The following is a 71,169-nucleotide window of genomic DNA, read 5'->3' as shown; positions in this document are numbered from 1 at the left end:
TTTGTGATTCTTTTTTTTCAATCATTTGTGCTTATATTTGGTATCCCTTGAAAGGAGGTTCGCCAGAACGGAAGCTTCGGGCACACCCGACGACATTGTACCTTCCACAAAACTACATGTTGTGTACCTAAAATTATTTTGCTTAGAAAAATAGCTTATTTGCCGAGTTCCAAACTAAAAACACTTTCGTAGCATAAATTTTTTTTCCGGTGGTGAATGGAGGGTAAATGAAACACACGCCACCATTCCAAGTTTCTATCAAAGTTGTAAGCTTTTGGGTTGGTAAATTCTGCTGTCAGCTTCCGCCAAGAGTTCGATTAATTTGAGCTTATTAACACTAGCTGAAAGCCTCGAACCAAAGTTTTAAATAGCGCGCTACGTCTTTTCTATAACATCACTATAATGGATTCACAATACTCTCGTTAAAGATATGTTTTTTTAGCGTTAAATAGAATCTTCTGCTAATAGCTCACGAAATCGCACTAAAATGCTAAATAGGGATAAAAATACGGAAATTCAATTCGGCTCCTAGGTGGATATGCTCCCTCTACCAAAAAATTATATTTCTAAATATCGAAATATTTTGACAAAAAAATCTACATGTACATCTCCATAATATATGTGCATTTGTCATGTTTCACGAGGAACCAATATTTTTTGTGGTCTAAGTAAAAAAGAGAAATTTATCTTCTGAAAAGACTTATTTTTAGCATTGAATTTTGTATTTTTAACACACGCCACACGACAAGTAGATTTTTCATGAAACAACTTTGTCAGCACTTTAGCACATGAAGATGTTCGTAATAATTTTTTGTTTCAAGTTTTTTGAAATTTCAAAATATGTGTAACAGGCTTTTAAGAATAAAGGGGTCATATGCTCCCATGTGCCAAAACAACACTCTTAAAATAGCGCTATTTCTCCGGCTAAGCCCAAACATTTCCATATTTAGATTTAAAAGTTGAATATGGGTATGTAATATGCATTTATGCGATACTTTTATTACTACAATCATCATTATTACTCCCTCCGTCTCGGTTCATAGGGCTCAAATCGTTTTGCATCAGAACCAAGGTGTTTTTTGATTGGAAGCTAAAAACTCTCTCAAGCACTGCATGCATTTAATTAGGAGAAGTAACCCCCTCTAATTACTCCTCAATTAGCTGCCACTCCCGAGCTATTAGAGATGCATGCATAGGCCAGTGGTGTTTTCCATCCACATGCAGCCAACCCCGCATGCAAACTTGTCTCGATTCCCACCTCAACCGCATGAACCAAATTATTTCTACTCCTTAATTAGAGGGGGTTACTGTACCTAATTAATTGCAGGCAGGCCTTAGAAGTGATACTAATGTGGGACAAATGTTTTCTCAAAGTGAGCCCTGTGAACCGGGACGGAGGGAGTATTCAGTGAAAGTTTGTATCATTGAATTTCTTGTCATATCTATTGATGACATGAATATTTGATGTTTAATTTTGCTAGCAGTTTTCTTGTGTTGTAGAATAAGCTAAATAGTTCAGCTTCCCTATAGCTTTCTTAACTGCTGGCCTTTGTTAGAGCCTAGATATAGTCGCAGCTAAAATGCATTGCCCTTAAACTTTGTATGCAAACATGGCTATAAGATGATATTATGTTACTCCCTCCATTCTATAAAAGTCGTCCGAGATTTGTCAAAATCTAGATGTAGACCGAGGGAGTATGTGTGCACTGTGCTAGAAGACAGAAATATGTTGGAGAAGTGGGAAGGCGACAGGGTGCATCAGTTAGTATACAAACCGGTGTCCGGCCCTGTACATGGCAGTCGCCGTGAGTAAAGTTAGTGTGCACGGCAACGCGACCTAACCAACTCTTTCGGCACGCCTGCAACAAGGCACCAAGAGAAAATGCAGATCGTTAGCATTCCTCAACCAGGTGCGTCGCCAGCATTCATGCACTCGTCGCCGGCCGATCGCCCCGGCAGCCATTCCGACAATGCCTAAAGGCATGTTCCGGCGCTCCAAGAGTGACTCTCGCACTTGGGCGATCGAGCACTATATAAACGCGTCTACACTTGCATGTTCAAGCAGAAGCTAGTGTAGATCGATCGACATGGCTTCCTCCCCTGGCACATGGCCGGTGATCGCCACGGTCCTGCTCATGCGTGGCATGTTCGCCGCCTTCCCAGCTGCGGCGTCCGTCGACGCCGGTGACCTGCTGATGATGGACAGGTTCCACCGGTGGCAGGCGACGCACAACCGCTCGTACCTGAGCGCGGAGGAGAGGCTGCGGCGCTTCGAGGTGTACCGCAGCAACGTGGAGTACATCGAGGCGACCAACAGGCGCGGCGATCTCACCTACGAGCTCGGCGAGAACCAGTTCGCCGACCTCACCGAGGCGGAGTTCCTGGCAAGGTACGGGTCTTCTTACGACGCCAGCGGTCGCACTGGCTGGGACATCACCATGACCGCCGCTGGCGGCGACGCTGGCAGCCTGTGGTCGTCTGGCGGTGGCGACAACTCCTTGGAGGCTCCGCCTCCGCCCAGCGTGGACTGGAGGGCCAAAGGCGCCGTGACGCCGGCTAGGACCCAAGGCTCAGGATGTGGTACGTAAACAAATTCGGGATTAATTAAGATGGCATCATCCATTTTAACTACTGCACGCCTCTCAGTTCCCTAATTTGCTACAACTTTGATTTTGCGTGCGTGCAGCCAGCTGCTGGGCGTTCGCGACGGTGGCGACGATCGAGAGCCTGAACTGGATCAAGACGGGGAAGCTGGTGCCGCTGTCGGAGCAGCAGCTGGTGGACTGCGACCAGTACGACGGCGGCTGCAACCGCGGCTACTACCACAGGGCCATGAAGTGGATCATGGAGAACGGCGGCCTCACCACGGCCGCCGAGTACCCCTACAAGGCCGCCAGAGGCGCATGCAGGCGCGCCAAGCCCGCCGTCAACATCAAGGGCCACCTGGCCGTCCCGCCCAACGAGGCGGCCCTGCAGAGCGCCGTCGCCAGGCAGCCCATCGGCGTCGCCATCGAGATCGGCAGCGGCATGATGTTCTACAAGAGCGGCGTCTACTCCGGCACCTGCGGCACGCGGCTCGAGCACGCCATCACCGCCGTCGGCTACGGCGCCGACGCCGCGGGGACCAAGTACTGGATCGTCAAGAACTCGTGGGGCCCGGCGTGGGGCGAGAACGGCTTCATCCGTATGAAGCGTGATGTCGGGGGCTCGGGGCTCTGCGGCATCGCCCTCGACACCGCCTACCCGACCATGTGATTCATTCCGTGTTAAGTAAACTACGTAAGTGTGTGTACCAACAACTACGTGCTTCATCGTGCATGTGTGTATCATCGATTGATTACATCGTGAGACTATTATTCGTGGTGTGGTGTGGTGTGGTGTGGTGCGTGTACGTACGTGTTACAACATGTATCATGTTTTGTCGTTAAAAAGGGAAAATTGTCGCCAAAAGCAAGTACGGCGGCGCAAAGTATATGTGTCTGTGTTTGTGTTTAGCATCTCCAAGTACGTCTGAGCTCTGTTGATTCTAATGTATACTACTATACTACCTCACGGTCGGTGACCAGATTCTTTTTTCAGGGCATACACAAATCTCGTACCGAAACGAACATCTGAGTATTTTTTTAAAGCCATACACAAATACGGTCAACATATTAAATGATCCGCCCGAAATTCAATAAAAATGATCCGCCAGAATTCAATAAAAGATGATCGGCAAAAATCATTTCCGGCCTGTGTAACCAGGGGATTTCTGGGTAGGCAACTGTTGAGAGTTGACTACACACGGGAATGTGACAAATCCTTTGTAACAAAAATCCCTAGAAATATATGTGAAATTTTTGAAAACATGTAGATAGTATGAGTTTGACATCACAACATTATGGTCCTGGTATCACTAGCATTTGACAATGGTTAATTTTTTGAAACCTTGGCCCAAAGCTTTATAACACAGGATGTAAACTCTGAAGTTGCTATAGAACTGAAAAATATAGGAACATAATTGAAGTATAAAGCGAAAGACGAAATGTAGGGGTGTGATTGCCCCTCCCCCCCCCCCCCCCCACAAACATGCCGTCACATGGAAAACACAAGTGATTGGATGCTCGGTCGAGGTTTGTGCCCCAACGGTGCAAAAATCGGAGACGACATGCACGTGGGACCTCAGCGTAAGATTTCCTAACGCAAAGCAACGTAGAGAATGAAATTCCATGGTGGTAGGACATGGCCAACTTATCGCCATCATCGTCAAGATTCCATATTATTCCTAGCTGTCTTTGTTCCCCGCAATTATTCCTAGCAGCACAAGCCATTAGCTACATGTTTATGTGGCAACCTAGATCTGTCATGAAACGCCGTCAAGGAAATAGTTTCAGTGATGGGGAAGGCGAGGGAATTTCTTGATAAGGTGTGGTGTTTCAGCAGCAAGAATTTATGTTACTATCGAAGATAAATAACTTTGTGGAAGGCGAGGGAAGCGATAAATAAATAAATTTTTCTTCAAAGGCACTTCAGGTAGCTAATGGCTTTTCATGACACAAATCTCGTACCGAAACGGACATCTGAGTATTTTTTAAAGCCATACACAAATACGGTCAACATATTAAATGATCCGCCCGAAATTCAATAAAAATGATCCACCAGAAATTCAATAAAAGATGATCGGCAAAAATCATTTCCGGCCGGTGTAACCAGGAGATTTCTGGGTAGGCAACTGTTCAGAGTTGACTACACACGGGAATGTGACAAATCCTTTGTAACAAAAATCCCTAGAAATATATGTGAAATTTTTGAAAACATGTAGATAGTATGAGTTTGACATCACAACATTATGGTCCTGGTATCACTAGCATTTGACAATGGTTAATTTTTTGAAACCTTGGCCCAAAGCTTTATAACACAGGATGTAAACTCTGAAGTTTGCTATAGAACTGAAAAATATAGGAACATAATTGAAGTATAAAGCGAAAGACGAAATGTAGGGGTGTGATTGCCCCCCCCCCCCCCCAAACATGTCGTCACATGGAAAACACAAGTGATTGGATGCTCGGTCGAGGTTTGTGCCCCAACGGTGCAAAAATCGGAGACGACATGCACGTGGGACCTCGGCGTAAGATTTCCTAACGCAAAGCAACGTAGAGAATGAAATTCCATGGTGGTAGGACATGGCCAACTTATCGCCATCATCGTCAGGATTCCATATTATTCCTACATGTCTTTGTTCCCCGCAATTATTCCTAGCAGCACAAGCCATTAGCTACATGTTTATGTGGCAACCTAGATCTGTCATGAAACGCCGTCAAGGAAATACTTTCAGCGATGGGGAAGGCGAGGGAATTTCTTGATAAGGTGTGGTGTTTCAGCAGCAAGAATTTATGTTACTATCGAAGATAAATAACTTTGTGGAAGGCGAGGGAAGCGATAAATAAATAAATTTTTCTTAAAAGGCACTTCAGGTAACACATGTTGGTGTTTATCTAATCTTGCCTATGATATAGATTTTTGCCGGATCACTAATTCTTTTTTGTTTGCTCGAATGGTATCCTCAAGTCCGTGAATATTTTGCTAAAAGATAAGAGCCCACCCTTATTGTATTAAAATAAAGGATTATCATTTATTTATACTAAATATTTATACTTGTTTACAACTCTTTAACTAAATGTAGAATTTTAACTTGTATACAATTCTATTACATTTCAAAAGTTGATCGTATAGTAAGGTCATAAAATAATAAATTGTTCTTTGTTACTAACATTTATAAAATAACCGTAAATACAATTCAGTAATTTTGATTCATAGTCTACAATGAAAATGACTTTAGTTGTTTCCCTTTTTCAGATCGTTGACATTTTATTTTTTCATCAAACTGTATCTCTCTAAATCCGAGCAAACAAAATCGCATGCCTTTTTGGATTAATTTTGTGAGACTAAACTAGTTATATTGTCTTCCCATGTGTATTCATATAAATATCTTGGTAGGGAGTCGTAAAACATATGGTTTAACAAATATCTTGGCATAAGCATAGGTTTTGTTGACGTTATTATGTTCATCAGGTGTAAGGGTTTTTTTGAATCATTGGTGATGAGGTCATGGTTCCTGTGGACGGCGACGGGTGGCATGGGTACTTTCTAGACTTTTTCTGTAAAACATGCACCGGCCACCGACGGTCATGGAGAACGGCGACCGAGTACCCGTACAAGGCGGCAAGAGGCGCTTGCAAGTGCGCCAATTCCACCGTGAACATCAAAGGAGATTTGGTGGTCCCACCCGGGAACAAGATGGCACTGCAGAGTAGAGCCCATTGGCGCCGTCATAAGACGTGGACCTTGCAAGGAACTCCTCGTGGGTGAGGTTGCCACGCTTGTTGGTGACACCAACCTTCTCCACACGTTTCTGCGGTTCACCTCGAAGCGCCGAACGCTTGTGATTGGCCTGCTACCAGGGGAACCTGTCCATCATCTGCATGTCGGTGCGGCCGCGGGCAGGCCGTGCATGAGCATAACTACTGTAACGACCGTTTATACAGCGCTCGATTGCTAGATGCGAGGACCGAGCAAGCGTTACTCAATCGTGCAGTGTCCACTACAGGAATGGGCCGATATGCCGAGGGTCGGGAACCCTCGGCGTAGCCTGTTTTGGTCGTCGGCATAGGCTACGCCGAGGGCCACCCTCGGCATATCTCCTCGGCGACTACCTCCCTCGGCAGAGTCACTATTGCCATCGGCGTAGCTCGACCCTCGGCGTAGGACGCTACGCCGACGGCAAAACCCTCGGCATACAAATTTTAAAAATTCAAATTTCCATTTTCAAAAAATAAAATCCAAAAAAAAATTCGAAAAAAATCATTTTTGGCTGTGCCGACGGCAAAACCCTCGGCATATAGTTTGAAGTTTTTTCAAATTTTAATTTATTTTACACTATTTTTTTTCCTTTTTTCACTTGTTTATCTTTCACCCAAGACACTTTTAACTCTAAGTATACTTAATCTTAGATCAAATTACAATCATGATTAAATTTTCCAGTCGGTTACCCATCCTCACACTACTCCAGCCTCAACATGCTTAACTTCTTGGTTCCATTTAAATAAATTTCCATTAAAGAATTGACACCCTGTGATGAATTCCGTGTTAAGTAAACTTCATATAGTGTGTACCAAAACAACTACGTGCTTCATCGTGCATTTGTCATGTCGTACCCACATATCGATTACATATCGTGAGGCATCATATATACTTAGTCTGTCATGTGTGTAAGTGTAACAATATATCATATATCATATCTTGTTGTGGAAAAGAGAAAAATGTCGCTAAACAAAAGTACGGTGGCGCAAAGGCTCTCTGTTGACACTAACATATACTACTACTACCGTGGAAGATCTGCATAAATGAACAACTGAGATCTAAATTTTTATCAAGCCTTACATAAATCTGCTCAGAGAAATAACCAAAAGTTCAATCGAAAAATTGTCCGCAAAAGTACAACACATATACAAATAACATGAAAGAAAGGCACACCAAAAACTACTAGGATGAATTCCTACTGCTTAAAACACTCATTTGATACCATATAGGATCGCATAATTCTAAGCGAGACCTATGGCATTATTACAGCATGGTCATAGCGCATGCAAACCGATAACATGGTCATAGTGCATACACAATCATAAAAATCATAGTGCATACAAACCGATAGCATAGTCATATGTATACAAATCGATAGCATGATCATAATGCATACATACCGATAGATCATAAAATTAGAACAAGCCGATAGCATAAACCGGCGTTATACATAAAAAAGAATATGCCACCTATTGCAGAGTGATGCTGATGATCCACCTTTTCCAGTTGTGTTGTACCTGTAAAGCGTTCATGAATTTGTTGCTAAAATAGTTTGTGTGGCTGCTTAACTCTACTATGGAAAGTACAATGCACCATCAAGAAGGACTTGATCATTCCATGTGCTAAGTACAATGCGGTATCCTAGTCCTTTGACCATTTAAGGCATTTCTTTTGAAATAGGATGTAACTTTTTGTGCTGATCATTTTGATAGGTTATACATTTTTTTCCGACATCGTATGCAAAAGATATTGCTATTTTACCGAGAAATAAACTTTGTTTTAAAAAAATGTCAAATTTAAAATTTGTTAATTTTCCCTACTAGTATGTTGCATAACATACTGGAATCTCAAAATATTTTATTTTTAAAATTTTCTATCATTTTATTTTGTATTTTACAAAGCTAAAAAAGATGATCCACGGGAGAGGGGGTGGACAGTGCGTGGGGAGCAAAAAAAAACCTAGAAAGGCTTTAGGCCCGGTTGGTATTACAAATCAGGACTAAAGGGTTTTGCACTATAGGTAGTCCGCTGCAACCCCTTTAATCCTGGTTGGTGTCTCCAGCAGAGACTAAAACGTTAGGGACCAGGACTAAAACTTTTTGGCGTCCTAACCATTCGAACCGGGACTACTAGTCCCGGTTCGTAACGCGGCCGACTAATGCTCCAGGGTGCTCCGAATGAAAGCCCTATTTTTCACATTGATGATTTTTTGAGTACTATATCTAGAGATTATGGGCACTCTAACTAGTGAAATTATGGGCCCTCTAACTTAGAACTGCTTTATTGAGTACTATATCTAGAGATTTAAAATAAAATCACCATATCACCATCTTTCAAATTGATAATTTTTTTATATGTGCATAATACAAATTCCCACTGCAACGTGCGGGGAATCTTCTAGTATACATAGTACTGGGGCCAACGCCTTCCCTCGATTTGGCATAGAACTGGTCATAGAGGAGAAAATAGAATGATCCATGCATGTCTCCTCTTGAAACGAACATCTGAGATATCATTTTTGGTGTCAAGGCATACACAAATCTTCTCAACAAATCAAATGATCCGCCAACAATTGGCACAAAAGAATCTACTAGCATGACTAATTTGCTGCCATCATGTAAGATCACGAAATTCTAAGCGAGATCTACAACATCCTAAGATCTACAAACTTGAAGGAATAATTACAAGTCAACTCAATAAAATATATGGTACATCAAAGATTAAACTTTTAGGATCCATGAAGTCAACTACCCATAGCATGGAAAACCAAAAAAAAAAAAGACGTATATTTCTATTATCATGGACTCACATCGTTCGAAACGCTCATGTGCGGATATCCGAAAATCCAACCAAAAGCTACAAGGTAATAATATACTAGCATTTGACAACGGTTAGTTTTTTTTAACCATCGAACGAAGCTTTATTACCTATATGATATAAACTATAAAGTTAATGTATAACTCAAAAAAGTAGGAACCTAATTGATGTCCGAAATGAAAGACTAAACTGGGGTGTGATTGGTTGGTTCTACACGCATCCCACCCCCGGCCCACTGGATGGAGAAAAAAGGTGATTGGAATATCCGTGTAGGTATGCATGGTGACTGGTGAGTAGTGACCCACATGCTACTAAAAGCTATCCTGAGTAAGACCCTTTGGGAATTGCCAAATCAGCCTTTTCCGTGGAGTCATGCTCCAAAGGTGCAAAAAAGCGAAGACGGCATACGTGTGGGAGGTGAGCATGAGATTTTCCGACGTGCAGCAACGTTTGGAATGAACTTCCATGATGCTAGGACATGGCTGACTTATCGCCATCATCGTCAGGATTCCATATTATCTAAATAAATTAAGGCTGTTACAATCGCTGGCTTCCCAGCGTTTTGACGGTGGATACATGCGCGTGTGGGCCTGTGTAGCTGCGTAGGTGGCGGCTGTTTCGAACTTGGCCGGTTCCGCATGGTCGGTGCGTGGCAGGCCAGATTTTGGGCCCCTTTCGCATGGCGTTTTCTTTTCCCACGAGCGCAGCGTTGTTTCCCTGGAGGTTTGACCGAGAGGGATCTTGGAGGTGCTTGTCGTCGGTTCTTCTATTTCTCGGCGAATCTTCCGTGGTGGTGATCTTCTTCGCTCTGTTCGGCGATATTTGGAGTTGCTTGGCCGCGGTTCTTCTCTTTCTTGGCGGATCTTCCCTGGTTGTGCCGTGTGCTGGTTTTTCCTGTTGTGGATCCCGTCTGGACGAGGCGCCTCGCTGGTGGGTGTCGCCCCTCTTCGTGCGGTCAACCGGCCGGCCGGGCTGCTTGAGGTATTTCCTTGCTGTTCCATTCTTCCTCTTCTTCAGGTTTGCATCAATATGGATATTCAGGATATTGTCGCCTTGCGTGATAGGTATTGAATCTATGCTTCCCTCAGATGTTGTGGTTTCTATTGCTTTTCGATTTTGTAGGATCTACCTGCTTCTTGGTTCGTGATGTAGGGGGTAGGTTGGTGTGTCTGTCCGTTACCTTATCTTTGCTTTTTTCCAGCTGCACTATTGGTTGGGTTCTTGTGGAGGATGATGTGGGGTTCAGTAGAAGTAAACCACCATGTTTAGATTGGTAATGAGGGCTGGCAAGTGCATATACAGTTGGCTAATCCTTAAGGCCGTGGAGAAGCTCAAGCTGTGTTTCCTTATTAGGGATACAGTGCCATATGTAGTTTGTTTTTACTAGAATGTTATATTTCTTTTTACGAAAGGAGTTAGGAAATTCATGTACAGTTGGTTCATGGTTAGGGGTACAGAATTTCTGAGGTTGTAATGAAACAAACAACCTCAATGATGGTGTTTCTTTTATCAGTTTGTTTTATGCACGTATCACTAGCTTTATGTTCTACAGTTAATAAGGCTTATTGCGAGAGCAGGATGGTTGCTGCATTATTGTAAAAAAAAACAAATGAAGAGAGTGTGATTAGTTAGTTTGTGGTTGTTGCCCAAAGAAAACTATTATGTTTATCAGTAGCTCGGGCCTGCTATATGAAACCACGTTTTATCCTATTAGATCTGTGCTTCATGTTATGTGTTTCTTGTGGGAGTTACTTTGTTTTAAAGGCACAAGTGTCTGACCTGATTGGACAGTGTTTTCCAGAAATAGAACCGGGTTCATTGCTGCCAAAGATGTGTGTATTCTTTTTTAATGTAAGCAATGGAGTTATGTTTTACCTTTGTTTTGTAATATCTCTGAGTTATCCTTTTAGTTTTTGAAGATTCTAAATTGTATTTTCAAGCGTAATGATGAAAGGAATATGTATTTTTAGGGACAATGGCATCGTTATTTGGTCAGATGCGTATTGTGAATGAGAGGACTACTATTTTGTGCTGATGGAGTAGTGTTGTTGTAATGCAAGCTTAGAGGAATTTCTACTGTCTTACATTTTTCTGGCTCATTAATATGTTGTCATTGGTTTGTCATATGCATGCTGGCATGATCTCCTTATCCAGTTGAGTTTATTATGGAAAGGGGCCAGCGATTTGAGTCCGATGAGATTCAGGTCGTCACTGTGCCAAAGATGGTTGGCATGAATCCGCATGTTGCTTCAGTATGCAATCTGTGTTTCTGAATTTGGGCGGTCTTCCGTCCAGCTTCTGTACGGACTGCAACGCAGCTGCCTAAAACCTGATCTGGGAGCACGGAGCCGCTATGCTGGTACCTGACGAGGATGATGTTGATAGCTAGGCGGAGGCAGGTGGACCGTGCAAGTCGTCAGTGGCGGAAGTTCTGTTGTCATATGCTTTTCTTCTTGATTTCTGCAGCTTCCTCTAGGTTTTGGTTATGGTGTTACAGTGGATATTTCTCCTTGATACAGACCGTCATGTGAGTGAGTGCACGCTGTGCTGCTGGCTGCAGGCGAGGTGGGCTGGCTGGGCAAGAAGCACAAGACACCCTTAGGTAGTTCCATGAATAACTGGATCAATTAGGTGAATTCTTGCTTGCTTAATTTGTGTATGATTTTCTTCCTCTATATCCCCTCCTTTCTTTATTTTTGCTCACCGTATTATGCAGCTATAATTCTCTACTTCCATCTACAATGCACAGGTCAGTAGACACGGCAGCACTTCTAGAATCTCGATTTTGTTGTCAGCGACCGTGAGGTATATCCTTGAAAAATGGAACACTTCATTTAATCGCTCTAGCTTAATATCCCACCTGAATTGTTGGAACCCATATGTGGCTCTTCTTTTCCCAAATAATATATTGATACCTCTAATTGTTGCAATTCAACTTCATAGACAGAGTCTTCCGTTTTTACCAATATAATTCAATGAAATTCTTCTATAAGTACTTAACGCAATTCTAATTCAACTATGATGAAATATTCATGTATTTACTTCATTTTCGTATGTTATATAAACAATTGCAAGATGACACAAAATATAGGCACATCAATTTTAGCGCGAATTGTTTGGAGGGGAAGTCTACCCTTTTTGATGCACACCTGAAGTTTCAGTTATATACAGAGTACACCGTCAAAGATGTCTGCTTCCCAGTACATGCACAGTACTTACACAGAGTAAGAATGCCACATTATTGCTACATAACAGTTCCACATATTTATACAGGGAAAAAAGTATGTGCGGTTAAACTGTAATTCTATCATTAAAGATCATAGAATTTTTCTCATGCTGTGCAATTCTTTGGTAACAAATTTAATTGCTTTCCATGTACAACTAACATAGAAATTTGGCCGCCATTTCAGGGAAACACAATGGAAATTTGTGTAACAGCCAATCGCATATTTCAATTCAGAGAACAATTGAAGGAAGGCTCAGTCTATAAATTTAAGATGTTGTACGCACTGAAGAAGTACAGAGCCGCAGATCATCTGTACCGAATAGGCGTTGCTTAACATGCAGAGATTCATGAAGTCATTCCTCAGCCCGGAAATTTCCCTCTGTTTGCATATATGATAAACAAAAAGGTATATTTATGTTTGCCAGAAGAAATGGCAGCCGGTTGAGAGAGCAAAGAGTTAGTCAAAGAGTCGGGATCTAGAAATGAGTTGAGATCTTGCAACAGCTAGCATCTCAAAGAAGTTGATGCAAAGCCTAGAACCAATATGAAGATTGTTTATAAAGAAGCCCAGTATCTTAGAAGTTCGCAAGAAGAAATGTCCATATTGTTGAACCATGGGCAGGGAGTGCCAAACCTTAGATGATGAGAGTGGTGAACTAGAATTTAGTACTGTAACATTGTGTCATTTCCATGCCGGTAATTATCTGTGATGTATGTTTTAAGAGATAACTGAAGAAGAGGTTAATTAGTTGATGTGTTAGTATACCGTGCTATATAATAGTATACTTATTCCACTCTATGGGATTGACACTTTTTTTTTTTTGCATATGACACAAAAAAAAATCGATTTTTTGTGAAACTTAGCGGGCATGTATATAATGTCACATATATGCGCTAAATTTTAGTTTAGATTTTGTTTAACATTTTAAAATGTTTTCTCAGGTACCAGGGACATATGCTCCCAAGTTCAAAACTGGTTTTCCGATACTATTAGTCCTATGGAGAACATTTATTTTACATTTGAACCTATGTTTGTTCTTTATTACCACATAGGCTAATGTATCAATGAATATATGTTCTGGTTTGGAGGGTGCCCATTAGATAAGGATTGATCCATTGCTCCTGACATAACAAAGCTACTTTAGGTATTTACATTGCCATTGGAAGAGAGGCGTCGACATAATCTTTGTTATGTGTAACCCTCAAGTAAAAATATTATGTTGTGTTTAGATAAAATAATTATATGTGGACGCCTAGAGCATGAATAGTTTTGTGTGTGTTTTAGTGAAGCAGTAAATAATTTGAAATATATGGCGCATGAATGTTTATCTTTAGGAAAAATAACATAGGATTAGTATAATATGTCTTTATAATTTGATTTTAAATAATATACCTAAACTAAGACTTGTCTTCTGATGAAAAAAGTGTTAACACTCAAAAAATATTATTGTCGTTTCTTCCCGGGAAAAACACATGTAATATCACCAGGCAGACCAGATATTGCCCAATGCATTGTAGGCGGCGCGGCGAAGTGTGCATACGCATCTAGTTATCACTGGTCCTTATTCCGGACAATAATTCCCGGTGGTGCAAGCCATCACCTACATTTTAAGTTGCAATTTAGATCGTTCATGAAAACACCATCATGGAAAATATTTTCACCATGGTGGCCTTATGGAATTCCTTTATATGGGGCGGTGTTTGAGCATCAGGAATTGATGTTACTAGTGAAGATAAACAAACTTGCGAACAAAACACGAGAATGGATAATTAGATAAATTTTATTAAAATTAAGAAATTATAGTTAAACCCCCATAGCGAGCTCCAATATATGCCCCAGTACAAGCATATTTTAATCCAAAATAATAGAGATCCTTTAGTATTAAAATAAATGATTATCATTTATTTATACTAAACATTTTTACTTGTTTATAACTCATTTACTGAATTTACAATTTTAACTTGTTTACAATTCTATTCCATTTCAAAAACTGACCATATAATGTGGACGTAAACGAATACATTATTCTTTGTTACTACCATTTAGCAAATAAATGTAAGTAAAGTTCAGTAATGTTGATTCATCGTCTGCAATGAAAATTATATTAGTTGTTTCCATTTTTCAAATCTTTGACATTTTGAACTTTTGATAAAACTGAATTTCTCTAAATACAAGATAAATGAAACCACCTGCCTTTTTGGATTACTTTTGTGGCACTTGATTAGTTATATTGTAGTATATATATGTTTGTGTTCTCATCTACTTGTATTCTCAAATATCTTTGTAGGGAGTTGTAAAACACATGGTTTCACAAACATCTTGGCATAGATTTTGTTGATGTTATGTTCAGTAGTTCTAGAGTGTATATTTGGTGTAAGTATTTTCCTTGAATGATTAGTGGTGAAGTCATGGTTCCCATGGACGACGGCGACGGGTGACACACGTACTTTCTAGGCTTTTCCAGCAAAAACTTGGACTAGCCATCACGAGTCATGGAGAAGGGTGGCCGAGTACCCATACAAGGCGGCAAGAGGCAATGTCGAAGGAAATCTGGCAGTCGAACGAGCTGGCACTATAGAGTAGAGCCCATCCACATCTTAAGACACGTACCTTGCAAGGAACTCCTCCTGGGTGAGGTCGGCGAACTGGTTCTGGCGGAGCTCGTAGACGAGGTCGCCGTTGTTGCTAGTGGTGTCAATGTACTCCACGTTTATGTGGTACACCGCGAAGCACCGAAGCCTCTCCTCCACGCTTGCAAACGAGCGGTTGTGAGTGGCCTCCGGCCAAGAGCAGGCCACGCATAAGTAAAACTACTGTAGCAATCGCCGGCGTGGCCAAGGGGAAAAGCTAGCAATGTGGATCGATTTACACTAGTTGTGACTTGTGACTGCTTAAACATCCAAGTTATATGTGTTTACGTAGCGCTCGATTTCCAAGTGCGAGTGACCGAGCGAGAGTTACTCATGGAGCGCGGGAACAACGGTTTAGGCTGTGCTGGGTTGGCTGGCGGCGATAAATACATACATGTTGCTGCTAGCGATGCATGTAGTTGAGGAATAGTAAGGATCTGGATTTTTCTTGCTGCCTTGTAGCGGGCCTTGCCAGACGGGGAAAGATGACCGAGTTTGTTTGTTTTGGCCCGCATAGGTCGAGGCCACGAAAAGTACAGTTCAACGGCGCAAACAGACAAAGATGTGCGGATTGATTCCATTCCCAACCAAAATTTTGGTTGTAGGATGGGTTCAATCGAAAAAAAACGTCTCAGTGTGAACGTATCTCAAAAATAGATGGCCACGATGTCTGGGACGATCTAAAACCGGTCCAAATCTGGGCTTTGTTTGCGTGGCCGCGGACACCAAGAGCTGGCCGCTCGTGTCCTCCGCTGGTCCGCATGTCTGCCTCCCAAAACAAACCTAGAGGATGGCCGATAAAGCTGCCGCCGCCGCCACCATCGGAGACGAGGCCGAGCTCACGGCCGCTGTTGCTCCTGTCGTGGAGAAAGCCCCGGACGTTCCGATTGTCCCGCAGCCCGCGGTGGCGATGAAGAAGGTGAAGCCCGAGCTCACCGCGGAACAGAGGACTATCGAGAGCAAGAAGCGGCCCAACCGGCATCGGGCACTCGAACAACAGAAGAGGGAGGTCGCTGCCTTGGAGGAGCGGCAGAGGGCGGCCGATCAGGTCCAACTCCTCCAAACGGAGGTGAAGGCGAAGGCCATTAAAGAGCATGACATGCTCATTTACGGCATGTGGTAAGCGCCGGCATAGCCTCGGCGGGAAGCACAGCCTCGTTCGTGACCCGGCCTCCCCGGGCAACAGCCCCGCCGACAGCCCCGTTTGGGTACCCGTCCGGCGCGTACGAAATGATGGCGCCAGCGGGGTGGTTCTCGTACCCGCCAGTGGATGGGTCACCGGAGGTGGGCGAGTCCATGAAGGGGCCGTCGCCTTCGTCCATTGACCTCAACCGTGCGTCGGCGGTGCACTCCAAGGCCCCCATGCAGCTGCCCGCAGGAGCGATGGCCGGTGCCCGCACTCTGTTCGACGACTTGTCGGGTGAGTGTGTGTCGGCACCATGAATATTGACGAGGATCCGTTGTTCGTTGACGAGCTCACACAAGCCGCAGCTGCACAAGGTCGAGGCCATCGCGTTAGCAAAAGAACCAGCAACTCCACGAAGCTGGAAGACAAATGACCTATTTTCCAAAGAAATAGAACATTTATTGGCCTGAATTCAATCAAACCCTGAATTCACAACGCGTGAAATCAAATCATCCCACTTTTTTGCAGGTTTTGCATGCGTAACCTCTTCCTGATCACTATCCCAAGAAGCTTCACTCTCAGAATCACGATATCTATTGCCCTTTTTACTTGAACTGTTTACAGAATCATGTAAGATCTCTACTTTGAGTTTTGGATACCACTTACGGGCCTCCCTTTTCCACGGTTGCAAAAAGGTCACAGGACAGATAACAATACTAGGCTTGTACATACCACTGTCATGCAAAGCACCAAGAAATGACAAGACCTGGACGGTCTTCCCTAGGCCCATTTCATCACCAATTATTCCACCAGCCCTTGACAATGTAACAAACAAGTTTTATTAAAAATAAAATCTATGCAAGAACGTATGTTGGATGATGTGTGTATTAGATTAAGTAGCATGATTTTAGTGGTTGAATAGTGACTCCACGTTTCTATGGTAGAAGCGCCGCAGCCTCTCACACCCATGTCCTATTATAGAGCCCACCGTTATAGATTTAAAATAAATGATTACAATTTATTTACACTAAATATTTTCAGCGTGCATTTGTGATGTCGTACCCACATATTGATTACATATCGTGAGGCTTCACATATACATAGTGTGTCATGTGTGTAAGTGTAACAATATATCATATCTTGTTGTGGAAAAGAGAAAAATGTCGTGCCAAGTGTTATATTGTGATCCAAATTCATATACTAAAGGGGCCGGGGCTAACTTCTGACGAGTGGAGCGAGACCCGTCGCCAGTGCATCCGTTGACCGCGTAAAGTGGATTTCTGCTATGCAAGAGAAGATGCAATCGCTTCACAAGAATGACACATGGGATGTTGTGCCCTTGCCTAAACAAAAGAAGGTTGTCCGATGTAAGTGGATATTTAAAAGAAAGAAAGGTTTGTCTCCTAATGATCCTCCGAGGTTTAAGACAAGGTTAGTAGCAAAAGGTTTCAGCCAAATTCCAGGTATTGATTATAATGATGTATTATCTCCGGTTGTGAAGCATAGTTCTATTTGTGCATTCTTTGGTATTGTGGCTATGCATGATCTTGAGCTTGAGCAGTTAGATGTAAAGACTGCTTTTCTGCATGGTGAGCTTGAGGAGGAGATATACACCAACCTGAAGGTTTTGTTGTGCTAGGTAAGGAGGATCTTGTTTGCAAGCTAAAGACGTCCCTTTATGTTTGAAACAGTCTCCAAGACAGTGGTATAAAAGGTTTGATTCGTTTATGATTGCACATAAGTTTAAGAGATCTCAGTATGATAGTTGTGTTTATATTAAGTTTGTTAATGGATCACCAATATACTTGCTGTTATATGTTGATGATATGTTGATTGCTGCCAAGAGCAAGAAAGAGATCACTACTTTAAAGTCACAATTTATGCTGCTAAGAAAATATTAGGTATGAAAATTACAAGAGACAGAAAATCAAGTGTGTTATTTCTTAGTCAGCAAAATTACATTCAGAAAGTTCTTCATCGTTTTAATATGCATGATGCAAAGTCTGTTAGTACACCTATTGCTCCTCACTTTAAATTGTCAGCATTGCAATATCCTAGTACTGATGGAGATATTGAGTACATGTCACGAGTTCCATATTCTAGTGTTGTTGGTTCCTTGATGTATGTCATGGTCTGTTCTCGCCCTGATTTGTCATATGCTATGAGTTTGGTCAGTCGATACATGGCTAATCCTGGTAAAGAACATTGGAAAGCTGTTCAGTGGATTTTCAGGTACCTTCGTGGCACATCCAAAGCTTGCTTGAAGTTTGGCAAGACCGGTGAGGGACTCGTAGGCTATATGGATTCAGATTTTGTTGCCGATTTGGATAAGAGAAGATCCCTCACAGGTTATGTGTTCACTGTTGGTAGATGTGTTGTGAGTTGGAAGGCAATGTTACAACATGCTGTTGCCCAATCTACGACCGAAGCAGAATATATAGCAATTAATGAAGCTTGCAAAGAGTATGTTTGGTTGAAAGGTTTGTATGTTGAGCTTTGTGGAGATGATTCTTGCATTAACTTGTTTTCTGACAGTCAAAGTGCAATATACCTTACTAAACATTAAATGTTCCATGAGAGGACAAAGTACATTGATATCAGGTACCATTATGTGCGCGACATTGTTGCTCAAGGTAAACTGAAGGTATGCAAGATAAGTACTCATGAAAATCATGTTGATATGATGACAAAGCTAGTTCATATTTCCAAGTTTGAGCTTTGCTCGAGCTTGGTTGGTATAACTATTTATTCCAAGTGGCTGTTGGCGCTAGCAAGTGTTTTTCTTTGTTGTTCAGGGGATTGTTGAAGTTCATGCTACAAGATGTAATTTGTCTCAAGGTGGAGTTTGTTATATTGTGATCCAAATTCATATACTAACGGGGGGCTAACTTCTGATGAGCGGAGCGAGGCCCATCGCCGGTAGGCTTGGGCCGATATATACATCTTGTAAGCCGCCGTCTAGGGTTTATCAGATTATAAGATAACCCACAGAGTTTGTAAACACTCCCGATATATTGAAGTTTTGATAGCTGGCGCCCGTGTTTTTTTCCCCTTCTGTGTTGGAAGGGATTTTCCACGTTAAATTTTGTATCTCCGCTGCGTTTACCTTTATCATCATTCGTTATTTTCTTGTCACTTTTATAACACCAAGTCTATGTCTATGTTTGTATTTAGCATCTCCAATTATGTCTGAGCTCTGTTGACCCCAACGTATAGTACGACACGGTGGAAGATCTGCCTAAATGAACAAGTGAGATCTAAATTTTTATCAGGGCTTACATAAATCTGCTCAGAGAAATAACCAAAAGTTCAATCAAAAAATTAATGTAAACACATATACAAATAACATGAAAGAAAGGCACACGAAAAAACTATTGCTTCAAACAATCACTTGTTGCCCTATAGGATCGCAGAATTCTAAACGAGACCCACAACATCCTTATAGCATGGTCATAGCGCATACAAACCAATAGCATGATCATAGTGCATACACAATCATAAGAATCATAGTGCATATAAACCGATAGCATAGTCATATGCATACAAATCGATAGCATGGTCATAATGCATGCTACTGATCTACCTTTGCAACTTGTGTTGGACCTGTTAAAGCGTTCATGAATTTGTTTCTAAAATAGTTTGTGTGGTTGCTTAACTACACTATGAGAGTACAATGTACCATCAAGAAGGACCTGGTCATTCCATGCTAAGTACAATGCAGTATACTCATCCTTTGACCATTTAAGGCATGTCTTTTTGCACTTCATCAGGGATACACCAATGTCAAATGAAATCAAGTAAACAACACATCGGCGTATATCTGTCTACCTCATTCACAAGAAGAAAAGTGGCTAATATTACGCCTAAGCTCTTTGTCTCTGTTTGTGTTTAGCATCTCCAAGTATGTCTGACCTCTGTTGACTCCAACGTATATTACCTCATGGCCGGTGGAGGATCTAGAGTACTGATCCAAGGTTCGAAATGAACTTTTTTTATGGCAGAAGAGGTCGGAAGGCCAAAAAAAAATGTATCAAGCGGCGGGATAACTTACAACAAGGACCCTGACATATGCAGAGATAGCAAACTGGTACTCAACATTTACAACAAAGACCCTATCAAAAAAAGTAAAAGGCAATCAGACCCTTGTTCTCCGCCGGAGCTTAGAAAAGATCTGCACACATAACCACCGTCATCAACACCGGGGACTTCGTCACTAGGGCTTCCATCGGCATGGAGCACCGCTCTAAGATCGAATATCTGCCGCAGCAACGCCACAACCTGGAGGAAGAAGATGTTGCAGTGCTAGCCGAACACCACAGCATGGATTAGCATCTACGGGACACGAATCACGTCGACAATCTCAACCTTCATGGATGAACTCTGTGGGAGAACTGCACAAACAAATTCATGAACTATTTCCTCAGCTCTAACCTCCAAATCCATTCGCCTCTTTCGCCTACATGGCGACGAGATGGAGCAGACAGCAGAGGAGGGAGAGCATTGTTCTTGACCTCTAGACCTAGATTTTGCACATTGAGCATATTCCATAAGGGAGCTGCAAATGAACCCCTTCCCGTCTTCGGCTCCGTCCTCTAGAGCACCATAGTAAGAAGCAGAACCACCGCCGGCCGCCGAACGGAGCGGAACTCGGATGTGTTTGTGACCTCAATCCCCTTCACATAGCGTCAGTTTCCAATAGAAGAAGCACGCCAAACCAAAAGCAACTAAACTCGCACCTAATATACATACTACCGGGGCCAGCGCACTGCCTCAATTCCGTAGAGAGGTCATAGAGGAGACACTAGAATGAGTCATGCACGCCTCCTATTGAAACGGACATATGAGTCATGCACGCCTCCTATTGAAACGGACATCTGGGATTTTTTTTGTTAAGGTATACACAAATATGCTCAACAAATCAAATGATCCTCCAAAAATTCAATAAAAAGGATCCGCAAAAAGTACAATACACCTACAAATAACATGAAGGCACAAAAAAATCTACTAGCATGAATTTCTTCTCCTTAAAACACTAATTTTCTGCCATCATGTAAGATCAAAAAATTATAAGCCATATCTACAATATCCTAAGGTCGACAAACTTGAAGGCATAAATACAAGTCAACTCAATAAAATATATGGCACATCAAAGATTAAACTTTTAAGATCCATGAAGTCAACTACCCATAACATGAAAAACCACAAAATATATATATATATATAGGACATATTCATACTACACCCGGGTGTAGTTACACCCACGCGTGTTTCTCATAATCTAGAGAGTATCTATCATACTAGATAGTATGTACATGTAGTATGAAGTATATAAAACTATTTTAGAATTATATATACTACTTTGTAGGTAGTATGTACATTTTTTTACGTAGACTCACTTTTTACGTATACATATGCATGTATTTCGGATATATAGTGCATACTATGGGTTCACTTGCATTTTTTTCACCAAACTTAGTTTGGAGTATCTTAGATATAGTATACGAACATACTCAAACCGATAAAGTATCGTATATACTTCCGTACGAAAGTATATAGATATGGGTGTAACTACACCCAGGGGTAGGAAGTATTTATCCTATATATATATATATATATATAGTCTATATATATAGGATAAATACTTCCTACCCAGGATATATATATATATATATAGTCTATATATATATATAGTCTATATATATAGGATATATATATAGACTATACTATATATATATATATAGTCTATATATATAGGATAAATACTTCCTACCCAGGATATATATATATAGGATAAATACTTCCTACCCCTGGGTGTAGTTACACCCATGTCTAATATACTACCATACGGAAGTATCTATGATACTTTATCGGTTTGAGTATGTTCGTATACTATATCTAAGATACTCCAAATAAAGTTTTATGAAAAAAATGCAAGTGAACCCATAGTTTGCACTATATATCCGAAATACATGCATATGTATACGTATAAAATGAGTCCACGTAAAAAAAGTACATACTGCGTGCAAAGTAGTATATATACTTCCAAAATAGTTTTAAATACTTCATACTAGATGTACATACTATCCGGTATGATAGATACTCTCTAGATTATGAGAAACACGCATGGGTGTAACTACTGGAAGCTCAATTGGGGCACCTAGGAGCATGGGCACCAAACGTGTATTTCGTAGATACCTGGAGTGTACGTGTCTAAATTACACATACCTAAGGTTTACATACCTAACATATACACATACAAGTTACACATACCTAACATTTACATACTTAACATACACACATGCAAGTTACACATACCTAACATATATATACACGTATCAGTGTACGTACACCTTAGGTATGCAATACCTTAGGTATGTATCACTTGAGTATGCATATCTTAGGTATGCATACCTTAGGTATGTGTAACTTAGGTATGTATACCCTCAGGTATGTGTACTACAAAGCAAAAATACGCGTATCTAGGTATCTATTATCATGGTCTCACAACGTTTGAAACGTCCATGTGTGGATACCTAGAAATCCAACCAAAAGCTGCAAGATAATAGTATAGCATTTTCACAACGGTTAGTGAATTCTACTTTTTACCCTGTAGTTATGAAATTGTGACACACATTACCCCATTTAGTGGAGTTTCTACCAAAATATCCCATTTAGGAGACTTTAAGCATGGTTTCATCATAATTTAACATTTTTCTTATAATTGTTCGGTAGGACAGGCATGATACATCGATGTAGAGTGACAAAAAATGTAAATATCAGAGGGCATCATGGACAATTATGTCCAAACTTCTTTAATCCATATGTTTCATTCCTCACTATCGTCTTGATATTTTTGGACCATGATCATCACTAACACCTTGTCCAATAGACACACATCAGAAAACAAGGATCCAAAGCTTTTAAAATGGGTAATCTACACAAATTTTCACTATGCGGGGTAATTAGTGTCACAAATGCATAACTAGGGGGTAAAAAGTGGAATTCATCGGATAAAGCTTTATTACCTTGATGATATAAACTCTGAAGTTAATGTATAACTCAAAAAGTAGGAACCTAATTGATGTCACAAATGAAAGACTAAAACTAGGGTGTGATTGCTTGGTTGAAAACATATCCCACCCCCACCCACCGGATGGGAAAAAGGCGATTGGATGCTCCATCTAGATATGCATGGTGAGTGGTGACATGCATGGTAGTAAATCACCCTTTGGTAATGTAAGGGTATATTTCCCCTATGTGTGGTTTTGGTAATTAATGGCAACCCCTATGGACTAATGTTTTCATTAAGTTTATATGAAGGAATATTCCATAGGTACTTGTATTCCATGTGTTGGATTCAAATATGGATGCCATGAAGATAAAGATATACCTTGTGTATTGGCATCAAGATCATCAATTTGAAGATATATATGTGATATGATCAAGAAGAAGAAATGAAGATAGAGTTCTTATGTGGAACTCAATATTAGCCATGCTCTAGCTTATGTGATAAGCAACGAATGATCAAGATCTTGAGCGCTTGATTCCAAGTGAAGAATTCTTTATACACCTCAATATAGTATGATAGAGCATGAGAAGATACAAGGCTGACCAATACAAAGAGTGAAGAATAGATTCAAGATTGGTCAACACATGAAGCATGAAGAATGTGCCACGAGAAGTCATGTGGTATGGTAAGCCGTGTCAATCATGCTTTATGAACTAATCCATCATATATGTTCCCTTGTGTTGTTTATGTGGGTTAGGTATCTTTCCATGGGCATGCATCAAAAGTGAGATCTCATATAGCCCATGAAAGGATAACGTCAAGTGGTGATCGTCATCAAGGTTGAGTTGGGCAAGTTCAAGTTGAGCATCTCAAGAGGATCATATGCTTGAAGCTTGCCGTTCATTTGGTGATAATGGACATGTGAAGATGTGCACCAATGGAGCTTCCCCATCATGGTGTATGGGGGAGCATTTGTGAGTCTTCACGAAGCAACAATGATGAAGTGAGGCATTCCGGCTTGAGTGGAGCTTGAAGAGTTATCATCAAGATCAAGTGGGATGCGCAAGGCAAAGTTATAGTCTTGATAGGTTTCCTTTTACCGGTCTCAAGGTGATTGATGGGAGACCGGATTATAGGATAGATAGCCACACTATCAAGAGGGCCTTTCGGTTGGGTAACTTGATCACATCGTCTTAGGGAGCTCAATCCTTTGCATATTTAGCATATTCCTATTGCTTCTTGGTGTTTCTCTCTGAGAGGTTCTTGAGCTTGTTGCTAGCTTTACAGCAAGCCCAAGTTCATTGAAAACAGAATCCGCATGCATCTTCTATTGCATTTTCGAGTTTGGACGTCTTCACTGTTTCTTGACGGTGGGAGACTCCCTCTCTAAAAAAATCTAAAAATATCCTGTGAGGAGTCTCTATATTTCTTTGGGATTCTATTCGTCATTATCTTTCCAACAAAATTGGTTTCATGTCAATCGGGGTCCGGACACAAAAGTTATCACAGTTTTTGTATAACATGTTTTCCTGCTGGCCCGGTTTCTCGCCTGGCGTGACCGGCCGACCCACCGGCTGGCCCGGTTCAAACCGGCCTGTGGACTGGTGCCAACCGGGCCATGTACTGTAAGACACAGAAGTGTCCCGGTCATGTCCCGGTCACAGGCCCGGTTTGGACCGGCCAGGTCCGGCCTGTGGCCCGGTCTGACCGGCACCTGGACCGGACGGCCTGGCCCCAGGCCCGGTTGACCGGCCTCCTCGACTGTGCTGAGCTGAAACACATCCAACGGTTATATTTCTCCCTAGACTATAAATAGGCCTTCTTCCACCTTGGGCTGTATAAGTTCTTCCACTCTCTCTCCTCCATTGTTGACTTTGAAGAACTTGCCCTCTCTCTTGATTCCCCCCATGATTCTTGCTCATTCTTGAGGGATCTAAGAGAGGAGATCTAGATCTACAATCCCCACCAATCCATCTCTCCTCTAAGTGAGGGGAACTCTTTGGATCTAGATCTTGAAGTCATTTGTTGATTTCCTTTTTGTTCTTCCTCTCTAATCTCATCCTAGCATTTGTTGCTTTGGTGGGATTTGAGTGTGAAGGATTTGAACACCTCTAGTGTTCTTGCTTTGCATCATTGCATAGTATTGAGCTCTCAACCACGATTAGTTCGAGTGAGAGACCGTGAGCTTGTTACTCTTGGAGGGAGACCTCCTAGTTGGCTTGGCGTTTGGTGCTCCGGTGATCTCTTCAAGGAAGATTGTGAAGAGGCCCGGACTTCTCCTTCGTGAAGCTTGTGAAGTGGTTGTGGAGCTTGCCATCTCCGGAGTGGAGGAAAAGCTAACCATAAGGAAAGGGCCATTATCCTTCGTGGGTTTGGCTCGGAGAATAGGGTGAGCCTTCGTGGCGTTGGGGAATCCTTCGTGGGACCTCCACTGTTCCAAACGTGACGTACCTTCTTGCAAAGGAAGGGAACACGGAAATACATCCTCGTCTCCGCGTGCCTCGGTTATTTCTATACCCGAGATTACTTTCCTTGTGATAGCCATCATGCTTGAAGTACATATATCATGGTATCACTTGTGCTTCATATATCTTGTGCCTATCTTGCTTAGCTCTAGTTGTTATTGTTACACTTAGTTGATCCTAGCATATTTAGGAGTTGTGCTTGTAAGCTAAACGTTAGTTTAATTCCGCATTCTTACAAGCCAAATCCGTAAGAGTTTTTAAACACCTATTCCCCCCCCCCCCCCCTCCCTCTAGGCGACATCTCATCCTTTCAGGTAATTTCCAATCGGCCTTTTGCGTGGAGTCATGCCCCTAAAGTGCAAAAAACGGAGACAACATATGCATGGGAGGTTGGCATGAGATTTTCTGACGCGCAGCAATGTTCGGAATGAACTTCCATGGTGCTAGGACATGGCCGACTTATCGCCATCATCATTAGGGATTCCATATTATTCCTGGTACATCTTCCTGACTTATCGCCTACATTTTCTGTTGTAACCGGGATCATTCATGAAACGCCATCATGGAAATACTTTCACGATGGCGGCTTTCAAGAATTTCTTCATATGGGGTGGTGTTTGAGCAGGGGGGATTCATGTTACTAGTGAAGATAAATAAACTTGCGAACAAAACAAGAAATTGGATAAACATATAAATTTCATTAAAATTAAGAAACTATAGTTGAACACCTATTGTGTGCTCCAATGGTATGCACCAATGCAGGCATATTTTGATCAAAAATAAGAACGGCCCTTTAGGATTAAAATAAATGATTAACATTTATATTAAACATTTTTACTTGTTCATAACTCATTTACTGAATGTACAATTTTAACTTGTATACAATGCTATTGCATTTCAAAAATTGACTGTATAATATGGATGTAAAATAACACATTGTTCTTTGTTACTACTATTAAAGAACTAACTACAAATACAGTTTAGTAATGTTGATTCATCATCTGCAATTTAAATTACATTGGTTATTTCCCTTTTTTCAAATCTTTGATATTTTGAACCGTTGATAAAATTAAAATTCTCTAAATCCAAGAAAAATGAAACTACGTGCCCTTTTTGATTAATTTTGTGACACTTAATTAGTTATATTGTAGTATATATATTTGTGTTCTCATCTACTTGTATTCTCAAATATCGTAAAACACATGGTTTAACAAATATCTTGGTACAAATTTTGTTAATGTTATGTTCAGTAGTTCTAGAGTGTATATGAGGTGTAGGTTTTTCCTTGAATCACTAGTAAAGAAGTCATGGTTCCTGTGGACGGCGGCGACGGGTGACACGCGTACTTTCTAGGCTTTCCCGCAAAAAGTTGCACTTGCCAGCACCAGCCATGGAGAAGGGCGGCCAAGTACGTGTGGAAGGCGGCAAGATGGGCTTGCAAGCGCGCCAATTCCATCTTCAATATTGAAGGAAATCCGGTGGTCCCGCCCGGGAACGAGCTGCCACTACAGAGCAGAGCCCATCCATTTCATAAGACGCGTACCTTGCAGGGAATTCCTTGTGGGTGACTTCGGCGAATTGGCTCTCGTCCAGCTCGTAGGTGAGATCGGCGTGCTTTTTGGTGGCGTCAATGTACTCCACGTTTCTGCGATACACCTCGAAGCACCGCAGCCTCTCCTCCGCGCTCGCATAAGAACGGTTGTGATCGAGTGGCCTGCCACCGGAGAAACTTGTCAGTGCTGCTCCTCGACGCATGTGGCAAACATGCCACACATGAGCAGAACTACCATAGGGATCACCGGCCATGCGCCGCCAAGGAGAAAGCTAGCCATGTCGACCGATCTACACTAGGTACCGTGTGCTTAAACATCCAAGTTATATTACTACCTTTATTTCAAAATATAAGAGTTTATAGCTTTCTAAAAAGGTTTATATTTTATAACTGAGGTAGTATGTGTTGATAAACCCTACCTATCGGGTCGATTGCAATCAAAACGTCCGAACTCTCCAACGCCGTTGATCGCGTTCTGAATCGAGCGTTTGGGCTTGCACGGTTCCACCTAGCTTTTCCCATTAATTATGTGCATGCCGTTGCACGCACTGCTTCCATCCCTGATCCCGGACCTCACCGTCCAACTGCCATCTCCAGCCTCTTCTTGCTATGCTTCCTTCTCCTCCGTCGTGTCATTTTTCATGTTCGTGTGTATCTAAAGTTCTGAACCTATGGCAATAGCATGGCATTCCGACCATGAGCACCGAGGCCGCCGTTATCGTCAGCAGTGCCACCGCTCATCGTCTCATCAGAGTACGTCCACATCAATCTCTAGGTCACGGGGTAGATGCACCTCTCTTGGTGATGCTCCTGTCGAGGCCGAGACTGTGCAATGCAAATTTTGATTCATCGTCTGCAATGAAAATTACACTAGTTATTTCCCTTTTTCAGACATCTTAAACTTTCGTAAAAATAAACCTCTCTAAATCCAAGAAAAATAAAATCACGTGTTTTTTGGATTAATTTTGTGACACATAACTAGTTGAATTGTAGTACATATGTTTTTCCTTCGCAGCTAGTTGTATTCTTGAATATTTTGGTAGTGTTGTGTCAAAAAAAAAATTTGCTAGTGAGTTGTAAAACACATGGTTTAACAAATATCTTGGCATATTTTTTTAATTAATGTTATGTTCAGTAGTTCTAGAGTGTATATGAGGTGACGAGCCAATTGGTGTCATAAGACGTCATGTACCTTGCAAGGAACTCCTCGTTGGTGAGGTCGGCGAACTGGTTTCTCGTTGTGCTTGTAGGTGAGGTCGCCGCACTTAGTGGCATCAATGTACTCCACGTTTCTATGGTTCAGCGCGGGAAGCTGGGAACAACACTTAGTGTCGGGTTGGTTGTTGGGCCACAAATGCATACATGCTTCTGGTGGCGAATGAGTTGTTTTTATAATTGTAATGCAGTAATATTACCAAGATATCAATTGTACCTCTCCACTACCAAGATGTCTAAAGACATTAAAGATGTACATAGCAAAAAAAAAAATGACCATGTCGCGATGATCAAACACACGCAACAACAACAACACTCTAACCACCAAAGACAATATTCAGACTAAAAAAAAAGATTCTCCAAAAGCAACGGTTCCGGCCACCATAATTTTCTCCAGCTCTAACAATATCATGAAAGTCTATAACGTTCGCGGCAATGCCCTCAGGAAGCCGTTGTAGTGGCTGAGAATATAGGCGTGTATGACCGAACCATTTTCGATCTAGATATCACTCGACAGTCGCTAGATAGAAGGCCGACGTCAACTAGAGCCGCAATTTAGCGCAAAAAGAGCACCAAGGTTAACCCACCTTTACTCAGCCCAAGCCACACAGGTGGTCTCGACCCTCCATCGACAACTCATGCGGCCATGACGGCAGAGAATAAGACGACTCGGGGGCCGCCACGACTTCAAGCACACGGTATGCAGAATTTACGAAACACAAAAGCTTACAACTCTAACATGCTTCTCAGGTGATCCTTTAAAATCGAGATATGTTACAGAAAGATTATTGTGGTGTTTTGGAACATGAAAGCATATGCTTTCTCTATTTTAAAATGCATCTTACCCATATTTTAAATTTTTAAAGAAAACTGAAATAAAAAATTCGCACAAACATTATTGTGTTACTAAGCACTCACAAAGTCGTTTCATAAAAAGTCAACTTACCATGTAGCATGTATAAAAAAGATAAAATTTAGTGCTAAAAATAATGATTTTTACAAGATAAATTTTCTCTTTTTTATATAGACCACAAAAAATATTAGTTTCTGTAAAACTTGATGAAGGTACATGTATGGAGGCACATATATATTAAGGAGATTTACAATTTTTATGAAAAAAAAAAAATGAAACTTTAAAATATGATTGTTTTGGTAGAAGGAGCATAACCCTGGAGCCAAATTGAATTTCGGAAGATTACTGTGTTACCATTCAAATTGTAGTTCGTTTCACACTATGCAATGCACACCAGAGAAAAACCATAAAGCAAAGAAATTTACGGAGTAGCCAAATATGGAACCAAAACCTAACATGGCTCTGTTCTTCGGGCCAATATGGAACCAAAACCTAACATGACTCTGTTCTTCAGGCCAATATCTTCCATTGCAAAACTAAAAGAATCAATTATCCACGTTAAAAGATATAAGAGGAAATTCTCAATTCTGCATCACAATCTTATCTAAACGAACTTATGCGTGTATCTACTTCTAATCAAAATTTCGCTCCGCTGAACTACCAGCTACAATTTACTCGTAATCAGGTTTCACCTCTGAGTCAAAAGATTTAAGAGCAGAGTTTTCATCTGTGTCAGACTGGAAATTCTATCTAAAGCAACTTTATGCATGTATCTACTCCTAACCAAAATTATGCTCTGCCTTAACTACAGCTGACAATTTACTCATAATCGGGTTTCAGCACCCAGGTCGCGCCACCTGCGCCCCTCTGCAAGGTCGCGATTTCCTTCAGCAGGTTCTTGAACACCAGCATATCCTTAGGCTGTATCCGGTTCTTGAAATGCTCCGTCAGGCTTGTCGAGCTGGCCGAGCCACCGTTCTGCTGTATGAAGGTGCAGAGCTGGCGGATCAGGACCTCAGGCTGCACGATCATGCTCCTGCTAGTAGAAGAGCTTGACGCGCGGCCATTCTCTGATGAGCCTGGTCTCTGACTGGAGCCAGGACCCAGGCTGAGCTGATGTTCCAGCGCATCTGAAGCTGCTCCCTCTCGTGTCCCACGGATCTTGGCCAGAAGTTCGGCAGAGGACAGCGCTTTGCCGTGTAGAGCGCCCACCTGGAGAGTTTGTTGAACCCTGCTGCTGTTCGAACCTTCTGATGATGGTTGCGAAGAACTGACCAGCTGGGTGTTGAGTGTTGACCCGAATTTCCTGCGGACGGAGGATGGCGCCCCAGCAGCACCAGATCTTCCGGTCCATGTGGGGACAGCGATACTGTCACGGCTTCTAAGCATCCGTGACTGGCGTAATGCTTCGGCTGCCCTCTGTGCCACCTGCGAAGCCTCTGCTTCTAGGCGCAACTTCTGGTCGTCGTTGGCGCTCATTATGGCATCATGATTTACCGCACTCTGCAAGTGGAAAAATGGGTCTTATTTACCAAATATGAAAAGAAAAGCAGAGGCTACAAACTTTCCATAGGGATCAGAAAATGTTTCTTACATGAATGCCCTGGGCATCAAAAAGACTCTTGAGGATGTTGGATTCTTCGTCTGCCTGGTCAGAGTTAAGTTCTGCTTTCCCTTCTCCTCCAGCAGATGAACACGGTTCAGCTTCTGTGCTGGTTGGTAAAGATGAAGATTGATCGCCTCGCTGCTCCTCATTTGGAACCCCAATATTCACATCATCAGACAATTGGCCAAAAATGCTTGATGTTTCTGTTGCGCCATGCCTGTCCTCATCTTGCAATGTGAACAAATCCTTCATGTCTCTGGCTTTGAAGAATCTCTTTTGCTGAGGGTTTTTCAGTACTTTGTTTGTTAGGAAATGCTTGTATATCTGTCGATGGTAGACTTTCTCTTCTATTGTCCCACGGGTGATCAATCGGTAGACCGTCACATCTCTTTTCTGCCCAATTCGCCATGCTCGTTCTCTAGCCTAGTCCACACAAAGTTTAACCAGGTTAGCATTGTCACTTTGTCAGAACTAGGAATTGAAACAATTGTAGATTATTCTTCCAGCTGTACAGGTAGAATATGATTCACAGCTATTCTGTTGGAAATAATCAAACTTGCTAGTCTACGTCTCGAGGCTGGTTTAATTAGGAAAGTTTCATACGTGAGTCGAGTTGGCTTCCAAATGCTAGTTGTCTAGCTATGGTAGATGGGGTACTTGAATCTAGTCCATGTAGGAAACATGAAGGTGTGAAGGAGCTAACAAGTTGGTGTCTGTGTGCTAGCTGCTGATCGAGCCTGAGTCCAACTAATACTTTCTGTTTATGCTGCAAAGTCATATTCGAGTAGGTTTGCTAAGGTTGCCATGGGTCGTGTATTTATACACATGCCCAGATTTCTACTGTGAAAATTCAAGAGAAAGAAAAAGAAAAAAAAAAACAAGGGGCAAAACACGCTTTTGGGCAAAGAATTTTCGATCACGTGTGTTCGTGAGTTTTGATGTGACGGATTCTTGGGCAAAATCCAACATATTCATCTACCATGTCAGCACTCACTGGCATCCAGTTTTGTATGTCAACAATTGCTTCTAAGCTGATTAAGGCGACACATTCATATAAACCCTTAACACAGCTTTGTCAATGCATCTAACGGAAAAATGCTAAGAATAGACTGTACCTGCATGTCCGTTGAAGGGTTCCAGTCCGGGTCAAATATAATGACCCTGTTTGCACCGACCAAATTCGTACCCAACCCACCAACTTTTGTGGTCAGAATAAAAATGAAGATTTCATCTGTGTTGTTAAACTCATCGATGAGTGCCATTCTTTGCTTTGGAGGTGTAAGTCCATCCATTCTCCGATACTCATACTCACGGAGAGTCAAGAAGTTCTCCAAAATGTCAAGCATCTGTTGAGTCTGAGCAAAAAGAAGAACGCGATGGCCTTGGTCTTTCCAGACTTTAAGGACCTGCTCAACCACTTTCATCTTTCCACTTCTTTCAGGATTCCCATAGTCAGGATTCTGAGCAGCATGTTCCCTCTCAAGAAGATCAGGATGATTGCATATCTTCCTTAGGACATCGATCCCATAAAGGGAGTTTCTGTTTCCATCAAATATTTGCTCCACCTCTGAACTAGCAAGAAATGCACGGTAAGTATTCCGTTGCTCTGGAGTTAAACTACAGAAAAGAACATGCTCTGTCTTTTTGGGAAGCTGCGCATTGACATCAGCTTTCATTCTCCTAAGAAGATACGGCATGATCAAGTCGCGCAGGACAACAGCACATCTATACGCCGTGGACACTTGCAATGGTGTTGCATTAGCATACCCGCCAACAGTAATTGGGACGGAGAACTCGGTCTCAAACACAGGCAGGACACCAAGTTTTCCAGGGAACACAAAATCAAAAAGAGACCAAAGTTCCGAGAGTTTATTCTGAATAGGCGCCCCTGTCATGATTATCCTGTGCACAGTCTGCAATTGCTTGCACACCAGAGTTACTTCAGCATTGGGATTCCTTATGCGGTGGCCCTCGTCCAATACAGCATATCCCCATTCTATATCAAGCAACTTCTCCCGTACGATTCTTAGTTGCTCATATGTAGTCAGAAGCAAACCTGACCCTGAATTCACAACACGTGAAATCAAATCATCCCACTTTTTTGCAGGCTTTGCATGCGTAACCTCTTCCTGATCACTATCCCAAGAAGCTTCGCTCTCAGAATCACTGTATCTCTTGCCCTTTTTACTTGAACTGTTTGCAGAATCATGTAAGATCTCAACTTTGAACTTTGGATACCACTTACTGGCCTCCCTTTTCCACTGTTGCAAAAGGGTCACAGGACAGATAACAATACTAGGCTTGTACATACCACTGTCATGCAAAGCACCAAGAAATGACAAGACCTGGACGGTCTTCCCTAGGCCCATTTCATCACCAATTATTCCACCGGCCCTTTGACAATGTAACTCCCATAACCACTGTACTCCTACTTTTTGGTAGTCAAACAGTTGTCCGTAAACTGAGCCAGGAATTCTCAAACCACCTTCAAGGATGACCGGGGGCAACCCATCAGAACCTTCTATAACTTCATCTTCATTCTCAGAAACTGATGCTGATGCAGCTGCCTCTCCAACATCCTCATCTGCAAGTGCAGAAACCAGACATGATAAGTCCACTGCAGTATCTTGATACAAAATGGTAGCAAAAAAAGAAAACGGACTGCATTTTCCATGTGCATAGAACAAACATTAAAGCCAAAAGGCTGAGAATACTGAAGAGGCCTTGGCAAGCATACCATCCAGTAACGACTCCTTCCTTGAGTTAGCTTTCATCCATCTCTTGCCAGGCAATGGCCTCTTGGTCTTTCTCCTTCGTCTTTTATTTTCCTGCTCGTCTGAACCGGGAGGGGCAGGGCGCTTTAGAGGTATCCCGAGCCTCTGAAACGGCGCAGTCGGCGCATCCAGCCTAGGCAAGGACTCCGCGTCAAGCAATTTGGTAGTCGGGCGATTTTGCGCTATCTTCTGCATCGCCTGAGCAGCTTTAGCGATGCTGGATGCTTCCACGGTTTCCTCAGCCTGCTCTGCAGAACCATTTTGCCTGTGAGAAGGTCCGGGTCGTTCGACGCGCTTCTCAAAGCCCTTTAACTTGTGGAACGGTGTCAGCAATCCCTTCCTGATCAGCTCTTCCCTTTCCTACAGAACAGAATGCAACATGAGGAGGCAGACAAACTTATTACAGGAAACGGCAGCCCCAAGTGCTAGTTAGGCTAGTAGTGACTCACAGTTTCCATGAACCCTGCAGAAGCTCCGTCGAGCACCGCATCAAAGTCATTATCATCATCATAGGTGACAGTTTTCAGCCGGCGCGGCGACTTCTTCTTCTTAGGCCCTCCAGGCGGCGGCTTGAGCGACTTCTTCCGCCTCGGTTCATCCTCAACCAGCATGGCCAGCGCCTTACCTTTCTTACTGCTCAACCCAGACGTGCCAGGCTCCGACTGCAATATCTCCCTCTGAATCTGCACCTTGGCCCTCTTGAGGCTCCTGAGACGCTCCGCGGCCAGCGCCTGCTGGAGCGCTCCTCCGCGAGGGGCGTCGTCTTCACCGGCATTGTCCTCCTCCTCCTCCTCCGCCCCCTTCTCGACCTCCGTCTGGGTGCTGCCGGAGCGGTCGCTCTTCTTCTTCTTTGCAGCAGCGGGTTTGGCCCCTCCAATGGTGGAAGCCACGGCGTCGATCTCCAGCTGCACGGAGCGCAGCCTCTGGTGCAGCTTGGCCTGCGCATCGTCTTGAGGCGTCGGTACGATGCTCTCCCGGTCACCGTCCTCCGTTGGCGGCTCGGCGTCACGCTGCTTCGGATCAGTTTCCGCCTGCAAAATGAAACTGAACTCGATGAGAAGACCGCTAGTTCTCCTGTGCGCTGTTGTCCTGCGGGACTTGCCTGTGACAGGATCTTCCTCTCGATGTCGTCGATGCTGGCGGAGGTGACGCCGAGGCTGTGCAGCAGGCGCTGGTCGTCGGTGTCGTCCTCCTCCATGGCCATGGGGATGAGCCGGAAGAGGTCGCCTCGGCAATTTACGAATGGGTTACCTAGACGCGAGCACGGAATCAGTTAAATTCGTCTAACCCTACGGAACAGAAGGCCTCGGGGGCGGATCCAGGCAGGAACCTCTGGTGCCAGTGGGGATGAAAAGACGAGCTCGTACCTCAGACACCAGAAGGGGAACGGCGCCGGCGGCGATAGGCGGAGAGGTCGGCGGCGGGTCTAGGGCGCGCGCGGGGGCGGGGGCTGGTAGGTCCAGAGAGAGGGGAGTGGGGAGGTAGGGGACGCGGCGGCGGAATCGATCGACGGCGATGAATCGGAATTTGGGGGGAGGCGGAGAGGGAGAGGTCCGGCGAGAGGTGGAAGACGACTCCCCCCAACCTCTAGTCGGTTTGGTTCAGTTCGTCAGATTAGTTTACGTTTAGGGAAGAAAATATAACCTTCTGTTGGAACACACATAAAAAAACATGAGAAATTAGGGCATTATTAGGCTACATACATTTTCTTGTAACTATTTTTTTACTACTTTCGTCCTAAGTTAAGTGACTCAAATTGTATATAGATACAAAGGTATCTATAATTAAAATGTATCTAGATACATCTACATCTATACAGTTGAGTCACTTAATTATGGATGGAAGGAGTAGTTAATTTTAGCAATTACATCTGTAGAAATTCAATTCGCTATATGATATTTTCTCGATCTGCGGAAATTCGCTATATGATATGTTCTCCAACTACTTGGCTATATACATGATGGGGTCATTTGGCTATACACGTATGGCCAGTTATGTCCTCTCGTACAATCGATGTCAGTCTGCATTTATTATTTTCCAAATATGATTCATTATTCATGAATAATCTCTATTTCACGATCATAAGATAAACCAAATTCTTCATGACTATTTCATGCATGGACCATAAGTATGTGTGTGATGTAGGTTTTGAGACACCAAAATACAGAATGAATTTCATGCACGGACCATAAGAAATTGCAGGGAACCCTTCAAAACCAAACCAATATATAGTATTATGAAAAAAAAACACTAAGATACAGCACGGAATGAAGTTGTTGTATCCTCCTCTGTATAGACTAATAGAACAGGTTGGAGAGCCAAAGCACTCACTAGATTAGGTGCTAACAAAGATATTTCTTTCTCTAGGCAAACAACTGATACTACTACTTACTACTAGTAGACCAATTCGGACAGGATAGGCAACTGTTGATTCAACTTTCTCGCCTTTTGTCCTCGCTTTTTCTCTGACTCAGCTACTCAACTCCACTCGAGGCAGGCGAAACATTACAGTGCACTGTCTCCCGCTGGCTGAATTCAACAGCCAAGCCTTTCATCTGCTTCTAACATCCAACAGGCCATCACAAGCTGTCATTCCATACAAGCAGACTGGCACTTCGAGCACTTCTAGCTCCATCACACGGCAGATAAGCCAGACCCCAGCTCATGTATTCTTGGTATCTCGTTCATCTCCAGCCCTGTTACTTGGGTTTCCTCGCTGCACCGTCACTCATCTCGACCCCAGGCAGCCGCAACGCGTTCGCAAACATCCTTTTCGCCGCACCAGTCTGCTCTTTCTTCAGCGTCTCGGCGCTAACATGAGGCGTATGGCGGCTTTGAGTAGAAGGGTGAGGATCTCCACCGGGCAAGCTCGAGTTGTATTTCCTAGCTATATAGTTCTCTTGTTTTCTGACTGGTCTAACTGCGTACTGCTTGTTCATGCTACCTGTCTGAATGTTTCGTCCATTTACTGGCTCCTTTCTGTTGTTCACAGTGTCGGCTCTCTCCTTTGTATCTTCAACTCTTTTACCAAGTGCGTGCGAAATCATCCGCTGAGCAACAGCGGGAACATGTCTAGGTTTTGCCGCTGATGTGTCCTTCCCCTTGGCCTCGTGTGTAGAGAAGATTCGCTCGCGAGCAGCTTGATAAGCAGCCTCCCTATCCTTGAGGGATGCTGCTGAAAGTGGCACTGCCTGCTTCAAAGGCTTCGCATCTGGAAGGAACAGGCTATGTCGTAACTTCTTTGTTTTCCAACCCTCAAGGCTTAAGTGTCAAATTACGCCAAGATCCAAGCTGATTACGGTTTGAAAATACAGCAATACAGGATGTTCGGCTGAAAGGTGGTCATTTACCTGTATCAGTCTTCAGTTGTAGGCTTTCAACAGAAATAGTGTCTTGAACAACTTCCGTCTCGTAAGTTTTCTGAAGATCTGCTAGAAGCCAATGTTAATTAGCAACTACAAGCTAGTTTTCTTTAACAACCATGCAGGAGCTCTGTGCATAATTTTTTTTTATAGAAGGAAAGAAGTTAACTACAGCTGGTTGCCAACAAAAAAGCCGGTCAAAGATAGCCAAATGCAGGTCACTAGCTAAACTATACATGAACAACTGGGATAGCCAGAAGCTTTGCATTGCAACAACTAGTGTTGAATATCTTCATGAATTTTGGAGGTAGTAATCACAAAATTGTAAAAGTAAAGGAATGCATGAGATGAGACCATATTTATACATGTACAAAAATACTTTTTTCTAATGATGTTTATAGAGCTTCTGAAGATAACATTAAGTACATCCTGGATATTGGTGAATATCAGAATAATACATGTAAAAGCAACAAAAAGTTGTGAATCAAGTTTGCCATGAATTTCAAGCACGTGCAAGCACAGCCACTTGTTTTGTTTCACCTAGAACCAGATTTTACCCTTTCTTTGTCCAGTGTTGCTTACTATACATGGCAAAGGAAATAAATTTGACCATAGCAAAAGACTGGCCACTCTTTACTTCCTGAGTAGAGCACACACTCTCAGGAAGAAGTCTCAAACTATTTGTTCCAAGCAAGGATCTAAGTGATCAATACTTGATGCAGCAAATAGATGCGTGAAGAATAATGAAACGCAAAGGTCCTTTGCGTTTTCTCGAAAAAATAATTCACCTGTCTCATTTCTTGCTAGAAAAACAGAAGCTGAAGGACCATCACTGTCGTCATACTTCCATAACACATCGCTCACAAGGACAGGAGGGCTGCAATAAATAACATAACTAAATTTAAAACAAAATTAACATAATAACTGCTCCAAATTTGGTCAACCAACAATGTGTGGCACAGTTTTCGAGTTAAATATACAGTGGCTAAAAAGAGAAAATTGGCAAGAACAGCAACAAAAGGAAACCCTACCATGAAGCCGGCATCACGTAACAAGCACATTAAGTAAAGTGAGCACTGGCAATGAGACACCGTGCTGGAACAAACTAGTATTTTGGTACAATGTATACATGTAGGTCGTAACAGAATCAAGTCAAACAATAAAACTTCATTACGGTCTAATATAGTACTGCAGAAACAAGAATCAATAGATTAAAAGACAGACACATGGAAAGAGGGAAACCCATGAGCATATTTCGCGACATACATGGCTGTTTCAGGGCAGCGTTGGAGAACTAAATGCCGATCATCGTCCTCACCAACAGATTCATGAGCGAACCTAGGAACAACAAGAATTACCAAACGATTGGTTACTGTGATATAATTATCCACCAACTTAAGTATGCCATGACAACGAAGCAGGTGGGCATAAATAGAAGAGGAAGGAGTACCCATAGATGTCGGCGAGGCGATGCAAGAGAAGGCGGTTGTATGAGCTGGTGGGCTGGAGCTCTATGGTATTCCCAACTGACCCGCGATGTGTACAAGTCATGTCCCGATCATGCTCATCGTCATCGTCTTCGTGGTAATGGTGTTGTAGAAGGGTGACGAGGAACTCCTCGGTGGAGAGGACAAGGTGCTTGCTGTAGAGGTTGTCCCTGACGAGCGAGGCCAGCTCCTCAATCTGCTCCACCAGAAGCAAAAATAACAAGTAGGTAAAGCATACTCTGTCACAGTCACAGGAAGTAGAACCGTGGTAAGATTTTTCTGAGCAGCTAGTCTGGCAAGGGATAATGAATTTACCATGGCAAACTGGGTGGTGTCCATCCTGCACTTTCAGCTACAGTGGATCTTGCTCTGCGCACATGGAAAAAAAGAGAGGAATTGAAGTAAATTAGACCTCAACTCTTCTCATGATTTCTGCAAGCATCACTATAACATCAGAAAATAGCACATATTGAGATTTGTGTTCATCTGTACTATTCCTGCACATTTCACTAAATCATGCAAGTACTAGTTTCCTTTGTCATATCTGAATTTACGAAACCTGCGCTCATTCGGCAGACAAAAGCACAGGAGGGCTGGCACTTGAGAAGAATGCTAGTAATAGTGCAGTACAATGAGCGAAAGCAGCACCAGCAAACATGTGGAAAAGGATGAGCAGCTCAGCAAAGCAGCCTAGAAACGATCATAACAAACATAGACGGAAAATGCACAATCCCTAGCTACTTCAATCAAGCTCAGTTCTTTTGGCGGCTTCTCCGAGAAGCTGCCCTCCCCCCAGCTTCCTGGAGAAGCCGCACCAAAAATTTAGGGAGGCTTCCGGACTAGTCTAGCCTAGATCATTTCGGAAGCCTTTCAAAATTTTGGGGGTGGCTTCCCCAGGAAGCTGGGGGGAGGGCAGCTTCTCGGAGAAGCCGCCAAAAGAACTGAGCCTCAAACTGTTAGCGATTTGCTTGATTAGCTGAATCTTTTTTCATTACAATCATATATGGCCATCGTATGTAAAGGAAAATAGCATAGTAACGTTTTACATGAATATACAGCTCCACCCATCAATCCATCCGTAGTTTCAGCAGCAAGTGAAATTGGACGGCAAGCGGAGAAAAACTACTCTTCCATGATTTGGCTGACGGGGTGAAGCTCTCGGAGCATCTGGGGTGAGCTCGACGTGGCTCGGGAAGCGGCGGCCCTGGGCGGGGAGAGCATAGCTAGCGGGAGCGGCGCGCGCTAGGGAAATCGGGGAGAGGGGGAGAAAGAGAGGCATACCAGGGAGGGTCGCCGGACCGGGGCGCCGGAGAGGGGCGCGGGTACAGCCTCGAGCTGTCTAATCCGATAGGATGGCGGCGGCGCGTGAGGTTGATGCTAGGGGATTGAACCGACGGCAGGCTGCGGCACGGCTGCGCGGTGGTAGCCTGCCAGGCAGGACCCGTAGGTACCTACTCCTACTCGGAGGAAGCAAAGGAGTTCACCTGTGTATCAGATTCATTTTATTCATAATATAGGGAAACATATATTTAAAAATTTAATTCGGCTCTAAGGGTGTGTGTATGCTCCCTCCACCAAATAAAACATGTTTCTAGTTATCCAGAAAGTCTAATAAAAAAGTATGCTTGTACATCTGGATAATTCAATGCAAAAAAACACAAGAGATATCTCACAAAAGACTTATTTTTAGCACCATTTTTTTATTTTTCCACAACCTAAAGGACAAGTTGATTTTCATGGAAAGACTTTGTGCACACGGTACCATGTGAAGTGTACACGTGGATTTTTCTTTTGAATTTTCTGATATTTTAAAATGTATCACCGATATATTTTAAAATAAAGGAAACATATATAAACCCAAAACATCACCCCCAAAGATATTAGAGTGTCATGCTTATTTGACTCTACAAAAACGATTATCTTTAATTGTACCAAAGAAAAATTTATTAGGTACTATGATTTAATGCTTTTCCTATTACATTCCATTTATATTAATTAATTCAACTTTGTCTAGATACAAATGTATCTAATCAATAAACATATCTACTTCTTCATCTTCCAAAAGCCCCACCCACCATGTCGTACCACCCACCCTTGAGCAGCGGCAGCTTCGACGAGGTCAGTGACAAGGACAACCACCCGAACCGTCGCCCTTGGTGGGACCGGGAGCTGGAGAAGAAACACGCCCGACACGAGCGAGGCGGGCGACGCAGACGACACACCGCCCCACGACTCCGACGACTCCCCCACCCGCAGTCGGACGGCGAATTCGTCCACAACCCCGACCCCAACGATGTCGTGATCGCCCTCGATCTCCGAAAAGAACTGGGAGCGGGAGGCGCAGAAGAAGGCTGCTGACGAAGCTCGTGAGGAGCGGCGGGCGGCGAGCGTGAAGAAGCGCGCGGCGGCAAAGCGGGCGGCGGAGAGGGAGGATCGTTGGGCGGCACAGGCACGGGCCGAGGCTCACGCCGCGTTCCCAGAAGGCGACAAGGGCGGCGGAGTGGACGACAGCGGGGTGGGTGCCACCGACGAGGCACCCGTAGGCCAGCCTCCCAGCAGCGAGGTTGGCCGCAAGATCGTGGGGCCAACCTCCTAGGGTTTGGGGTGGGGCCAACCTCCTAGTTTTTTATCTTTTTAATTTTTTTCATCTATGTGATCATGTAAATATCGTAATGCTACTATGTGTTCGTGTCCTTGTTTTATTATCATAATGCTACTATCCTCATATCCTAAGTATCCTTGTTTTTATTATCTATTTCTTGTTGTGTGAGTTTGTATGGTGTGCGTTTGTATCGTGTGTGGGTGATGGACATGTTGTATCATGTGTGCGTTTGTATCTTGTTGTGTGAGTTTGTATGGTTACCGACGATGCCTAACAATATACCTTCAACTTGCAATATGATTCAAACTCATTAGAACAGAATTCTATCCCATTATCAGTGCGAAGCTTCTTTACCTTCCTTTCAGTTTGCCTTTCAACCATAGTCTTCCATTCTTTAAATGCTGAAAATGCTTCTGATTTATGCTTCAAGAAATAAGGCCAAACTCTTAATGAGTAATCATCAATAATTGTCAACATATAACGAGCACCACCTAAGGATGCCTTGCGAGATGGTCCCCATAAATGTTTATTTCCTTGTTTTATGAGTGTTTTTCATGTATTATGAGTTTTCTTATCTAGTATCCATTTTATTTGGCCAAAAAATATGGTAAAACATTTGTGTATAAAAATGCTCAATCTAACGGGACCATGCACTGCCTTCCACTAAAAACACTTATAAAAATGCTCAATCCTAGTTAGTTTGGACCGTATTGGGCCTGGAAACGCACTACTGGGACTAGCCTTTCCTAGAACTTGTCGTCGGTTTGTTTTATCATTTAACTGGACTTTGCAAACCCTGCACACACCGCACGACCTGAACAACATGATAGTTTTGTCAAATTATTGTTGCATTTGATTGAACGCAAATACAGTGAGCATAAGATACATCTCAGTACTATTACAAAGCATGAAAATTGTTAAGCGAACATTGATTGCTTTGTCTAACGCCTAATGATCAAGAGATAAACAAAGTTGGGACAAATTACACAAAAATAAAATAGCATGGCCATCAAATTGTCCTGCTTTTTAAAAAATCGCAAGTTTCACTAACTGTTCGTTGATCTTCTTCAACTCCTTCAACCCCATCTCTTCCGCAACGCCTTCCGATTTCCCCACCGTAGCAACAGATCCCAATTGCTCCACCGTCGACAGCAAATTAAGCCCGAGGCTTGCGCCCTCCATCTCAATCCTGCTGATGTACTCATCAAGCCACTCAAAATAGCTGCATTTCGCTAGATCTCGAAAAAAGAAAAATATTAACCCTAATTCCCAAATCAGATGAAAATGCAAAATTGAGGAGAATAAAATGAAATTGGCAGAGGGGAAACTCAGATCCCACCTTACCTGGATCTGATTTGCTCTCGCATTTCACAAACTCACGCCCGACGTTGCTATTCTTGTCGCTCGTGGTGACCAACCTCTTCAGGGGCGCCTTCTGTGGGCAATCAGGGCAGCTGCCCAACGACACTGGACCGTAGCGAGGCCATTTGCGCTGGGACGCGGAAGAGGAGCTCATCGTCTGTCGGCGTTTCCGTGCGTCGTTGTCAGAGAAGAAGGGGGGAGAGAGGATGCAACGGTCGGGGATTGCTCCGGCGTGAGGGCGAGGCGGCTCTATTTTGTACCAGCTGAGAGCTGTGGGTCCCATGCAGTGAGGTGGATAAGTTGTGGGTCCCACGGTGAGGTGGACAAGAGGTAGGTCCCGCGCTCGGAGGTGTCCTGTGCTGATGTGGATAAGTTGTGGGTCCCGCTCAGCTCATGTAATTTGAGTTGATAAGTATCGCATGCTAGCTATTTGCATCGTTAGGAACATCACATGCCGGCTATTCCTAGCAATAACGTATGTGTTCTTTCCAATAACAAAGAAAAACGTCGCACATGAGCTATTCACCCGTCCTTTTTTAATCCGGTGCAGTGCTCAGTAGCAGAATGTTTTATTCCAACACTGACTGAAGCAGGACAAAAGAAAAGGCAGGACGCACCATGAACACCAACTGGGTGTTTTATAGAGTAAAGATTTCTCGCACATTGTTCCCCCGCTGCTGCTGAAGGCGCCGATGAACCGCCGGCATAAAGACCCGACGGAGCGCTAGATCTAGCGGCGGCCTGCCGTCGTGAATGGAGCTTTCCCACGTCGCCCACGGCTCATCTCTACTACTTATAAAGGCACGAAGTGCCGTAGGAAAATTAAATCTAACCCGTCCATCTGCGTGCATCACACGGTCTAAAATCGTCTGTTCTCCCCACACCCCGATCCCTTCCATCCCGCCCGCATCGCACGCACTTGCCATCATTTCTAACAATCGCAAAAACACCGGTGCCGACGGTTCTCGCCTCTTCGTTCCTCGCGAGATCTCCTCCTCCTGGTTGCTGCCGCCGAAGATACAATCACCGCCGCCCATAGTGCTCGGACCATCGCGCAGTCGTGCTCCTCGGCGCCTCTTCCTCGCCAACCCTCACGCCACGCCGGCAGGTCGGCCGCGGCGCTCCTCATCGGCCGCCACGCTCTCCGCCGGCAGGTCGATTGGTCCGGAACTCCGGATGTGGCCGCTGCCCCACTCACCGAGTTTTCTTCAGCTTGCCTTGGAGGCGTTGCCTCACGAAGCTAAGGCAGCTGCAGGAGCAAGGTTAGCCCGCATACTTTTAGTTTATTTCCATGTCGCCCTGCATTCACGCCGCCGCCTGTCCCCAACGCCGCACTGCCCTGCGTCCAAGCAGCCGCCCGTCCCCGATGTCGCGCCTTCCATCCCTAACTCCCCGTCCCCGTCGACGCCCGTTCCCAAAATCAAGGCGCCCGTCTCCGTCACCGCCCTCCCCAAACTCCGCGGCGCTGACCGTCCCAAACATCGTCGCCATGCCCCCACGCCGCCGCCTTCTCTCCGCACTGCAGCCCGTATCGGCGTCTCCCACGCCTCCGTACAGGTTCGTACAGATTTTTTTTTGCGGGGAGTTTTCCCGTACAGGTTGGGGTATTCAGCTGTCAGTAAATGCAAGAAAGTGCCATCAACAAAGATTCGGGAAAGAAGGAATTGTGTGGATCTGGGCAAGCTTCCATAATTAAATAATATGATCCTCTCTCATAGAGTCATAGTAGTATCAAGTGTCATTTTCAAGAAACCAGGTCTTAATGTCTTATCTTATGCTTATCTTAGTTCTCCTTCTGGCTATTCTAGCCCATCTTGGTGACTCGGTCTAGAGTTATATACAAGTTTTAATATAGTTATTGTGATTTTCGAATGGGATTTGTAGCTAGACAAGTATATGTTCTTCCTTGTATGGTCTGCATTTTTAGAACTTCTACTGATATATTTGATTTTCTTTCAGTCCAGACTCATCTTTTATACTTTAGCTCTTCAGACTTAACCTGAAAAGATCCGCAAGAAATCAACTCAGAAATGGGTGTTTGGCTTAGTAGATAAAAGAGAGTAACAATGTAGCAGGCATATTAAAAGTATTAGCAGGCATATTGACCAATATTGTTGATGCAACTTTGCTGAAAGCATGATATTTCAGCTATATTGTTTCTATAACAAAAGGACGATTTTTTTTTTGTTGGTACAGTGTCCAACGGAGGGGATCAGTGGTAAGAGTCAGTTACCTATGTTGAAGAACTCAAACCTCGAGGATGATCTGAACGTTGTACAATGGAGGGGATCAGTGGTAAGAGTCAGTTACATATGTATCATAGTCTGCATAACACATAATCCTCCATTTCCTTCCATTTCAGTAGGTAGGATTGGTTGGAATTAGTAGTGTGATTTCGTTAGATAAGCTGCAATTTAGTTAGAGTGATTTTCCATTGATTTCCACTAAGTATATATCACATAGCACGCATACACTTGCCAATGCATTTGATTATAAGCATTTTGGTATTTTATTGGTCAAGTGAAGATGATTCCAGTGAAAATAATAAAAGATGATGCCCCATTTCCTTTAGCATGGTTTGAAGTTTGAACTTCCTCACTAGATCGCATGTTTTGATTTGTTTATTTTGCAACATCTGTTGTTACACCGATAGAACTATTATCCAGGACAAACCGCATGGAACATCAGAGTGGGTTTGGATATAATTTTCGGATCTGCTACCATTGTTAACCCACTTTTTTCTCTGTTTTCTAAAATGCAATGTTGTCAACCTGAAGCTGTTATACTATGTATAAGCCGCTTAGCATTTACTTCTATGTGTTAATTCGATTCAGAAGATATCTTCTATCAGCTACAAGTACTCCAAGAGTAGGTGTTCCTTTGCGCTATTTAACTTTTTGTACTCCAAGAGTAGAAGTCGATGATTGATGTTTTCCATATGTTTCAGCCCATGTGTGGAATCAAATGACTTAACCCCAGTCACTGGTGCAAAAGATATAACATTGCGGTGTTATTCTTATTACCTACGATTTTACACTTATCCCAGACCATATAACATTGTCTTCTTGCATATATAAAGTCCCTGATCTATATAATGTTTTACACTGGCAATCTTCCTCGAGGATTATGGATTGTCTTGGTTGGGCACTTGGCAAGACGCTGCACGATCTGCTCTCCAAACTAATGACCAACCTCTAGGTTGCTCAAATGTGATTTATCTGTGATCAACACTATGATATTGTTTATACTTGATAGATCAGAAGTGCAGCATGCATCTGCTACTGATTATTTTATCCCACTTTAGTTGATTGATGTCATTTCCAGGAAGGAGAACCTGACAACTTGAAAATCAATCGTGATGGTTTCTTTCATGAAGAGAGTTGCAGTTTATGCAGCTTGTGTTCTTTTCAAACAAGGTAATGCACTTCACCATATTGAATAATTCTTAGGATGCAAATTACATTCGAAAAGGCATCTGGCAGTTGCTGTTGAAACAAAGGATAGGAGCACACCGACACAAATCCAATCCTTAGATGTTAGCTTTTCCTTTCTCAAAAAATAAAAAGATGTTAGCTCTTCCATGTTTTCTGTAATAGTAGCATAGATAAAAAGGCTGGCACGTTAATGACAGATCATACTAATGCTTAACATATAGACCTATCATGCATATAACCATCTGTAATTCCTTGAACAGCTGTTGATCTATGCTTTCTGATACGTACTTTCTGATTTGGTCCTAGCAATTCCTTATTATGCAGCAAATTAGAGTTCTAGAGGCACTTCTTTATGTGTTCCAACTCTTTTGAAGTTACAAGGATGGGTTGATGGCTTGATGCTACGAATTGTTTGGGTCGACTCGGTCTTTCATCGCCATAAGACACAAACAAACTCATCTCTACTACTTATAAAGGCACGAAGTGCCGTAGGAAAATTAAATCTAACCCGTCCATCTGCGTGCATCACACGGTCTAAAATCGTCTGTTCTCCCCACACCCCGATCCCTTCCATCCCGCCCGCATCGCACGCACTTGCCATCATTTCTAACAATCGCAAAAACACCGGTGCCGACGGTTCTCGCCTCTTCGTTCCTCGCGAGATCTCCTCCTCCTGGTTGCTGCCGCCGAAGATACAATCACCGCCGCCCATAGTGCTCGGACCATCGCGCAGTCGTGCTCCTCGGCGCCTCTTCCTCGCCAACCCTCACGCCACGCCGGCAGGTCGACTGGCAGCGCTCCTCATCGGCCGCCACGCTCTCCGCCGGCAGGTCGATTGGTCTGGAACTCTGGATGTGGCCGCTGCCCCACTCACCGAGTTTTCTTCAGCTTGCCTTGGAGGCGTTGCCTCACGAAGCTAAGGCAGCTGCAGGAGCAAGGTTAGCCCGCATACTTTTAGTTTATTTCCATGTCGCCCTGCATTCACGCCGCCGCCTGTCCCCAACGCCGCACTGCCCTGCGTCCAAGCAGCCGCCCGTCCCCGATGTCGCGCCTTCCATCCCTAACTCCCCGTCCCCGTCGACGCCCGTTCCCAAAATCAAGGCGCCCGTCTCCGTCACCGCCCTCCCCAAACTCCGCGGCGCTGACCGTCCCAAACATCGTCGCCATGCCCCCACGCCGCCGCCTTCTCTCCGCACTGCAGCCCGTATCGGCGTCTCCCACGCCTCCGTACAGGTTCGTACAGATTTTTTTTGCGGGGAGTTTTCCCGTACAGGTTGGGGTATTCAGCTGTCAGTAAATGCAAGAAAGTGCCATCAACAAAGATTCGGGAAAGAAGGAATTGTGTGGATCTGGGCAAGCTTCCATAATTAAATAATATGATCCTCTCTCATAGAGTCATAGTAGTATCAAGTGTCATTTTCAAGAAACCAGGTCTTAATGTCTTATCTTATGCTTATCTTAGTTCTCCTTCTGGCTATTCTAGCCCATCTTGGTGACTCGGTCTAGAGTTATATACAAGTTTTAATATAGTTATTGTGATTTTCGAATGGGATTTGTAGCTAGACAAGTATATGTTCTTCCTTGTATGGTCTGCATTTTTAGAACTTCTACTGATATATTTGATTTTCTTTCAGTCCAGACTCATCTTTTATACTTTAGCTCTTCAGACTTAACCTGAAAAGATCCGCAAGAAATCAACTCAGAAATGGGTGTTTGGCTTAGTAGATAAAAGAGAGTAACAATGTAGCAGGCATATTAAAAGTATTAGCAGGCATATTGACCAATATTGTTGATGCAACTTTGCTGAAAGCATGATATTTCAGCTATATTGTTTCTATAACAAAAGGACGATTTTTTTTTTGTTGGTACAGTGTCCAACGGAGGGGATCAGTGGTAAGAGTCAGTTACCTATGTTGAAGAACTCAAACCTCGAGGATGATCTGAACGTTGTACAATGGAGGGGATCAGTGGTAAGAGTCAGTTACATATGTATCATAGTCTGCATAACACATAATCCTCCATTTCCTTCCATTTCAGTAGGTAGGATTGGTTGGAATTAGTAGTGTGATTTCGTTAGATAAGCTGCAATTTAGTTAGAGTGATTTTCCATTGATTTCCACTAAGTATATATCACATAGCACGCATACACTTGCCAATGCATTTGATTATAAGCATTTTGGTATTTTATTGGTCAAGTGAAGATGATTCCAGTGAAAATAATAAAAGATGATGCCCCATTTCCTTTAGCATGGTTTGAAGTTTGAACTTCCTCACTAGATCGCATGTTTTGATTTGTTTATTTTGCAACATCTGTTGTTACACTGATAGAACTATTATCCAGGACAAACCGCATGGAACATCAGAGTGGGTTTGGATATAATTTTCGGATCTGCTACCATTGTTAACCCACTTTTTTTCTCTGTTTTCTAAAATGCAATGTTGTCAACCTGAAGCTGTTATACTATGTATAAGCCGCTTAGCATTTACTTCTATGTGTTAATTCGATTCAGAAGATATCTTCTATCAGCTACAAGTACTCCAAGAGTAGGTGTTCCTTTGCGCTATTTAACTTTTTGTACTCCAAGAGTAGAAGTCGATGATTGATGTTTTCCATATGTTTCAGCCCATGTGTGGAATCAAATGACTTAACCCCAGTCACTGGTGCAAAAGATATAACATTGCGGTGTTATTCTTATTACCTACGATTTTACACTTATCCCAGACCATATAACATTGTCTTCTTGCATATATAAAGTCCCTGATCTATATAATGTTTTACACTGGCAATCTTCCTCGAGGATTATGGATTGTCTTGGTTGGGCACTTGGCAAGACGCTGCACGATCTGCTCTCCAAACTAATGACCAACCTCTAGGTTGCTCAAATGTGATTTATCTGTGATCAACACTATGATATTGTTTATACTTGATAGATCAGAAGTGCAGCATGCATCTGCTACTGATTATTTTATCCCACTTTAGTTGATTGATGTCATTTCCAGGAAGGAGAACCTGACAACTTGAAAATCAATCGTGATGGTTTCTTTCATGAAGAGAGTTGCAGTTTATGCAGCTTGTGTTCTTTTCAAACAAGGTAATGCACTTCACCATATTGAATAATTCTTAGGATGCAAATTACATTCGAAAAGGCATCTGGCAGTTGCTGTTGAAACAAAGGATAGGAGCACACCGACACAAATCCAATCCTTAGATGTTAGCTTTTCCTTTCTCAAAAAATAAAAAGATGTTAGCTCTTCCATGTTTTCTGTAATAGTAGCATAGATAAAAAGGCTGGCACGTTAATGACAGATCATACTAATGCTTAACATATAGACCTATCATGCATATAACCATCTGTAATTCCTTGAACAGCTGTTGATCTATGCTTTCTGATACGTACTTTCTGATTTGGTCCTAGCAATTCCTTATTATGCAGCAAATTAGAGTTCTAGAGGCACTTCTTTATGTGTTCCAACTCTTTTGAAGTTACAAGGATGGGTTGATGGCTTGATGCTACGAATTGTTTGGGTCGACTCGGTCTTTCATCGCCATAAGACACAAACAAACTCATATTTATAACAGGCTGAGTTATTTTTATTTTGGTTTTTAGATAATTTAGAAACAAAGTGGATTCGAAATTGTAAATGATTTTGCCTATGCCACTATATTAGGAGCGGGCGGGGAAGACAAAAACTTGCTTGACTGCTTACCCCTTGGGTTTATTTGTTACCCATTTGTGAGTATATTTGCTGCGCCTTATTTAATCATTTATTAACAACAGTGCCCACTGGATGAAAAATTGACAACGTTTAGTTCTCTTTGTTTATTGTCTTGGGAGTTGCTAGCATTTATAGTGAGTATTGAGCAAGTTTCTTGCCCAGTGACACGATTGTTTGAGAGAAGACACAAGATTGAGTATTCAAAGCTTTCATGATCTGGCCATCCTTGTAAGAAATAATTTGTTAAATCAAAGCACGATTATTTTAATAATACTTTGACAGTTAGGTTTATGTATAAACATGTTCTGAAATTATTGTTGTAATGAGGCTATTCATATGAGATTATGAAAGCATCCTTGCAACGAGCATTGTATTCATATGAGTTCACGTGTTGCCATTCTGCAAGGTTGAAACGTAGTTCTTAATATAAACACCGTGTAGGTTTGTTGAATGTTCTTATGACATCAGCCATGTATAGGTTGTGTGTTCTTTGATTGTTTGATTCTTCCACATTCTGGTTTGTGTCTAGATAGAGAACGTGCGTTGCACGTGCAGACTTACTAGTCTGGTAAAGTTCCCCCAGTCGTCCACTTCACCATCCCCCTCCCTGCCGCGTAGCGTCTCTTATTCTTCCCTTCTGTTGACAGGAGAAGCATGTGGATCGCAGCTCCGAGATATCGCCTAAGAGCATCTCCAGTCGCGTCCCCCAAAGCGATTTGGGGCGCGCCGGACAAAAAAAGCGTTCCAGCCGCGTCCCCCAAAGCCCTTTTTTGTCCGGCGCGCCCCGATACGGTGTCCGGCGCCCCGAGCCCGTCCCCGTCCCACAGGGGACGCTCCGGGGACGCCGGACACAACGACAGCGAGGCCAACCGACGCGGGCCCGACCCGTCGGCGGCACGGGGAAAATTCGTCTCACACTCCCGCCAAATCCCGCCGCTCCCGCCAAATCGCGCCTATACCGCCGTGCACGAGCCTCCCAAAACATATCCTGCCGCCGATTCATTTCTCCTATCCCGCCGATTTCTTTCTCCCTCCCGCCGTGCACCCGCCGCCGCTACCCTCTCCCCATTCCATGGCGCCGCCGACAGCCCCCAAAAAGATGGCGAAGAAAGCGGCCAAGAAGCCGCCGGGCAATGCGACGATAGGGGCGCAGCGCCGTTCGCGAAGCCGCGGAAGGCGCCGGCTGCGAAGAAGAAGCCCGAAGGCATGACCGAAGATGAATGGCAGCAAGATTGCCTGCGCCGGAAGCTATCGACGGCGGAGCGGAAAGGACGGAGGGCGGCGGAGCCGGAGAAGAAGGCTAGGCGGCGCGCCAGCACCAGCACATAATCGCCGGGTGTATCGCCGCCACCAACGCGAGCCCATATAGTACGAACGTGCCGGTGTACGTTCCGGGAGTCTTCTCTCCGTCGCAAGCCGCCTTCTACAACGACGGCCCCTCCGCCACTCCCGGGTGCGTGACGCCTAACTTGTCGCCGCACTACCAGGATGCGCTGCCGCACGGCGGCTTCAACCCCAACAACCTCTACTCCCCGGCGTACGAGCAACGTGAGCCAGGACCCGGTCCGGACGGCGGCCCTTTCACCGGCCGCAGGGGTCCGCTCGAATACGACGGCGCCGGTGCTGAGGAGGACGACGGGGTTGAGGAGGAGGACGAAGAGGAAGAGGACGGGGTGGAGGACGACGAGGAGGACGACGTTGAGGACGAAGAGGGCGGCGAGGAAGAGGACGACGAGGGTGCCGGTGACGATGATCTCGTGGAGGTAGACGCGGACGGCGTGAGGACGAAGAAGAAGAAGAAGAAGAAGAAGGCGTCGGGCACACGAGGCCCGAAGTGGACGGTTCTGGAAGATCTTTGTCTGTGCGAGTCGTGGGCGACGGTGAGCCATGACTCCATCATCGGCGCCAACCAAAAAGGCGGGAAGTATTGGGCGAGGATCAAGGCCGAGTTCGATGAGCGCAAGCTGATCAACAGCGACTACCGGAAAGTGCCAATGAAGAGGAGCCAGAAGGCAATGTCCACGCGATGGGCCATCATCCAGGCGTCGGTGAACTCCTTCCATGGGTACCATCACGACTTAGAGACCAGAGGCGACAGCCGGCGCCGACGTCGGCCAACTCGGTACGACTGTTTCTTCCATAATCCGTAGCGCCCACATTGTGTTCGATGAAATGACTCTGCTTCCTTTGGTTAGTTTGATCGGGCCATGGAATTGTACGCCAAGTACTCGGAAGGTCACAAGTCTTTCGCGCTGACGCATTGCTATGGCAAGCTCAATGGGAACGAGAAATGGAAGCTGACGCGCTTGTCGCTGTCCAAGGGGAAGGACGCCATTGATCTGGACGCGCCGCTGGCAACGTCGGCAGGGCGTCCTATTGGCAACAAGGCTGCCAAGGCCGCCTTGGCCGACGCTGCGTCGTCTGAGAAGACGCAGGCGTCGATCACGAAATGCCTCGCTGACGTCTCCTCGACCTTTATCTCCCGCGACAAGAAGGCCGACCAAAGGTGGGCCGAGCTGCTCAAGAGGCAAGAGGAGAAGCCGGAGCTCAAGAAACGCAGGGACGACATGTCCCTGCCGAGAACGTCGACAGAGGGAATGTCTCCCCGGACGCGAGCGGCGCACAACTTCTTCAAAGGCCAGATCCTCGACGACATCGAAGCCAAAATGGCGGCGGCGGACGCGGCGGCCCTGGCAGCGGCATCGGCATCGGCGGCAGCGGCAGCGGCAGCGCAGCAAGAGCAGGCTGACGCGTCTTCTACTGCTACACCTGCGTCGGCCTCCGCGTCGGCGACGGAGCAGACGCACCATGCACAGGAACAGGCAGATCGCGACGAGGTCGTCGTGTGCTCGACGGGCCTGCGTCGACTCAGGACACGACGCCGTCGACCAACCCCTTCTTCTAATTTGCATGCACCACCGGTCTGTAATATGATCGCGCGCCCAGTACTTTGATCGATCGCCGCTACTCTGATCGCGACGAACCGGCGGGAACGATCTCTTTTGAATGCATCTATTTGAATTTCTGATTGGGGGCGGCGTTTGGGGGACGCGGCTGGGGAGCGACGTCCCCAAACGCGGCACGAACAAAACACGTCCCCCAAACGCTCGATCCGGCGCGGTTTGGGGGACGGTTTAGAGGACGCGACTGGAGATGCTCTAACCCGTGCAGTCTAACGCTGCTGGATTCATCGGCGGCGCGTTGTTCTCTGGCTCCAGCCGTCCAGGTTTAGCGGCGGCGTGCTATCCGCCGGGCTCAAGCCGTCCGGAACTCCGGATCTAGGGGACTAGTTGAAGATGGTGTTCATATCCAGCGATGTCTACGCCGGCAACAAAGTTCAAAAAGTTCGGAGGCGACTACCACGTATACTACGCCGGCGTCAACCCGTTTTCTACATGCCATTAGACCTACGCGCGCCGGCCTCGTTTTCCCATGTTTGATTGGTTTGGAACTTCTCAAGTATGTATTCCATTACAGTCTGACACTTCTGAAGTTTTTTTTTCATTGCTAACCACGCACACCAATCGATTTGGAACTTCTCAAGTATGTATTCCGTTACAGGCTGACTCTTCTGAAGACTTGGTTGTGGGTGAGTGGTCGAAGCACGCAGCAGCAGAAACAGACATCGTCAGGATGGAGATGGGAGGGATCTTTGATGAGAATACGTGGTTGAAAGCAACAGAAGAGTTTGAGAGTGATTTCGACAAGATGGAAAGGAAAATGCATAGGTTCCCTGCAAGCCTACGTGGTCTCGGGTCGAGGTACATTGTCCCCAAGGTCGTAGCCATCGGCCCTTACCACCGAGGCTTAGACCATCTCAAGGAGATGGAGAAGGTGAAGCAGGTGGCTGCATACCAATTCCTTTTGAGCTTTGGCACACCACGACCGCCCGGTACCTTATATAAGACGATACGTTCACCGATCCTCTCTGTTGCCGGCGCTGCCCATAGCCTCTACGACAAAGATGTTGTAGCAGCTATCAGCGATGACGAATTTGTGGATATGATGATCCTTGATGGTATCTTCTTGCTGCAGTATATGCTTATGACTATCGGCCGTCAATGTTTGTGTTCGTCGTTGCTGCGCTGTTTTCACTCAAATCAAGCTTGCATCAGTAATGACATAATGCTACTGGAGAACCAGCTCCCCTGGGTGGTGATCGAGACCCTCCTCGAGTTTGCTGACCCGGCACTGCAAGTGGAGGTCTTCATTGCCAAGATGGGACGCACACTCCAAGTCCGCGGGGACAAGAATAGAGAACCATTTGAGTTTAGTCGTACGTACTGGCCGCCTCATCTCCTTGGCCTCCTCCGATTCTACAAAATAGGAGGCAGCACCAGATGTCAGCGCAAAGGCTATCCAGATGTCATCCGGCCAATGGCAAAAACTATTAGTGTAACTGAGCTTGCAGAACTTGGCATAAAGCTTACTGCTAGCAACACAACAAAGCTCGTCGCTCTTCGCTGCCGGTGGCAATGGCAGGCATGGATGGACCACCAAAAACCATGGGCAGGGCTACCACTGCCTATCGACGAGAGGGTCAGGTCATTTTTCGAGGCATCTACCATCATCTCAGTCGGCGATGGCAAGACGGCTCAGTTTTGGACAGATAAGTGGCATGCCGCAGGGAAACTCTCCATCCGCTTCCCTGATCTTTTTAAGTTTTGTACGCTGCGCCGTATCTCCCTCCATAAGGCTCTGGAGCGTGACAAGTGGGTCAAACACTTCAAGGAGGACTTGACGCCGGCCGCCATCCGACAGTTCACCTGTTTGTGGAACCTCTGCCGCCAGGTGCAGCTGCTCACGGATGTCCCTGACAGGGTCACTTGGCGATGGACGGCAGACGGAGCTTACTCGGCTGGCTCGGCGTACGCGCAACAATTCATCGGCTCCATAAGACCTGAGTTCACAAAGATCATCTGGAGCTCTCAAGCACCACCAAAATGCAGATTATTTTCTTGGCTAGCAGTCCAAGGAAGGTGCCTCACTGCAGATGTGCTTGCTATAAGAGGATGCCCGCATGACCCATTGTGCTCCCTGTGCAACAACTCTCCTGAGACAGCCTCGCACCTGCTGATCAACTGCCACTATGCGCAGACAGTTTGGAGAATGGTCATTGCCAGGGCCAGGCTTCCCTTGACAATTGCCCCGAACGCCCATGACAACATCAAGGTATGGCTGTGCAACTCTGATCAGCTCGTAGGGGCCAATACCAGGAAAGATTGGCGAGCTTTGGTTCCTCTGATCTGGTGGTGCATATGGAAGGAAAGGAACAACAGAATTTTCAGACATACTGCTGCGCCGGTTACAGCCTTGTTCCAATCAATTTTGACGGAGGCCAGGGACTGGGCTGATGCTGGCAGGGGAAGGGTGAGCGCCCTGCTAATCAGGCCTCGCGAACCAGATTGAGTGCTAGCCTTGGTGTGTAGCGGCAGTTTGCAAAGCTTCTGCCTGTAGTTTTTCCTTCGTTTTTTTAGGTTCTGTTCCTTTCTCTTGTTTTGTACCCAGGAAGATCTTCTTCCTTTTGTACTATCTCTTATCTAATCGCAATGAAAGCAGCCTTGCTGCCTTTCGTCAAAAACAAAGCTCATGGACATGGGCATCAAGAAAAGACCCCTCTTCAGCCAGATCTTCGTGGCACCACTATTGCTGGACGAAATGAGGTCATGCTGGCTCGTCAACATGGCGGCTTTGGAGATATGCATCGCTACAGATTTTCGGTGGGGCGTAATTGAAAGGTCAGACAAATCTGATATGGGGGACCCAGCTGAAATGCCAGTCGTCCCCTCTGCTCGTAAGTGGGACACAATTCAAATGCCAGTCGTCTGCTCTTACCTTGCTGTGCTCGCAATGCTCATGGATCGAGAGGAGGACGTGCACAAGCTGAGATCAAAGCGCCTCGTGCAAGGAGAACTCACCAACATCGAGATGCTCAACTTTTTCAAGAGCCTTATCAAGCACATAAGTGGTGGCCCCCTGTACACTGAAATCTTGGAAGAGATAGAGGACTACAGGATAAGGTGGTGGATGTTGATCAAGGTGCACACGTTCTTCTACAAAAACTATAAAATCATCACTGCAGTGCTCTCCATCATCGGTGTTCTTGTGGGTATCTTCAAGACACTCCTATCTCTCAAGAAACATAGCACAATTTCTTAAATGACTTAATCTTTGATACCAATAGTCCAGGGATGCGTTCAGATTCAGTTATCTCTTTTTTCTGCACTTTGGTAGCGCCTGTTCAACTGTATAAGGAACTACTATTCTGTTTACAGCTAACTTCTTATCAGTCTTCTCATTTGGACTATGGATATTGTATTTCCGATCACCTCTGCTTTGGACTATGGGTATTGTACTTATGTTCTCTGATTAATTTAGACTATGGGTATTGTATTTCGGATCTCCTCTGCTTTACACTATTGAAATTGCAGTAAATAATTCGTGTATGTGGCTTCTTGTCACTTCTACTTGCTACTCTGAGCCTTACCTTTCCAAGTAGTTTTACAGCTCCCAGTAGCCTATTACCATCCTGGCATACAAGCTATAACTTTGCTGGCGTACTAACGTAGTTAGTTTTTGTGTTTTATGTTGCCAAAGTTTATATGTCCAATTTATTCCACAATATAACATGCTTTTCAGTCTAGTATAGTAAAGAATCTATTCTATGATTAAAATGTTCTCACGAAGGAGGATGTGCACAAGCTGAGATCAAAGCGCCTCGTGCAAGGAGAATCGAGATGCTCAACTTTTTCAAGAGCCTTGTCAAGCACATTAGTGGTGCCCCCCTGTACACTAAAATCTTGGAAGAGATAGAGGACTACAGGATAAGGTGGTGCATGTTGATGAAGGTGCATGCGTTCTTCTACAAAAACTGTAAAATCATCACTGTAGTGCTCTCCGTTGTTCTTGTGAGTATCTTCAAGGCGCTCCTATATCTCAAGAAACATAGCACAATTTCCTGAATGAATCTTCGATACGATACCATTAGTTTAGGGATGCATTCAGATTCAGTTAACCCTTGGTATGCACTTTGGGTAGGTTCTGTTCAACTGGATAAGAAAATCGGTTACTATTCCAATTATAGCTAATTTCCTGTCAGTTTACTCTAATTTAGTAACATAAGGCAATACCTACATACCTTTATGTGGGCTCGCGCGGGTGTGTGTCTTATCTCATCTCCTTTGGTCTACTAGTAAGTGTGCACGTGCAACCGCACGTCTCTAAAATATAACAGAAACTATTTATTTTTAATCGATATGAGGATCATATAGATTTTGTTCATCGAGCTAGCGAGATAGCTTTTATGTCCCACCATTGTAAGCGTGCAGCGTGTAATTCACACACGACATTAGCTGAAATGCGCGAACACAAAATATATTACAATTAGTTACTAAACGTCACAATTTAATCCCAATTTGAAGCAACACTTAAATACCAACTATTAAACAAAATTATTCAGTACTTATTACTCCCTTCTTGCCACAATGTAGTGCATATAAGACTGTCGAAAAGTCAAAATATATTAACTTTGACCAAGTTTTGTGAGAAAATTACCTATATCTACCATACCAAATATATACCATATTAAAATTTACACCGTGAGGAATCTAATGGCATTGAGTTGGTATTCTAGATTTTGATATTTTATTTTACATACTTGGTCAAACTTTATGTCATTTGACTTTTATAAATTCTTATACACACTGCATTTTAGCAAGGAGGGAGTATTTGAAAAAAGGTAGACCTCTTCATTGTCTGCAAACTTCAAAATATGTACCAAAAAATGCTTAGGCAGATCGACACAATGATACCATCCTACATGTGCAAAATGTATCAGCCTTTGTTGGATCAAACAGCAGTCAACAAACCAATGGTTGCAATGGGAGCTCAATTCTAATGGTGAGTTAAATGTTTGGCTTTCTTAGAGGTACTATCTCTTTAAATCTTACAATCTGTGAGATTTTGTTGCCTTCCTCATCTTACAAGTCTCGGTTTCCCACACTATCGTCATTCATCTCAAAGTTAGGCTAAAATGATAACTAACTTTGTCCCAAAATGTGTCACATGAACATTGAATATTGCAAGTAGTATGAGAATATATTTAAATATATATAGAACAATTAGAATCATACGAAGCTAGATATACTGCTTAGGAACCATTAAGTTTAACATCCCAAGCCACATGTTGACCCTATGTGATTGCGGAATTTGAGAAGATATTTCTCAAAATAATTAAAATAATTATTAATAAAATGTTTATAGATTTAAAACTAATTTAAAAATGAGATGTGCATAATCTTATTAGAACCTAACATTTGTCTTTTCAAACCGGTACTAAGGTTATGTTGGACGCGGCCCTACATACCATCGTAGGGACGCTAGACAAAAACTCCCAGTCCTTTTGACTGGGCAGGCTAAATTTACACATAAGGTGTCAAAAAGGAAAATTGATTCATATATATGTGAAAGGAATACCTATGGTACGATGTGCAAGTACTTTTCGTTATGATCTTTGAGGCCCAACTTTGACATGCATGGTCCACAGTCTGACATGTGGCCTAACTTTGCTATACATGTGTGGTCTTGTACAGAAGCAATTGTACTGCTGTACGTATAGCAGCATTTCTATAAAAAAAAAATAACTGGATCGGACCTCACTCAGTCAGTCCCTACTCTGAAGCTCCTCTAACTCTCTTTACTCAGGGCATCTCCAACCGGGCGACCCAAACGGACGCGCTGGGCCGTCCGTTTTGGGCCGTTTGCGTGGCCGAACGGACACCCGGACAGCGCCCCGCGTCCGCGTGTCCGTTTGGGTCGCACGCTGCGCCCAACGCGCGGACGCAGCGCATTGGTAATAAAATAAAACAAAAATGAAAATAAAAGAGGAAAAGAACAAAACATAAATTTAAACTAGTTGGTCATTAAACTTAGCCCTATTTTGGGCAAATTTTACACAAAAGAAAGCCATATATGGCTTTAAACTAAAAAAGCAAACCCTAGCCAGGGTTTGCGAGCACGCGTGGCCGCCGGCGTACTACCCCCGGTAGTACTCGTCATCGTCGGTGTCGATGACGACGACGCCCCCGGCGGCGACGCGCTGTTCCGGCTCGACACGCCGGAGGGCACCGGGGACTCCGGCCGGGGGTCCCACCGCGCCCTTTCCCGGGCGGAGTGCGCGTTCGGCGGGCTCGCCGGCCTGCGCAGCCGTGCCCTCCGCGCGGACTCCCGTCGGAGCTGCTCCTCCGCCCGCGTGGCCGGGCGCTCCTCCTCCGCCGAGCGCGCGGCCCGGCGCTCCTCCTCCCGGAGCGCCGCCCGACGCGTAGCCTCCTCCCGACGGCGCGCCGGCTCGAGGAAGGCCCACGCGTCCGCCCGGGCGTCCTCCCGGGCCTTCCCGGCCGCCTCCTCCGGCGCGGAGGTGCGCAGCGTCTCGGCGAGGAGCGGCCATTTGGCCGGCTCGTCGAGGTCCCGCTGCTCGCGGGACGCCGCGAGCGCCGCCCGCAGCCTCCGGGTCGTTCTCCTCCTCCCGGGGCTGCGGCTGCCGCTGCGGCCGGGGCTGGGGCGCGGGCTCGTTGATGTAGAGGCCGCCGGGGGCGGCGGCCAGCCCGCCCAGCGCGGCTGTGCCTCGGGCTGCGCGCGAGGCCGCGCCGTCGCGGATGTGAAGCACGTGCGCCGCCGCGCATCGTGCTCCACCTCGAACCACAAGTCCCAGTTGGGACTTGCGTCGCCGTACGCGGGGTCTTGCCGGAGGTCCGCCGGCAGCTGAGCGCGGCGCCTCCGGATCTCGGCGTAGCGGGCGCGGCCCGACGCCGGGATGGGCGGCACCGGAACCCGATCCGGGCTCGGGTGCCGGCCGTGGGGAGGTGCACGGCCCCCACGGCATTGGGACGCCGGCGTCCCGGAACATCCGCGCCACCGCTACGGTGACGTAGATCCGCTCGCGTCTCGGGAGGCGCCGGCGGCCCCATTGCGAACGCCGGCGGCGCGACTTGCCGGCTGCTGCCGGCCTCGTGGTCGTTGGCGGAAGGCTCGAACTCGCGCTTCGGGGCCATGGCGGCGCGGAAGCTTCGAGCTCGCGCGTGCGGCCGGAGTGGAAAGTGGGGACTGGATAGGGACCGTCCCCTTCCCCAGTCCACATTTAATAGGACTGGGGCACCGACATGTGGGCCAGCCACGCGGACAGGGCGGACACGCGAGGACGCCGCGTGCCATTCGCGGCCACGCAAACCCGGCCCAGATTTGGCCGGGTTTGCATTGTTCCGGACGCCGCGGCCGTCCGCTTTTGCGGTGCGTCCCCGCGTTGGGCCGGGTTTTTGTCCGGCTGGACCCATCCGGACGCGCGGGCGCGGGATGGGTCGCCCCGTTGGAGATGCCCTCATACCATGGCCGCCCTTCCATGGCATCCCCGCCGGCGTGACACCCACCACTTGAAGGAGATATGCCCTAGAGGCAATAATAAAGTGGTTATTATTATATATCTTTATGTTTATGATAAATGTTTATATATCATGCTATAATTGTATTAACCGAAACATTTGTACATGTGTGATATGTAGACAAACAAAGAAGTCCCTAGTATGCCTCTTAACTAGCTTGTTGATTAATGGATGATTAGTTTCATAATCATGAACATTGGATGTTATTAATAACAAGGTTATATCATTGTATGAATGATGTAATGGACACACCCAATTAAGCGTAGCATAAGATCTCGTCATTAAGTTATTTGCTATAAGCTTTCGATACATGGTTACCTAGTCCTTATGACCATGAGATCATGTAAATCACTTATACCGGAAAGGTACTTTGATTACATCAAACGCCACTGCGTAAATGGGTGGTTATAAAGGTGGGATTAAGTATCCGGAAAGTATGAGTTGAGGCATATGGATCAACAAGTGGGATTTGTCCATCCCGATGACGGATAGATATACTCCGGGCCCTCTCGGTGGAATGTCGTCTAATGTCTTGCAAGCATATGAATGAGTTCATAAGAGACCACATACCACGGTACGAGTAAAGAGTACTTGTCGGAGACGAGGTTGAACAAGGTATAGAGTGATACCGAAGATCAAACCTCGGACAAGTAAAATATCGCGAGACAAAGGGAATTGGTAATGTATGTGAATGGTTCATTCGATCACTAAAGTCATCGTTGAATATGTGGGAGCCATTATGGATCTCCGGATCCCGCTATTGGTTATTGGTCGGAGTGAGTACTCAACCATGTCCGCATAGTTCTCGAACCGTAGGGTGACACACTTAAAGTTGGATGTTGAAATGGTAGAACTTGAATAAGGAATGGAGTTCGAATATTTGTTCGGAGTCCCGGATGAGATCCCGGACATCACGAGGAGTTCCGGAATGGTCCGGAGAATAAGATTCATATATAGGATGTCATTTTATGTGAAATAAAATGTCGCGGAAGGTTCTATGGAAGGTTCTAGAAGGTTCTAGAAAAGTCCGGAAGAAACCACCAAGGAAGGTGGAGTCCACATGGGACTCCACCTCCATGGCCGGCCAACCCTAGTGGGGGAGGAGTCCCAAGTGGACTCCCCTTAGGGGGCCGGCCACCCCCCCATATGGGAGGTGGAACTCCCACCTTGGTGGGAGTCCTAGCTTGGCTAGGTTTCCCCTCCCTATGGAAGGTTTTTGGTTCGGGTCTTATTCGAAGACTTGGACACCACCTCTTGGGGTTCCACCTATATAATGAGGGGCATAGGGGAGGGGGCCGGCTACACCAAAGCACCACAAGGTGGCCGCACCACTAGATGGCCGGCGCCCCCCTCCCAAACCCTAGCCGCCCCTCTCTCCTCTATAGTTCCCGCACGCTTAGCGAAGCTCCGCCGGACTTCTCCACCACCACCGACACCACGCCGTCGTGCCGTCGGATTCAAGAGGAGCTACTACTTCCGCTGCCCGCCGGAACGGGGAGGTGGACGTCGTCTTCATCAACAACCGAACGTGTGACCGAGTACGGAGGTGCTGCCCGTTCGTGGCGCCGGAACCGATCGTGATCAAGATCTTCTACGCGCTTTGCAAGCGGCAAGTGATCGTCTACCGCAGCAATAAGAGCCTACTCTTATAGGCTTTGGAATCTCTTCAAGGGTTAGTCTTGATCATCCCCTCGTTGCTACCGTCTTCTAGATTGCATCTTGGCTTGGATTGCGTGTTCGCGGTAGGAAAATTTTTGTTTTCTATGCAACGTTATCCTACAGGTGGTATCGAGCCGTGTCTATGCATAGATGGTTGCACGAGTAGAACACAATGGTTTTGTGGGCGTTGATGCTCTTGTTATCTTTAGTTTGAGTACTTTGCATCTTTGCGGTATAGTGGGATGAAGCGGCTCGGACTAACTTTACATGACCGCGTTCATGAGACTTGTTCCTCGTTCGACATGCAACTTGTATTGCATAAGAGGCTTTGCGGGTGTCTCGTCTCTCCTACTATAGTAAAGATTCAATTTACTCTTCTATTGACAACATTAGTATCAACGTTGTGGTTCATGTTCGTAGGTAGATTAGATCTATATCGAAAACCCTAAACCACGTAAAATATGCAAACCAAATTAGAGAGCGTCTAACTTGTTTTTGCAGGGTTTGGTGATGTGATATGGCCATAATGTGATGATGAATATGTATGAGATGATCATTATTGTATTGTGGCAACCGGCAGGAGCCTTATGGTTGTCTTTAATTTTCATGTTGAGTAGTATTTCAAAGTAGTTGTAATAGTTGCTACATGAGGTGAACAACCATGAAGCCGGCGCCATGAACCTTGACGCTACGCCGACGATGATGGAGATCATGCCCGAAGATGATGGAGATCATGTCCGTGCTTTGGAGATGAAGATCAAAGGCGCAAAGACAAAAGGGCCATATCATATCACATATGAACTCGCATGTGATGTTAATCCTTTATGCATCTTATTTTGCTTAGATCGCGACGGTAGCATTATAAGATGATCCCTCACATTAATATCAAGATAATAAAGTGTTCTCCCCTTGTATGCACCGTTGTAACAGTTCGTCGTTTCGAAGCATCTCGTGATGATCGGATGTGATAGATTCAACGATTCACATACAACGGGTGTAAGCCATGTTGCACACGCGGAATACTTGGGTTTGCTTGACGAGCCTAGCATGTACGGACATGGCCTCGGGACAACGGAAACCGAAAGGTTGAACACGAGTCATATGGATGATATGATCAACATGTTGATGTTCACCATTGAAGCTACATCATCTCACGTGATGATCGGTTTTTGGTGTAGTGAATTTGGATCGTGTACCACTTAACAACTATGAGGGATGTTGTATTAAGTGGGAGTTCATTAGTAATTAGATTAAAACATGAACTAATTATCATAAACATAGTCTGAGTAGTATTTTGAATTAATTTTGTAGTATTGGCATCCGTTTACTACTATGCGCTAGTCTTATAATTGAGATAGAAATACTCGTTAAAATCTGACTAGAAACTTTACGGATTGGTACCGTATTGTTAATGAATCAAGAAATGATTAAGTCCTATTGCAAACTTTTAGTGAAACTCACTTTGTTGATTCAGAGAGCTATGGTTTCAATTAGTACCTAAAGTTATCTTGTCTCCGTGAAACTTGAAGTTCAAATCTGTTTGAAAAGTAAGGAGCTGAAAATTTAGTTTTCAGAAATAATCAAGATACGAGATATATGTGATATCTAAGACCTTATTGCAAGATGATAGAATAAAAATTTGGTGAGACTACATAAACTCATAAGTTTTATGGGAATGTATGAAGGTTGAAGACGCCAGACGTCACAATCCTCCAACTATTGGGGCACTAATGATATTCGCATATCCATGAAGTTATCATCCTTAGTATGCACCGTTGCTAAGACTCGTCGCTTCGAAGCATCACGTGATGATCGGGTGTTATAGATTCTACGTGTGCTTACAACGGGTGCAAGCCAGATTTGCACATGCAAATACTAAGGTTAAACTTTATGAGCCTAGCATGTACAGACATGGTCTCGTGAAAGTTGTCATGAATTGATGGATAAAATTATGAGTGAAATTGTTCATCATATTACAAAGTTACTAATAGTGAAATCTAGAACACTTGTCATGTGATGATCAACTTCAAAATAAGAACCTCAAGGTTATTGGTATTAGACCAACAAACCTAGAAGTTTTTAATGTTGAAGTGTTTTTCTGAATAATGAGGAAAGCTAAAAGAGAAACTGCAAAAGATATTTTGGCAGTAAAGAAAGAAAAGACTAGAAAGTCTAGCTCAGGTGTATATAAATGATATACATGTTATGGTTGTATTCCTAGTTAGGTCACACTATGAAATTCTTGGGTATTAGTACTATATTGGTTGGTATGAAGTGTCATACAAAACAACGCAATACAAGAATACAATGGCCTAAGTGACTCGACAAGGAATATGATAGAAATGCACGTCCGGAACAAAATAAAGTGTTATTATGTTCGTCGTTGGCATTCTATCTAGCCCTTAGAATTTATAATAAAGAACTTAATAATTGTTATTTTGCTCGGTCAAATGAAAACAATGAGTTGTTCAAATTATGACATTACTCCATGTACGATGGATAAGTTATTATAAATCTTAATGGTGAAACACACATACATAAAACTGACGCTAAAATGCCATAAGGCAAATGATTTGAATTCCACTTATTTGTGGAACCGCCATTTAGGTCATGTTAGAAAGGAATGCATGAAGGAACTCCATGCAAATGGTTTTTTTTTTTGGAGTCATTTGATTTTTGAATCATTTGGCGCTTGCAAATCTTTTCTAAAAAGAATGACTAAAATACCGTTCATAGGCCAAAAGTTGAACGGGCAACTAACTTAGTGGAAACATACATGCTGATGTATGTGGTTCACTGGGCATAGTTGTGTGCGGGAGATTCTTCTACTTCATGAAAACTTCCAAATTGAGTATATAAATGAGGATATATTCGATAAGGAAGAAGTTTGAAACATTTGATTGGATTCAAATAAAATTCAGCATGAAGTGGAAATCATCGTAATAGAAAAGTCAAATATCTATGATTGGATCATGGTGGAAAATATTTGAATTACGAGTTTTAGCGAACATCTAAGAGAGTTATGAAATTGTTCTACAACTTACGTTTCTTGGAGTATCATAGTGATGATGAAGTATCCAAGAGATATATCCAAACTTTGTTGGATCAATGATGAGATAAAATATTGATGCCATTATATTTTTGTGGATTATGCTTTAGTGACTACCGCTTTTACACTCGAATAGAGCATCATCATGATCCGTTGAAATGACACCATACAAGTTATGGCATGGGTATAAATCCTAATAGTCAACCAAAATCGGATGAATGTCTTTGTTGGTTATCCCGGAGATTTAATTGGGAATTCTTCCCACAAGATAAAGACAAAAGTGTTTGTCAATGTTTCTTATTTCCGAGAAATTGTTTCGAGTGAAGTATTTGAGTGGGAGGACAATATAATTTGATAAGGTTTATGAACTCCGAGCATAATGATCGGAGTAGCGCAGCATCGGAATTAGTTTCGGAAGCGGCCACGACGATCATGGCTCTCATGACTACAAAGTGTTTTAGCCATGGAGATCGAAGTACATATTGAACCTTGTAGGTATGGTTTACTTTGTGATCAAATAAATGATTTGTGGACAAAGGATTGATTTTGAACAATGATAAACCAACTACAAAACAAAGAAGTTATGATGGGCCCTGACTCCGTTAAAATGGCCATGCGCCATGAAATCCAAGATAGATGAATACTTTATGAAAGTAAATGGATCTATGAAATTGATAGACTTGGATGAAATATCCTTGAAGAAAGCTTGATTTATCGAAAAATTGTTTACGACAATGTTCAAAGAGTTGAATACGATAAGATTAGATCTTCCGTAGCAATGCTTATAGTCTATGTGGATTATTCTAGTAATCACTACATATTTCTTTTATGAGATATGCTAGTAGGATGGCAAAATACATTAATTATCAGAAGTATGTATTAAAGGTGTATACAAGATACAACCAAGAGTTTTGCTGGTCCATGGAATACTAGATAGGTATACAAGCTTCAATTGGATGAAGTAAGTATCACGGAGTTGGAATCTTCACTAGATGAAATAGTCAAAGAGTTTTTGATTTCATCGGAGACGATGAAGAGACTTGCATTTGCAAGAAATTAAGTGGGAGCGCTAAGACACATTTATAATACTTTATGTAGGTGACATATAGTTGGTTATAAATGATGTAATTATATACTTGATTAAAAAGGTTTCATTGAGAATTAACTTCAATGAAAGGATATGGACTGAAACGAATTTAGTGTCAAGATCTATGAAGATAGATTGAAACACATAAATAAGTTTAAGTCAAAGTACATATGATGGATATTGAAGTAGTTCAATATAGAAATATTAAGAAAATGTTCTTGTCATGTGAAGTTTTAACAAGACTTGAGTGTATCTGACACTCAATGAGTAAAAACACATGAGTGATTATAGATCACGAATAATATGTACACAATCAGATATCATGTGCTATAAAGTGTTATGAGCATATACCATAATGATTCATATGATGATCATTGGACGACAGTAAGAATATCCTTGAGTACTTTAGAAGAACTAAGGATATATATATATATATATTTTTGTATGAAGAAATGACAAACAAATCGCTGTAAGGTGTTACACCGATATTGGTTTTGTCACATATAAAATATAATTTCAATCTCAAATTAGATTAAGTGTTGTTTAAAAGTAGCACAATGAGCTAGAAGTTGTCTATGCTAGATTTAGAAGAGTTCTAAATATTGTGACGGATTCTACAAAAGAAGGCAGAGTATGTCATTGTTTTGACAATAACAAAGGATGTTAAGTCATGAGGTTCTTTGAGAACTTGGTGTATTTCCGACGTAGTCGAACTTTGAAGCTATATTGTGTGTGACAATATTAGTGACATATTTCAGACCGCGGAATTAAGGTTCCACCAAAAGACCAAACATATTTAATGTCGACTCATTTGGAAATGAGTGATGCGTTGAGACGCAAATGAATTACAAAATACATACGTTTCTGAGCGTGTCGATCCGTTGACTAAAAACCTCTCCCGTGAGCAATACATGATAAAGCACCATAAGGCCAAGGTGTTATATCTTTACAAATGTAAACTAGATTATTGACTCTAGTGCAAGTGGGAGACTCGAAGGAGATATGCCCTAGAGGCAATAATAAAGTGGTTATTATTATATATCTTTATGTTTATGATAAATGTTTATATATCATGCTATAATTGTATTAACCGAAACATTTGTACATGTGTGATATGTAGACAAACAAAGAAGTCCCTAGTATGCCTCTTAACTAGCTTGTTGATTAATGGATGATTAGTTTCATAATCATGAACATTGGATGTTATTAATAACAAGGTTATATCATTGTATGAATGATGTAATGGACACACCCAATTAAGCGTAGCATAAGATCTCGTCATTAAGTTATTTGCTATAAGCTTTCGATACATGGTTACCTAGTCCTTATGACCATGAGATCATGTAAATCACTTATACCGGAAAGGTACTTTGATTACATCAAACGCCACTCGCGTAAATGGGTGGTTATAAAGGTGGGATTAAGTATCCGGAAAGTATGAGTTGAGGCATATGGATCAACGAGTGGGATTTGTCCATCCCGATGACGGATAGATATACTCCGGGCCCTCTCGGTGGAATGTCGTCTAATGTCTTGCAAGCATATGAATGAGTTCATAAGAGACCACATACCACGGTACGAGTAAAGAGTACTTGTCGGAGACGAGGTTGAACAAGGTATAGAGTGATACCGAAGATCAAACCTCGGACAAGTAAAATATCGCGAGACAAAGGGAATTGGTAATGTATGTGAATGGTTCATTCGATCACTAAAGTCATCGTTGAATATGTGGGAGCCATTATGGATCTCCGGATCCCGCTATTGGTTATTGGTCGGAGTGAGTACTCAACCATGTCCGCATAGTTCTCGAACCGTAGGGTGACACACTTAAAGTTGGATGTTGAAATGGTAGAACTTGAATAAGGAATGGAGTTCGAATATTTGTTCGGAGTCCCGGATGAGATCCCGGACATCACGAGGAGTTCCGGAATGGTCCGGAGAATAAGATTCATATATAGGATGTCATTTTATGTGAAATAAAATGTCGCGGAAGGTTCTATGGAAGGTTCTAGAAGGTTCTAGAAAAGTCCGGAAGAAACCACCAAGGAAGGTGGAGTCCACATGGGACTCCACCTCCATGGCCGGCCAACCCTAGTGGGGGAGGAGTCCCAAGTGGACTCCCCTTAGGGGGCCGGCCACCCCCCATATGGGAGGTGGAACTCCCACCTTGGTGGGAGTCCTAGCTTGGCTAGGTTTCCCCTCCCTATGGAAGGTTTTTGGTTCGGGTCTTATTCGAAGACTTGGACACCACCTCTTGGGGTTCCACCTATATAATGAGGGGCATAGGGGAGGGGCCGGCTACACCAAAGCACCACAAGGTGGCCGCACCACTAGATGGCCGGCGCCCCCTCCCAAACCCTAGCCGCCCTCTCTCCTCTATAGTTCCCGCACGCTTAGCGAAGCTCCGCCGGACTTCTCCACCACCACCGACACCACGCCGTCGTGCTGTCGGATTCAAGAGGAGCTACTACTTCCGCTGCCCGCTGGAACGGGGAGGTGGACGTCGTCTTCATCAACAACCGAACGTGTGACCGAGTACGGAGGTGCTCGCCCGTTCGTGGCGCCGAACCGATCGTGATCAAGATCTTCTACGCGCTTTTGCAAGCGGCAAGTGATCGTCTACCGCAGCAATAAGAGCCTACTCTTATAGGCTTTGGAATCTCTTCAAGGGTTAGTCTTGATCATCCCCTCGTTGCTACCGTCTTCTAGATTGCATCTTGGCTTGGATTGCGTGTTCGCGGTAGGAAAATTTTTGTTTTCTATGCAACGTTATCCTACACCACTGCCTCCCCGCTGCTAGCGCCGAGGACTTCGCTCTCCCCTAGTTCCCCTCCGCCTCTGCGAGGACCGTGCTCTCCCCAGGTAACCCTCCGCCGCTGCCGCGAGTTCGCCCCCTGCCGTGCCTCCTCGCCGCTGACCACTGCCCTCCCCGCCCGGCCACCGCTTGCTCTCTGCATGCTCTCGGCAGGACTGAGCGAAGCATGGGCGTAGGTATCCTCGGGCCGCGAGCGCGTTGGAAGGATTCGCAGCACCGGTTTTTCCCTCCCGGCTGCCGCCCGACAAGTGATGCTCGGCGAGGGATGCCCTCGCTCCGGCTGGGTGGCCGTGCCTCGAGCCTCCCCGAACGTCCCAAGTGGGGTATGCTCGGTCGACGCCCCTCTCAACCTCGCTCGCGATTGGTATTCCTCTCCCCTCGTCTCCATTCAGCTCATAATATCCCTTTGTTTATCTTACGATAGCTTAGTCTGATATCAATGGAATAAGTGAATCCGGATGCATTGGAAAATACAAGTAGCACCCCGTTGGAAAATATAGTGATGGTCTACTGCTGGTTATAGTTTCGAAAATTATTGGGGAATTGCTATTGATTTCCGCATTTTCGTCTATCCTAGCCGCTGTGAGCTTAAAAGCTTGATAAAACATGAATGCTATTGATTTTTTAGAGCACTGCTTTCTTTCTTCTTAACACTGGCATTAACATGGTTAGGATATAAACTTGAAGAATAGGCCAACCAGTTATTACATGTGATCCAAATTGCAAAATTATTTTTAACAATGCATGGTCTGAACCTGAGTTGGAAACATGGATTTCTTTTAGTGGAGATTTTCTTTAGGTCTCGTATGTAAGGTTTTTTGGAAACCGACTAACCAAATTAACGGATCACATCTTGTCGGCGGCCAGTCCATTGCTCACGGTGACGACTCGGATAACCACGATTGTTTGTTAGGTTAGTCTCACAGGACCATACATACCAGGTCATGAACATGATGTCCCCATTTGTTCCAGTGAAACATTATTGCATCCCACAATATCATCAAGTCCTGAACACCGAACAACATTGTAGATGAGATTGCATAGCATAGATATTTCTTTGAATAAATAAAACATGATGCACGATTTTATATTACCTGATATTTGGGTGAGTGAACCTGCCCCTACAATATTGGACTGGGCAATAAGAATAGGTGTAGTTCCTCTTGGTTTTGCTTGCATCTGGTATGCATCATTTCTCTGCAACCAATCGGGCTCATCGTCAATGACCACCTGAGATGCATAGTGCTGAACATCTAGAGCCATACCTATGAATATACATTGCAGCTATAAAATCAGCCTTTTATATAGCATAGCTATAGAACACATGTTGCAAGTATAGAACACATGATCTCCAAGTAGCCCTGTGTTGTATCTGGGTGATTCCTGAGTTTTCAATGGCCTGTGTATCACATGGTATGTTTTGATCATTCACAGCGCCATTGACTCTTTTGTAACATTTTGAAACCTCATCTTTATTATTTGCATACCGATCCCTTTCCCTTTGCCTTTTTGACCTCTTTAGGATGTGCATGCACATGGCACTTCAGTATTTCACATAATAATGGATATAGAACGACATTGTGTTTGTTATGAAATACTGGGAGTTCGTCCGAAGGATGACATAAGGATTTCTGCTTTCTCTATTCCGTAAAATTAAGAAGTACTAAACAATACTGCCTCCTGCAAATTGTAGTAGCATCAATGAATTTATGGGAGAATTATTTGTAAATACAAGTAGCATGGCGAATGAATTGTGGTTTGAATCATTTTACCATGTATAGATTATTCTAGGAAAAATTGTATGTGGTATTTGTAACATTGCAAATGAATCACAGTATCATTTTACTAATGAAATTGTAACACTACGAATGGTTACATTATCATGTTACGGCCTTGTCAAAAAATTGTTCCTTAACAATTTGAAACAAGCTAAACTCCTAGTACTAATATCTTGTATGTGGTACTGGCTGCGAGTGATTACATTATCATCTTACGATTTACTAACACACAGACAACCCCTGTCAAAAATTGTTCCTTTCACAATTTGAAGAAGCTAAATTCCCAGTATACAGCTAAATTTGCACGGGTGCATCAGTAAGTTTTCTTTTAATTGACAATGTGCTAGGTTGGTCAGTTTATTTATGCTCTATATTTTTCGGGACAAAGCTGTTGTACAAGAAAAAAAAGATGGCATCGTAGAAGCTATAAAGTGAAACCTGTATTTTAGAAGCTATAAAATGTGCTAGGTTGGTCAGTTTATTTATGCTTTATATGTAACTCATCTTTCAGCAGGAACTTTGTCGACATATTCAGACAACTAACAGTTGTGGTTGTCCATTTCTGAATACTTTTTCTCCTTGATTGAGACTCCTAAGCGCGTGGTGAAATGTAAGTGTTTTCATTCTGTTTAGATTTTTTACGTGGTGAACATTTAGAACACTTGATTCCTGCTATGAGAAAAATTTTCTTCCTTCAGGTAGCTACAGCATGGGGGATATTTGACATTGAGATTGAAACTGATTGACAGGCGCTTGACAAAAGTTCTCTGT

The 71,169-nt window shown here is 44.0% G+C and overlaps 4 protein-coding genes and 3 long non-coding RNA genes across 9 annotated transcripts; 5 read left to right on the top strand and 2 right to left on the bottom strand.

The window, feature by feature from the left end:
- The first annotated feature begins 2,087 nt into the window (after window positions 1–2,087).
- On the top strand, window positions 2,088–3,255 carry LOC124659254 (ervatamin-C-like). The gene is made up of 2 exons (XM_047197177.1): window positions 2,088–2,580; window positions 2,687–3,255. Exons 1-2 carry the CDS (start codon window positions 2,088–2,090, stop codon window positions 3,253–3,255), a joined length of 1,062 nt encoding a protein of 353 aa, XP_047053133.1.
- An 8,519-nt stretch (window positions 3,256–11,774) lies between these two features.
- Window positions 11,775–13,147, top strand: LOC124668123. Its single transcript, XR_006991559.1, has 2 exons — window positions 11,775–11,961; window positions 12,567–13,147. It is a non-coding gene; the product is annotated as an uncharacterized LOC124668123 (long non-coding RNA).
- A 16,609-nt stretch (window positions 13,148–29,756) lies between these two features.
- On the bottom strand, window positions 29,757–34,853 carry LOC124659442 (DNA excision repair protein CSB). Its single transcript, XM_047197314.1, has 6 exons — window positions 34,716–34,853; window positions 34,063–34,644; window positions 33,577–33,973; window positions 31,955–33,423; window positions 30,828–31,262; window positions 29,757–30,736 (listed from the first exon to the last, which is right to left on the bottom strand). Exons 1-6 carry the CDS (start codon window positions 34,815–34,817, stop codon window positions 30,053–30,055), a joined length of 3,669 nt encoding a protein of 1,222 aa, XP_047053270.1. The 5' UTR covers window positions 34,818–34,853; the 3' UTR covers window positions 29,757–30,052.
- A 912-nt stretch (window positions 34,854–35,765) lies between these two features.
- Window positions 35,766–39,828, bottom strand: LOC124661851. Its single transcript, XM_047199737.1, has 7 exons — window positions 39,744–39,828; window positions 38,778–38,831; window positions 38,426–38,658; window positions 38,242–38,313; window positions 37,764–37,852; window positions 36,964–37,041; window positions 35,766–36,824 (listed from the first exon to the last, which is right to left on the bottom strand). Exons 2-7 carry the CDS (start codon window positions 38,799–38,801, stop codon window positions 36,313–36,315), a joined length of 1,008 nt encoding a protein of 335 aa, XP_047055693.1. The 5' UTR covers window positions 38,802–38,831; window positions 39,744–39,828; the 3' UTR covers window positions 35,766–36,312.
- A 4,083-nt stretch (window positions 39,829–43,911) lies between these two features.
- LOC124668506 lies at window positions 43,912–46,285 on the top strand. Of its 2 annotated transcripts, XR_006991724.1 has the most exons (4): window positions 43,912–43,983; window positions 44,623–44,721; window positions 45,751–45,842; window positions 46,185–46,250. It is a non-coding gene; the product is annotated as an uncharacterized LOC124668506 (long non-coding RNA). The 2 variants fall into 2 exon arrangements; XR_006991723.1 differs by having other exon boundaries at window positions 45,751–46,285.
- A 736-nt stretch (window positions 46,286–47,021) lies between these two features.
- On the top strand, window positions 47,022–49,857 carry LOC124668085. 2 transcript variants are annotated; one of them, XR_006991550.1, is made up of 4 exons: window positions 47,022–47,093; window positions 47,732–47,830; window positions 48,861–48,952; window positions 49,295–49,857. It is a non-coding gene; the product is annotated as an uncharacterized LOC124668085 (long non-coding RNA). The 2 variants fall into 2 exon arrangements; XR_006991549.1 differs by having other exon boundaries at window positions 48,861–49,857.
- Window positions 49,858–52,892: 3,035 nt separating this feature from the next.
- LOC124664133 (UPF0481 protein At3g47200-like) lies at window positions 52,893–55,736 on the top strand. Its single transcript, XM_047201719.1, has 4 exons — window positions 52,893–52,940; window positions 53,139–54,029; window positions 55,164–55,304; window positions 55,377–55,736. The coding sequence occupies exons 1-4, from the start codon at window positions 52,893–52,895 to the stop codon at window positions 55,734–55,736; spliced, it is 1,440 nt and encodes a 479-aa protein (XP_047057675.1).
- Window positions 55,737–71,169: the final 15,433 nt, after the last annotated feature.

The sequence above is a fragment of the Lolium rigidum genome, chromosome 6 (genome assembly GCF_022539505.1).
Source record: "Lolium rigidum isolate FL_2022 chromosome 6, APGP_CSIRO_Lrig_0.1, whole genome shotgun sequence".
Classification (NCBI taxonomy): Eukaryota; Viridiplantae; Streptophyta; class Magnoliopsida; order Poales; family Poaceae; genus Lolium; species Lolium rigidum.
The sequence above is the reverse complement of the archived record's forward strand: the minus strand, read 5'-3'. Positions and strand labels throughout refer to the sequence as shown.

What these genes read in the sequence shown, in the direction of transcription:
- LOC124659254 (XM_047197177.1), top strand. Translation starts at nt 2,088, where the DNA reads ATGGCTTCCTCCCCTGGCACATGGCCGGTGATCGCCACGGTCCTGCTC. An exon ending in GACCCAAGGCTCAGGATGTG is followed by an intron (nt 2,581 to 2,686) that starts GTACGTAAACAA and finishes GCGTGCGTGCAG; the next exon opens with CCAGCTGCTGGGCGTTCGCG.
- LOC124659442 (XM_047197314.1), bottom strand. Translation starts at nt 34,817, where the DNA reads ATGGCCATGGAGGAGGACGACACCGACGACCAGCGCCTGCTGCACAGC. An exon ending in CTGCAGGGTTCATGGAAACT is followed by an intron (nt 33,974 to 34,062) that starts GTGAGTCACTAC and finishes TCTGTTCTGTAG; the next exon opens with GAAAGGGAAGAGCTGATCAG. An exon ending in TTGATGCCCAGGGCATTCAT is followed by an intron (nt 30,737 to 30,827) that starts GTAAGAAACATT and finishes TTCCACTTGCAG; the next exon opens with AGTGCGGTAAATCATGATGC.
- LOC124661851 (XM_047199737.1), bottom strand. Translation starts at nt 38,801, where the DNA reads ATGGACACCACCCAGTTTGCCATG. An exon ending in CGCTGCCCTGAAACAGCCAT is followed by an intron (nt 37,853 to 38,241) that starts GTATGTCGCGAA and finishes TATTTATTGCAG; the next exon opens with CCCTCCTGTCCTTGTGAGCG. An exon ending in ACAACTGAAGACTGATACAG is followed by an intron (nt 36,825 to 36,963) that starts GTAAATGACCAC and finishes TGTTCCTTCCAG; the next exon opens with ATGCGAAGCCTTTGAAGCAG.
- LOC124664133 (XM_047201719.1), top strand. Translation starts at nt 52,893, where the DNA reads ATGTCTACGCCGGCAACAAAGTTCAAAAAGTTCGGAGGCGACTACCAC. An exon ending in CTAGCAACACAACAAAGCTC is followed by an intron (nt 54,030 to 55,163) that starts GTCGCTCTTCGC and finishes TCAAAAACAAAG; the next exon opens with CTCATGGACATGGGCATCAA. An exon ending in CTACAGATTTTCGGTGGGGC is followed by an intron (nt 55,305 to 55,376) that starts GTAATTGAAAGG and finishes TCTGCTCGTAAG; the next exon opens with TGGGACACAATTCAAATGCC.